At 41.2% G+C, this 72,089-nt stretch overlaps 1 long non-coding RNA gene across 3 annotated transcripts; it reads right to left on the bottom strand.

Annotated features, from left to right (window-relative positions):
* Positions 1-15,905: 15,905 nt before the first annotated feature.
* Positions 15,906-22,629, bottom strand: LOC108961931 (uncharacterized). Of its 3 annotated transcripts, XR_007779036.1 has the most exons (4): positions 22,099-22,629; positions 21,293-21,420; positions 18,267-18,400; positions 15,906-18,126 (listed from the first exon to the last, which is right to left on the bottom strand). It is a non-coding gene; the product is annotated as an uncharacterized LOC108961931 (long non-coding RNA). The 3 variants fall into 3 exon arrangements; XR_001990344.3 differs by lacking the exon at positions 18,267-18,400; XR_001990345.3 differs by lacking the exons at positions 15,906-18,126; positions 18,267-18,400 and adding an exon at positions 19,725-19,959.
* Positions 22,630-72,089: the final 49,460 nt, after the last annotated feature.

The following is a 72,089-nucleotide window of genomic DNA, read 5'->3' as shown; positions in this document are numbered from 1 at the left end:
ATCACTTCCTAGGCAGCAGATGCCCATTGGCTAGAGAGAAAATCAAACATTATTCACTGCTACTTTGACTGTGGATGGTAAACATGTATTTATAATATAAGGCAATGTCCTACTGTAAGAGACTGGAATAGTGGAGCTAGGGGGGAAGAATGAGCTACAGCCATAAAAAAATACAGCTTGAAGTGTTTGGGTTGGAATCTGTTGTGATTTATTCACCAGCTCCTTGCTCAGGTTGCTGCATGTCCCCTTAGCCTGCCCTGGGTGGGAGCTACAGGCAAGGGGCAGCTCTGCTGGGTGTCCATGAGCATCCTCCACACCCTCTGGTTTCTAAAGGCTGAAAGAAGTGGAAAATCACTTTTTGGAAACAGCATGCCCCTTTACCTTTTGGAATTTTGTTGGTTTCTTTTGTTGCTGGAATGCCTTTTACTAATATTTTATGAATGTGTGAAAAAAAAATGTGATAAAATTGCATCAATAGTAAGATTGCTCATGGTGCTTTAATTATTTGGTCCATTTGCTTCACGCAGGAAGTTATTAGGTAAAATACCTTTGTGCGCAGATTAGAGATGTGTGACACGCTCTGGCTAATTGTCTGGTTGTGCAGCTCAGATGAGGGTCAGGCTGCCTGGCCTCTGTCACCTCCCTCCCTTCATACAGCTGTTTACAGCCAGCAATCACCTTGGGAAACAGCACACAGTTCAAGCTCTGCTTGTGTGTCAGTCATAGGTGACTTCTTCCTACAAATAATTCCCAAAGTATTAGGAAATACTTAGGAAACTGCTTTGGATGCTGGAGGGAGGAAGCCAAGTGACAGTGAGCTGCAGGGAGTGAGTGAATAGCTGAGGATGAGTAGTGGAAGTGGAAAGACCATCTCTGCCAAGCATGGTTTTATCTCCTGGGGCTCATAGGTGTGGGAGACTCACAGTAAAGTGTCCCTGGGAGGGCAAGGGAATCCTGAAGATGAGCTGAGACCCCCTTGCAGCTGAATAAGGGCATCTCAGCAGGTGGTGGAGGTGCATTTGTGGAAGAGGACACACTGAAGAGAATACAAGAAGTAACTGAATCACAGCATTTCTCTGGTTTATGTGCAGGCCATGGGCTGAACAGGAGGACTTGACAGGCCTGAGCTCTTCTCAGGGGACCTGAATTGTTGAGCTGCTGAAGGATCTGTGAGGAGGAAGGAGTTCCTCTGTGCAGCTCTGCCTTGTGGTGAGGGCCAGCTGGCCCTTCCAGGAGCTCTGTGATGCTGCAGTGAGGTCACCTTGCTGTCCTCCTGCTCTCAGTACATTTGGGCTCATGGTGTGGCATTCATATTCTCTGAACAGAGAGATAATTCTTTCTCTCAGGTTTTTCCTGGAGAAGCACAGAGATCAAAACATTATCTCATTTACTGCTCCTGTGTTTTGTATCATGTGGAATGTGATGGAAGAATATTTACCTGAAGGAATTTTCTTCATTGGATTCTGTTTTGTTTTCTTGACCAATCTGCAAACTGTGTCCTGACTGCTGATCAGGAGACAGGAGATTTTGAGTTGAGTGCTTGTGCAGTTTCAGTTTAGATGTAGTGTAATATAGTATAGAATAATATAGTAATTATTTAGCCTTCTGATATCTTGGAGTCCTCCTCATCATTTCTCCCTGCATTGGGGGTCCTGAATTATCTGATATCGTGGTCCCTCTCATGTTGCTGCATAAATGATATGTCTGCCTGAGCCTGTGTGATCATACTCTGCCTACAATGGGCTTTAAATGCCATCTGATTCAGATACAATCTGAAGCAGTAGGGACTGTGTGTGAATTGCTTGATTTCTCCTTGGGTTTCTTTAAACCTGAGGCAATGGCACAGCAATCTAGAGATAACCTGGTGTAGAAAAATAATAGCGATGCTTCTGTTGTTCCCTCGCCATTTTCACTTCCTTTCTTTTTCTTCGAAACCCTGTTTATTTCCCTGTAGGGCTATGAAATAACAGGAAGCAAGAACACCCCAGCTAGTCAACATCTCTTCTGCAGAACTACAGGAGATTACATCCTGTGAAAAGGTTAATGAGGAACTGAGACTTTTTTTGGTCAGGATAAAGAGAATTATTCACTTCCTGGTGCACTAGAAACATTCATGAAACCTTTTAGGAAATGGCATAATGTATTTTTAGTGCAAAATTAGGCTAGAAAGAAGTTGCAAAAAGCTGTACCATCAGCCCTGGATTTGATGCATCTGACATTCAGCAGCTGCAGGTTTTCTTGCTTCCTTTCTTCACTGAAAATAGATGCAGAGGACTTTGGAAAAAATATAATTTTTTTCTCATATCCTCATCAGACTCTCCCTAGAAAATGCACACCAGCCAGTGTGTGAGCCAAGCTGGTGCTGGACACTGATCCTGCTTGACTCCAGGCAAAGTGCACTGCTCAACCATCACTTTCCACCTTTAAAAGGACTTTTGTGGCTCAGTGCCCATTACCATTTCCCTGCCTTCCTCTCATGGCCCATGGAAGGTGCTTCCAGGGCTGCTACTTTGCACACTCAGAGGTATTTTTTTTTCAATATCTGCATTATAATTACATGTGTTCCTTTTCAAAAGGCTGGATGTTTTGAGATAATGAAATCTTTCCACAGGTCATGCTGCTTTCTCTTCCTCTGGATTCCTCTATTAACAGAAAGCAACCCATTTCCAGAAGGAAATTGTCTTGATTTCTTTATAGCCTCAATCTGCTCTCACCAAAGCCACTGGCAAACCTTCTGTTTATTTTTCAGGGATACAAAAACTAAGCCAAATGCCATCAGGCAGAGATCAGCACATTTACTGAACCACGAGCAAGGCCTGGGGAGCCTAGTTAAGTAATTCATTACAGCTTCTTTGAGATTCCTCACTAAATAGGTTTGAGGTTCTTTTTTGCCAGAATTGCTAGCTGATGAGATGGAAACATTTTGTGGCAATGTACCAATTTCTGTTATCCATAAGGTTATTTTTGGGTCCCAGGTGAAATTTTATGGGGAGAAAAGGAGGCAGAAAATGACTTTTTATCTCTAATACTGTGCTGAACAAATGTAGCTACCACGGCTTCTGGGCTAGAATTGCTTGCAATTGCCTGAACACATCTGGGCAGATGGACCTAGCCCTTGATTTCAGGTATCTAAATTGAAAGGCATTTGAAAGAGGATTGAATGGGGCTGGACTGGAGGATCTTGAAAAACCAACCAAGCCAAACCATCCTGTGACTCTATGAAGTCTATATGTTTGTGATGTGCAATTGCTAAATATTCCTATTTATACCTGGTTATGAAAAATTATGTTGAAATTGAGAGAGCCATCAATGTGAGGGAAGTAGAAACATCATTTGAGTCCAGTATTTTCATAAGGATTTGAATTCTATGTCCTAATGAAGCGTGACACTCCCTGTCACAGGGCAGTGTTAATTCAATGCTCAGAAGGCACTTAAAAACATCATAGAAGATCGTGTCAAGAAGTATCAGCAATAGCTGTTTCTAGTTTAAGAAATCACTAGAAACTGGGAAAGTGTGTTGAATTAAATCTATGCCATCTTTACCTTGTCCTTACACCTTTTTCTGGCTGTGTGGTCACTGTCCAAGACAGAACTCTGGGCTAATGAATACTTAGTTCAGTCTGGGGTGTTTTATGCTATTTTAAAGGAATTTTGCATGAAGGCAACAGAAAAAATCCTTCCTGCCCCCTTCAGTTGTGCAGTTAGCACTGTGTGCCTGTAGCTGCACTGGCTCTTGCAGCTGAGATCTTCCACAAGACTCTGGATGTGTCGGTGAAGGAAAAATGAAGATAGAGTCATGAGGAGTGCTGAGGCTGGAACAAGACCAAATACCCATCAGCATTCCACTGGTTTTGATCCATCACTGACAGTAAACTAAAGTCAGGGATCCACATTAATAAAGGCAGTCAAAAACCTAAGCTCACCAAAATCTCTGTGAGTAAAGTGTCTGAATATTTTTATAATGCAGATCCTAACAAAGTTAATAAATAATGTTTGTGTTAAATCAGAGTATTGATTTGGCTGATTCAGGCTTTATGGAATACAGGAAAATAATAGTTATTCTCAAATAGTTTAAAGTATCATATGGTTACTTTGCATTTGAAACACCACTATCAGCTTACCTCACTGTCGTGTTGCATTGTGTTGATGTCACAGGCAGTACACAAGCAAAAAAAAAAAAAAGAACAAATGATGAATGCTTGTACTCCAAAAAAACCTCAAAAACCCAGATAAAGATTTGCTTTGCATATTGATTACCATTTTATTTATAAGCAGGACATATTCTAAATATTAATATAAAGTGATCTTCTTTGCCCAACAGTATAAGTATGAAGTTCCAGGGTTTTTGCTTAGATGCTGGGTCCCCATCTGTTGTATCCATGGTGATAGCAAGACTTTTGTTCTGATTCCTTTTCAGATCAGTGTTGTGATTCTTAATGATTTTGAAACTGCTTTCCAGCAACTCTTAAAATTAATGGTTAATCAAACAATCTCAGCTTTGGCTCAGTTATCTATGTGCATGCACCCATTATTAAGTAGCACTCTACCTCCAGCAGCAAAACCTTTCATAGTGGTTTCAGTTCTTGTGTGGTGTCTGTAGGGATAGGATAATCTACTTGAAGAAAATCTGATGAAATTGCACCAAAGCTTTCCACATCCTTTATTGGGAAATATAAAGGTCAAGCTCTTTCTTTTTAGGGATTACTGGGTCCATACAGCCTCAGTAGTAGGAGTGAGCAATTGGAATGAGTGAGTGGGGTGATAAATCAGAGGAACACTTGCTTCAGTAGATATCTCTCTTACAGCAATTTGCTCTTGGAAAGATAGTTGGGGCTTGTCTATCATCAGATCTTTTCAGGAAATTTTGGGGTAAAACCCCCCAAACATAAAGTTAAAAGATGTGACTTTAGGGAGAAGAGAGATTATGAAGGAGGGGTGTCCCCATGTGCATGTTTCAAAGGAAAGGAGTGGGGAAGGCAGGAGGTACAGCAGGGTGTGCAGAGGAAATACCTTAGAAAGCAAGTGAGAAATATTCTCAATTTTGACAGTTGTGGAATGGGAAAACTTTGGTTATCCACCCCACACAAAGGATGACATGGAGCATTATGCCATTGGGACCAGCAAGAACCTGGGTTAGCCCAGAGTGTGGGACATCAGTGGGGAAAATCAGTGGGGAAAATCAGTGAGTGACTGCTACAGCTCCTTCTCTTCTAGCTAGAGACTTTTCCCCAAGCTTGGGCTGAATCAAATTAATACATGTCTGATAGAAAACTTGAAAATTTTCCTGGTATTCATCAGGAACTGCAGGTTTCCAGAAGCTGTGCTCAGGCTGAACAAAATGAAGAAGTACTCCAGAGATTTGCTGCGCTGTAATTTGCCCTTGAACAAAAATGAAGCTTAAAAAAGGTTTAACAAATATTCACACTTCTCAAATACTTCTCTGGGGTTCTGGCCTCCCACTTGGCTTTATACACTGAAGATGAGGGGGAGAAGCCTGCACTGTGATTAATCCCCCTAACAAGGTCACCTGGATAAAATGTTCTTGGCTGGAGAAACCCAGTGAAGGGTCAGCAGTGAGGCTACATATGTGGTTTGTCATTAACATGCATTATCAGTGATTGAAAGGTAACCTGAAATCTTGTTTCTGTGACTGTGCAGGTCTTTTATAGTTTCAAATAAACAGCTGAAGGTTTTTTTCTGCTTCCTCCTCAAGAGAATGTGCAAAACATTTGGCTCTGGCCATTCCTCACACTTGCCATGACAGAGCTCCTCCCTGAGCCAGTGATGACAGAATGTGGTCCATTTTTTAAATGGGGATTTGCAAACTCAAACACATTCACAAATCAAGTTCAGTCAAGGGATTCCTCACATTCCTGCCCTGAATGGTCTCCAGACTCCATGAAAAATACAACTGGTCTGCACTCCATATAACCATGTTTTTTTAATTTTGCTCAGGGGGATGTCAAATGATAATCACTGTCAGCCAGCTTCACAAATGACTAGAAATTATCCTCAAAGTCAGTGCTATCAAGATGGAAGGTTTCTAATATATCTCGTGCTACTTCTGATGTACAAAAAGATGCAAAACTACCTATCTTTTTTACAAACAATTTGACTGATGGAGGAGATGCTTTTAAAATTTGACACTTCAGTTGGTGGAGTTGCAAGATGTTCTGAAGGACACAATTAGAGTTCAAAATTAACCTGGTCAGACAGACAGATGAATAGAGAGCTTGTCAGAGAGAGGAATAGGAGAATAAGCAAAAGGATGTTCAATGTAGCAACTGTGACATTTAGGAATGAGTGTACAAATGCCAGGTGAGTATTGTCTGCTAAGCAGCAGTATGGGAGAGGAAGGTTTAGAGATGATAGTGGAACAACACTCTTTTAGTCAGCAGCATGGGATTAGAAAAAAATGGGAATTTCACCCTAGGCTGAAGTTGAATTTTAAATAGTTTGGTAGTCTTAAAAGTTCTTTACCAGTACTTCTGTGATAAATGCCTCATTTAGGTCTGATGGCCATTTATCCTCTGTGTAGATGCTCCATTTATTTTTGCAAAGCCAACTCATTCATTACAGCTAGCTCTTAGTAAAATGAAGCATTCAACTGGGAAGGTTGGCTTATGGCAGTCAGCCTAAAGACATCTCCAATTTTGTTTTGAATTAATTGATACAGGCCCAGTGTAACAGCTCTTACAGCCCATGTGCAGCATGGGGTGCCTTCTCTCCTTGGACTTGCTTTGAGAGTGAATCATTCCATGGAGAGAGACAAGGTGCTGCAGAGGACATCCTGGGGAGTCTTCCTGGCACTCCCATTGTCTGGAGGAGTCTAAGGAAATCCACCCAGGCTAAGGTAACATTTTGAGGCTTCATTCATTCATATGACTTGGCTGACATGGATTGAAGATGAGCACAGGATTCCTATATTGGATTAATCTGATTTCTGCATTTTATTAAAAGCAGTGGGGACCAAGCTAGAAGTGATCTTGCAGACAGACTTTGATTTTCTCTTTTCTTAAAGCACAAGAAATACAGAAATACAGATATCTTCCTTAGTTTCCCTATTCTTTCCTTATCTCTACATAACTATTTAGCCCATACACACTTAAACAGAAAGAACTTCTCACCTGTGTATCATGCATTGCACAAATTTGACAATAGTTTAGCTATCCATCTCAGCTGCTCAGAGCTTGGTTTAAAGCTTTACATCAAAAGGAAATTTCAGATTGTTTTCAGTGGAGGCAAACCAGACTGTATGATGGAAGAGTGGAGTGAGCTTTTAACTGAGCACTCCGGGGTCCCTCTCAATGCTACCCTATTTCCTTTGGAGTTTCACAGACTTCTTTTACATATAACCTATTAGTACTTATTCCTGATTCATGAAGGAAGGGCTGGGCTAGATGACAACCTTGAAGCGAGTGGCCTTTAATTTCTATGACCTCTTCATTACTTGCATACTGCTGTATGACTTCAAACTGCTTGTAGGTAAGTGCACACTGAAAAATGTTTCCTTTGCCTCCCTGAGGGCACCACCAAAATGAAGCAAAGCAAGGAGAAGCAGGATAGCTGAATGGGGCTCTCAAAATCTAGAAGATACTACATCTTGTCTGTCTGCAGATCCCCTCTGTGCTGCAGCCTCTGTTCACTGCTTAGTTTGCAGAGATAAGTTTGTCTTATCTGGAAATATCTCTGTACTTGAAACTTCTAAGCAGAGCAGATGCACACACCTCCTCATACTGCAGAGTAACCTGTGAGGTTGGATATCTGGTCTCATAAACCAGACTCTGTCATCAACAGTCTGCTTTTTGAAGTTTCTGCATAGGTTAACTGTAGAGTGCCATCTCCCTCTGAAGATAAGATCAGAGACTGGACCTGCTCTGCAGTAGCAGCCAAATGTGCCTGGCAATGTTTTTCTTTTTTTCCCCTTCTTGTCTCTTTAATGCAAACACATACACAGCTAAACAAAACACAAGAAAACAGGTGGAAATAATTGGGATAAACCAATGTAATATAAAATCTATATCAACACCCTCAGCCTCTGCAAAGCTTTAAAAGCATTTCTGACTGACTTGGCTGACAAACCCCCATCTCTCTAAATCTTGTTCCTGGTGTTTGTACCTGAGTAACCAGGAAGATGCCTCCCAAGGAGAATATTGCTCTTGGTTTTCCTGTCAGTAGTGCCCAAATTTCACAGACCTAGATCACTGCTGTTCCAAGCTCTTGCCTGAAGTCAGAAACAGAATGTAATGCACAGTCCCCAAGGAATGTCAGAGGCAGCAGTGGCAGCTCTTGAGATGTGTTGGGTCCACGGGCACACATGTTGTGCTGTCACCAAGGCTGTGCCATGAAACCCACGCCCAGTTCTGGGGCAGGGAGCTGAGGTGAGGCCAACATCCCTTGTCTGTCCTAGAGCCCCATCTCACAATGGAACAAAAAGCAAACCCCTCAGGAGCTGTTCTCATCTCCTGTCTCCCAGCTATTCACAGGCTTTCCCAGATTTGCCAAGGTGTAAGAGATGTGTCTTGGGCTTTTGTTCCTTACAAGAGAAGCATGAGATTTTCTTTAGATAAAATGATGGCTTCTCTCCACAGTGTGTAGCTGTTTGGAACAGTCAGGCTCTGTCTTTTGGACTGATCTTCCAAAGATTAATCAAATCTGAAAGATTCCTGGCCAATTAATTCTTGAACACTTTATTATTACACTCATCTGAGCTAAAATAGCCATGGAAAATTATCTTGATATTTTGGATAAATTGCAAATACTTTTTCCTTATACTCTGGAATAAGCTCACATTATCCCTAGAACCAAGATTTCTCATATTTTCCTTAAATGAAAGTTTAATATTTATTGAAATATTCTGTTGATTAAAAGCTCTGAATAGTGTATCCAGAAGACTAATCGATATTTTAAATGCACTCAGATATATTAGCTGCTTACTGTTACATACAGAAATAATGAACTAGCTATATGAGAAGGTAAAATTCATGAATAATTCATATGCATTAATTTATTCAGTTTTGCCTTTTGAATTGATTTGGCAATTATTCTTGTACTGCACATCATTTACAAACGCTTAGATATAAATATTTACAGTTGCAAATTTGCGGTCAAATCATTTCTGTTCTCTGATTGAATGGCTTCTGTAGCACAGCAAGCAGTTAAAATTGTGAATTTTACTGTTGAATACACAGCTCAGTGGAATGTGGGTGCTGGAATGATCAAGTAAAGTGGATACATGCTGACTGCAAATATGGCCAAACTAATGTATTTTAAATAGAAATAAATAATTACAGGCAAGTTTTCTTCATTTCTAATTGCAATAGGAACAAGGGAAAGACCTCATGTGTTGTGCTGCCCCAGACAACAAAGACTAATATCCTTTGGCACTGGCACTTTTATTGTTTATTCAGGTCCTCTCACTTTTTCCTTTGTTTTCATTTTATTTTTCCCCTGCTGATTATGTTTTACATCTTTCAAGGATGACTGGAACATTCAGGAAAATGAGAAGTGTCTCTAAAGGGGGATGATTTAGCCCCACAGTGAAGCTATGAAAGAGAGGATCCAGAGGCTGAACACTATGGATTTCTGAAGAAAATGAGGGTCTAAGTGAAAGGGTTAATTCACAGTGGCTTATTTCAGCTGAAGGAGACTTGCCTCCTAAACTCCCCTCTATTTATTGGAGAAGGAGAGACTTCTCTAGAGGATGATTCAGAACAAGAGCCTAGTTTTAAATGCCCTGAATCACGCTGCTAGTCTTCTTATTTTGAACAGTGCAGTTTATCTTCCCTCCATTTCCTACTTGTTGCCCTGATTGATGAGTAAGGATTTATGCAGAATGAATGAATTTCACCCTTTATGAATAAAGCATACCATTGTGAGTATTTAGAGAACTTGATTTGAGAATACAGAACAAGTGAAAGCATTAAGAAGTATTATTTTATGTATTTCTTTCTCTGAACAGTTAAAAGAACCTTTAAAAATTTCAGCTTTATGTATTTGAGTCATTTAATACAAAGCAATAATTCAAGGTGACTTCATGTGATTTTTTGTTTTCTTGAAGCACTCCAGAAAACTGTTTTTCCAAAGTTCTTTCACTTTGAAATGCCTGCACAGAAGCACTTGAGGCTGAAAGTAAAGCTAATCCATTTGCAGATAGCACGTTCAGAAAAGAACAAAACCTGTGAAATTACGAACAGTTTGTTCTGAAGAAATAAAGATGAAGGCATTAGCATTCAAAGCAATCCTAAAGCAAAAGTAGGTATTTTGATGAAAATGCATTTGAGAAAAGAGAGTGGATGCTCAGTTCGTCTTAAAACCACGGTAGCCTGGTAGGGATGCAAGTGATGCTCAAAGGAAATTTGTCACTGTGTGTAGCTTATGACTGGGCATGAAACCATGTTCAAACTGTTAGTGACTGCTCCCTTCCTGGCATGAAGTGCTTGTGCTCAGAGAAGAGCTTCACCATCACAGCACATCAAACTGCTGGAGCTTCTGCTCTTGGGGAAGCAGCATCAGGGGGCTGCTGGAGCACCTCACATCTGAGCAAGTTCTGGGTCCACGTGCTGAGCTGCAGCTGGTGACCAGGAAGGAAAATCCTGACCAGCAGGCCTCAGGGGCTGCTGTAAGTGCTGCCCACTGCTTTGCTCTCCATGGTGGACTCTCCATGTCTTTGTGGCACAGGGGATGCACAGGGCTGTGGATGGCATCCTTCTGGCACATCAGCATCTTGGTGATGCCTCTGAGCTGAAACTGGGTCACTTAACAGATGCTTCTCCAAGTGTTGGATAATGCATCTCTGTAAGGTGGTCTCCAGTAGGAAACTCAGGACCTCCAGCTGCCAAGGGCTGCTCTGCAGGGACCTCCTGTCCCAGGCAGCCACTGGTGGTCCCACTTATGATACTGACTCCTGATGACATCTGCTGCTCTTTCCCTGTGCCTTTGTCACCTCTGTGCTTTCTGAAGGCTTAGGAAGACCTTCAAGCACACCTAGAAATAATTTATCATTAAAAGACTGTTTTAATTATGATTTCCATTATGGGCAAGGTGCATATGGGGATTTGTGCAGTTCAGAAATGCTGTAGGAGGGGAGTGAGGAGTGATCTCCTTAGGGCTCTGCCAGGTGCCTGTAGCATGTGTGTGCTCCACTTGAGTCACAAACATGAATTGAGAAGAGGGGAGACCACGGGGCCATTGCACAGAGGTGAGAAACTCTGTGCTGCTGAATTCAGTGATGGTGTAAAGGATGCTTGAAGCTGGCTTCCTGCTCATGATGTGGTACATTGTGGAGCAGTGTGCCTGTGGTTAACTCTTCCTGTCATGGGTGAACAGACAGAAATGATATTTGCTTTTTTGTGCAGTGCTGAAACACTCTTGTAGTCTCTTCACATTTTCATGTGAAAAGCAGGAACAAAATTCTGCTGTCACTAAAATGAGTTGTCAGAACAACTGCATGTATGAGTTTAATTTCAATTAATATTTAATAACCATCTAGCTTTTCTTGGGATAATGATTTCACAAGAAGAAAAAGATCAGAGCAGACCTCCTGCTAGTGTAGCACAGATACAGCAGGAACTGCAGAATTGCAGGGTCAAAACAGCAGAATGAGATCCTGCCATCTGTAGTCATTGTGGGTAGCACTCCACTCCTTGAGAGTCTGCACTTGGGTCAGTAGGACTGTGTAAAGGAAAGAGCACACTCTGTTTATTGAGGATCAGCGTTTGACCCTAACTGCAAAATACTCCTTCCCTTGCAAAGAATAAACCAGGCATGGCTTAAGGCAATCCTCGGTGTCTGCTGCCTTTTGTAAGAGGGGTGAGGTGTCTCCTCACAGATCTTGCATGTTTTAAGTCTGTGCTGTCCAGCCCTTTCCACAATCACATAAATTCCTCACTCAGCTGTGTCATGGCGGTATTATTTTATATAAAGCAGAATTTCATACAACAATTTCTACAACATGTTTGGAACAGCAAACACTTCTGTATGGCAAACAATGCTAGAAACACTCAACCATCAAACAGTAGCTCTATGGTTTTGACATCAATGTCAAAAGTAATATTTCTACTCTCAGCAGGTTAGCAGATATAGGTGGTTGTGGTCCACAGAGAAGAATAGGTGCTGATTTGTTTCCTCACAGTTGTATTGGCTCTGCAGTGCTAAAAGTCTTGTTAGTTCTTGTCCTTGGCATCGTCAGATGCATTACTCTGAATTTTGAGAGTTAAAAGAACCACTAGGTACAAAGGAGGGAACAAGAAGACCCACAGCATATGTTCAGTCTGCAGGCGAACAGCACTGCCTGTGCTAACCCCGATCCATGTGCATAAAGATGGTCTGGGAAGTTAATTATGACAGGAAAAAAAAAAAAAAAAAGGCTGTAGGAATTTGCTCCAAATGACAGCAAATGCAGTTGGCAGGATGACTGAAACTCAGTCCCTGAAGAATCCCTCCAGGATATGTAGCTTTCCTGACACAAAGTGAGTGGGCTTATTAGCTGGATTTGATGATAGATTCATTTGCTACCCATAGCCAGACTAATGTGTGTAATTCTTCCTCTTTCTAATTTTTTTTTCTGCCATTGGATAGGGGCCAGCTCCATAGATCAATTTGTTTATATGTGGTGTTTGTTTTTTTTTTTTTCTGATGATGGATGAACCAACTGATAGTGCCATCACTGCCTTGTGAACCCAAGGATAAATTCATGGGCTGTTAGCAAAAGCACTGCCTGATACCTGTCATCTCCATTGAGCAGGCACTGCTCCCTTCTCCCCAACTCTCAGGATGGCTGGAGGCACCTTTTCCTTTAATGTTTTATTTTTCACAGAGCTGTACCCTGTGGTTAATTTTCCTTCCTACTTTGCAGCTTCTCATCACCAGCCTGCTCCATTATGTAGGTTTATTCCACTTTCAGATATCACAGCTCACCAAGTGCAAGGCACAGGGAGGAGCAGCAGCGAAGATTTCAGAGGATCTGGCTAATTTCTCTCTCTCCTGGCTGGCATTAAGGAGCAAATAACTGAGGATTTGTACCTGCTCATTGGAAATTAATCCCCAAAGGTTTGTGGAGACAGAGGGAAGGTGGTTTTCAGGCACGGCCCACCAGATGCCAACAGGGGGAGTTTCAGCTCTGCCTCAGATTTAGGCCTCTGACAGTCTCCTCACCTTTGCTGATATTGATCATGAGGGATAAAAGTTATTTATTTTCCCACATTTCAATAACATTTCTTAACGCCTCTTTCCTTTAAAGAAACACTTCCGCAACTCTTCTATAGATTGAAAATGAAAGAGCAGTTCATATCTCTTGTTGAAATCCTTTTTAAAAGAGACCAGAGATGGAATGGTTCTATACCTTGCTTTGCTGGAAGGAAAGAAAGCTAATTTGCCTCTGGGAAAAATCAAAACCAGATTTTAGAGAGTAATCTCCATTTCTCTCTCCTCCCTAAAAACCCTGATGATGAGGCACAGTTGACTTCTCTTGCTCATTTTGCATTGACTAAGATTTGAGTGATAAGATTTTAGAAAACAAAAAATCTGCTTCTGGCCTACCAGTTTAAACAAATTAACTCATAGCCAGATAGAAAACATTAAAAAAATATATACCTCTTTGTTATATTTGTTTGTTTAAGGGGGCAATAAATAGAAGGACTTCCATTGTGAGGAGGAAATAAAACATCTTTGAAAATGAAGCTCAGTCCTTAGAGTGGAGATGTAAACCATGCTCGTGGACAAATGAATGGAGGAAGGTTTTTTGAAGAGACATTTTGTCACTTTATAAACAGGATGGATTATGTCTGTGCAATGCTGCAGTCATTCTACCAGGTCCCAGTGAACTGCAGTTTCTTTTCTTTTCCCAAAATTTCTCTTTTCTTATTTGAAAAATTGTTTTGGAAATTGGCTTCAAAGAAGAAGGACTGTGAATTTTTTGTAACAGAAGCATGATATTTCCAGTTGCTACTGAAGAGGGTATCTTCCGTGTAATGAGCCTCTAGGGTTCACTCAAGTTGCATTTCAATCATTTTTTGCAGCCATCCAGACCAGACTTCAGCTGCTGAATCTGCTTCATTTCTGGGTGTGAAAACATGTACAGATTAAATCCAAAGCTCTTCAGGAGAAAGCTGAAATGTCCTGAGTCATCCAGTGAGAGTTAACACCAGTCTCTTTTCAGAGACTTATTACCTCTGGCTCTGAGCTTCAAAACTGTAGCTTTTTTTCAACTACGATGTCTCAGCTGAGAGGGTCCAGAGCTGTGATCTTGTCAATAGAGGACAGGATGAAAGAAAATGCCCTTTGGCAGAGTTGGGCAAATCCTGGAAAATGGACTTCTTCCTACTTTGTGGAAAGAGCATTTTTAAGGGATTAAACATTCTTCATTTTCCACTTGGCACATGAAATTTGAATTCACAAGCTTTGTATTTTTCTTCATACCCATCCATGGGAGGGCATGCTCTATGTAATATCCAAAAACATATAAGTAAGGATGTCTGTGTGTATATGTATGTATGTGTGTGTGTATATATATATATATATAAACTGTAATTGCCTATTTCAGAAATCCAAATTAAAATTCATATCTACAGCAGTGATATTCATCATTTCACTCAGTCCAGTTTTGCAGTCAGTTAAAAACCTTTTTAATTAGTAGCTATCAGCAATCCTGTGAGTGGGTTGCTGAGTAAAGAAGGTTAATGCTGTATCAGAGGGGGAAGGGAGAGAACTTACTGTAGGAATTAGGACATTTTTCTAGATTTGATGAAATTGTGTTGGAGAGAAATCCACTGTGTCTTGATATTGACGTAATTGCATTGCATATGCTGAAACATCCCTCTGTAATGGGCTGATCCAAAGGGCAAGGATGGCCTGGTGGGGTTTGCCGAGATGCTCCGTCTATTCCCATGCCAGCAGAGCAGCCAGGAGGGGTGAATGGTTCCAGGGGTATTAGGAAGGATGCCAAGATCAGTCAGGGCTGGCAGGTTTCACTAGGACAGTTGCAATATTGTAGTAATACATCTGTCTGGGCATGGCTCTTGAGTCAGAAATGGAGAGTAAAAGTAATTCCCAAGGATACTGAACTAGGTCACTCCATCCCTGACTGTGACCCAAATTTCTCCCCTGAGAATGAAGCCTCATTTCATACCCCAGCCAAACAGTGTGAAGACAGGGCTGGAAACCATTCCAGTTCTCCTGTGTGTGAACTTCTGGTTGGAGCCCAGACTGGTTGTTGAGGCCACTGGCAGAGAGTGAAAGGGGGGAAAGGCATGTGGTTGTAGGGAGGGTGTTCAGACTGAACTGAGAGAGGCTGTGTCACAGGATTAAGGCAGCTATGCAAGCTTGCACAGGTATTTCCACTCGCGCTGTCCTCACACCTTCTCTGAGGGGAGGTTTCTGTCCTGGACACAAGGGCTGTTTGTACATTGCCATGCCCCACACACACTCACGGCCCCTGGCCACGTCTGCTTGCATGGACATGGCAGTTTGCACCGTGCCAGGTGTACCCTGGAGAAGGGAAGGAGCTGTGGAGCAGCGAACACCGGCTGGGATGGCTGTGGGAGCAGGCCCTGCAGGGCCCGGCCGGAGGCCATGCTGGGGACCAGGCCTGTGTCTCCTCTGTGCCCTGCTGGGCTCTGAGGCAGCTGGGCTGAGCCCTGCTGAGCTCTTTGGGTTGCAGCACTGCAGATCCCAAGGCTATATTCTGTAACCGTGGGATCTGGTCCATGATTGGGAAGCGTTCAAAATGTTGCTTGGGAAACACGGAAAATGGCTGCAGCAGGACGTGGGGTACGTCTTCCTGTGTCTTTGGCCAAGAAGACAAAACTGCTTCTGTCACAACGCCATGTGAAGCACCAAGGGTCACAATGGTGTTTTAAATAGGATAACCCAGTCAGTGGGGAGGTAGATGGTGCATGTACCACGTGCACAGCTGGCTTTGCAAAATCAAAAGCCTTTGGAAAGAGTAAGTAGGAAAGTATCAGTTGACCTGTGGAATGAAGGTGGACAATTGATAGATGTGCATTAAAATTGTTTAATGCAAAATGAAATAGCAATAAAAAAGGCCTTATATCTCTATCTATAACTCCCAGGCAGGCTTACATGGACAGTAAATAAAACAGTGTGCTTTTATGGAGTAAGGCCAAGATGCTGTCAAGGATCACATATCTTTTAGTCAAAAGTGATATAGGATTATGCGGTGTCTAAAGAGTAAAGGGACAACTACAGAGGGGAAATATCTGTAGAAGAATTGTTGGTTCTGACAGCTGTGTGTTTAAAGCACAAAATCCCACGAAACACCACCAAGAATTAGAGAGGAATGTGAGGCAATTCTTTAGAACAAAACAAAACAACAAAATGGGAAGCAAGTAAGTTGTGTCTACCATGTGCCTAAGAACAATAGTGCTGAGTCAAAACCTGCTGGATTTGGTTGGGAATGCTGTGGTTTAGCAAGCTCAACTGAGTTGAACTGGAATGCTCTTTTTGTCTTTCAAAAAGCCTGTAAAGGCTGGCAGGGATCTGGTCAGCTGTTCAAGCCCTGCTGAAGAGCCCTCAGAGTTCAGTTTTTATTTCTGGTTATGGGCCCAGTAAATAAATTAAGGGTCAGGCAGGTTGTGTTTGAGCAGTGTGTGGAATGGGTTTATTCAGCATGGAAGAAAAACGTTTGTTGCCTCAGAAAGATGTGTCCTTGTGCACTCTTCTGAAGCAGGGGATTGCTGCATAAATAGGAATGTGAGCAGCAGTTTGGGGAATTATTTCATGCTTGTGACGTTACACAGACTAGTTTAGCTCTTTGTTTAAGGGCTCATGTCCAAATTGATTCAGGTCCAAGTAGGAGCTTTGGTCTTGCACCTTGCTCCCTCTCTTCTTGCCAGCACTGATATTTGCATGGTCATGTCAGGAGCCAGTTCAGGGAACTAAACTTCTTAAAGACCTCAGCTTTTTCTGCAGAGTTGCTTTTTAGCTGATTTGACTCCTTGAGCCAGCTCAGAGTAGGATCATAGCAAGGACTGGTACTGGCTCACAACATCTTGCTGGAATTTGTGGCTGGGGTGAGAAGTAAATTGCAGGACTTGGATTGGTTGAGCTCTTGGGGAACCTCAACTTACAGCAACTTATCCTCCTGCTCCACTGCATCCACTCATAAACCTTCAGTCCCCTTGAATATTTTATATATTCCCTTGGATTTATTTATAAATTTATATATTTTATATTTTATGTTTACCTGACTGCAGACTGTGTAACTGGACTCCTGCACCCATCAGCACATGTCCATTTGGGTCTGTGAAATGCTGTGAGTTCCCAGCTTGGAAGGCTTAAATCTCACCACCCTGATGTCTCCCTCTCAGGTCAAGAAAACAGGGGCATATAAGGAGGTATAAAGACTCCCTGCCATGTAACTGAGTTAATTCTGACTTGTTTTGGGCACATCTTGGGAAGAAAAATGGATTGGTGCCAATGTCTTGGCCTCTTCCAATGCTGGTGAATCTTAAGATCATCACTTATCCTCTGGGCATAAGCAGGCTATGCAGTCACATCCATTTAATGTTAGAAGGTATCTATCTATGTATGAAAAGAAATAGACCTCGGGATAATGATTTGGTTGTATCTTCTTTATGGGGCCCCAACAGAAATGTGCACTTTGGTAGAACTGGTAGAGAACAGGGCTTCAGAGCATGGTCTCAAACGGTGTCCCCTGGTAACTTGCCTTGCCAAACAACAACATCTCCTTCAGTTCAAAGAAAGTCAAAATATTTTCAAAGTTTGGTATGTAAGAAACAGTTGCAGTTGCTGCAGAGATAGTCAGCAATTGTGTCTCAGTGTGGGAAGTAGCCTGTGAAATCAGGAGAGGTGGGGAAAAGTCCCAATGTACACTTTCTCTCTTGAGTGTGGGTTCCACATTTTGTGAAGGCCTGAGACTTTGACTGTAATTTCACCTTTTCTGACAGTTTGACTTCTGTTTGCCAGCCATTGTCATTATTTTGTGCCTCCATCACTCATCAGTTTGCCATAGCAATTTCTGATAACTCTATTCCAGCTTAGATGTTTTGACTTCTAATGGCTTCCTTAATGTTTCCTTGGTGTTCCTCTGCTGCTGGGTATGGAATGCAGGATTTTTTTTACCCCCCAGAATGAGGCTGTATTTACCTGTAGGTTGAAAAAATGAACATTGTATTTCAAGGCAGTAGCACCTAGCAGTGAAGAAAGTAAGTGGTGCTTTTCACTTAGCCTGTTTTTTTTCACCAAGAGCAGACAAGTGACTATTCCAATAATTAAAAAGAATATACCTGGAGAATAAGATGCATAATGAGTGCCCAGATGCTGAAACTTCAGCTCTCTGATTATGTTTTTGGTCTCCACAGATCTAAAATGCAGAAGCCAAGTTCCAGTTTAGAGCTGCTGCTTTCTGATGGTATCAGTACTAGTTAAAGAACATAATAATAATAATAATAATAATAATAATAATAATAATAATAATAATAATAATAATAATAATAATATTTCCATTGCATACCTCAAAGTGACACCTAACAGGAGGAAGATAGGAAAGAAATAAATACTGAAATGGGATAGCATGAATTTTATGTGATTTACCCATGGTCAGAGTGAAAACAGTGACCTGCTAAGTGTTTTGAGTTTTAATATACCTGAAGAGGGGAGACAATTATTAATTACTCCCACTATGGAGCTATCTATGGCTGGTTTTGGTCATATGGAAATATGTAGCTTCTATTCCCAAGGGTGATGGGACAAAATCTAGAGTAGCTGTACTCCTCGATGTATGAGTAAACTGGCTGTATTTCTCTCTTATTCAGAGGGTATTCATCTTGCTTTTTAATCTTAGAGTATAAGCATGGCTGAATCTCAGAGAAAAGGCTTGAAAAAAGCCAGTAAATTTCTTTTTCTTGTTATACTGCTTTGGTCACCCTTTTATGAATAAAATGGCACGGCCAAGCGTGAAGTAACAAAGGAATTGTAAGCAGTGGCCAGCATGTGGGAAGTCAAAACTATCTACAGCTGAAAACGTTCTTATTAGAAATGAAGGGCAAACAGGAATATAATTTATTATTGCCTCTCTATGTGGCTTCAGAGATCACATAATCCAAAGTAAAAAATGGCATGCATATGTTCCCTAAGATATTCTTCACCATAGAGGGGCTATATATCAAAACCTTATTTCCTGGTAATGAATTTTAAATAAGTGCCCAGGGCATCAGGTCACTGATGTTTCCACTTTACAAACTGGGTGGGCTATGAAAGCCCCTAGAGCCCTTCAAAGGCGCCTTAAAAAAAGATCCCAAGCTTTAACTGACCAAACTTTTCAAGAAAAATACCTGAAACAATTAGGAGAATGAAAACCAGGAGGTCAGATTACTTGGCCCATGGCTGAGGATTTACATAAATAGGCCTAACCTTTGACTTGAAAATAAAAGGTAAGTACAGAGCCCTGACAGAACAGCAGGTCATTGGTATTTACTCTGTAAAGTACTGCCTCTGATGCTATGACAAAAATGCCAGGAATTCCACTGATCACTGTGTGCTGATAGGGCTCAAAGGTATGCAGGCAGCTAACAGAAACCCAGCCTACCTGACTGATCGAAACTGCATTACTCCCACGCATTTATAACCCGCAATCTGCAAGCGTGGGAAAGCGTGCAAGGCCTCAGACTAATTCCTCAGGAAGAAAAGAAAGGAGAAAGTTTCTGTCCTTAAACACTTTTTTTTTTTAATGATAGTTTGGACAATATATAATAAAATTAACAAAAATTCTCTGAGCGAGCCTCTTGAGGTGTATTCTTCATAGAGTGTGCTGCTGTTCAAGAGACTCCAGAGCTGGTGTTGCCCATGCATGCTGAGATTGGTACCACACTCAGCATCTTGGGACTTTGTCAAAGATGAGCTGTGCTTCAAGTGTTGAGCTGGTAACCAGCTGTAGGAAGCCAGTCCCTGGCTTAACTGTGGAAACTCTAGACAGCAAACCTGCAGGAGAAATGCCATGCTATGTGTTTGTGCTACCTTTTGTCAAGCAATGGCTGTGTGCTCACAGGTGAGAGAGGGAAAGGTGAGCAACACAAATAATTTTCAGGTTTCTTTACAATTTCAAAGATGCTTTAGATAATTTTTTCTTTTCTACATGGATAGCAAAGAAAGGAGGACCCCTGTGAAAGTGGGAACAATAAGGGCAGAATTTTTATGTTCATGTTTTATAGAGAGATATTTGGTTTCCTGTTCCAGTTTGAGGCACAAGCACACACCAAGTATCCTGCAGGCTGTTTCAAACTTGTTTTGCTAATTAATCAAAAGTGATCCATTACAAAAAACCTGCAGGAATGTCAGAGATGGATGCTTCTGCTCTACTGTTTTTGACTTGCTTGTTGCAACAGAGGGGGAAGCTGTTAGTGCCTGTCTAGTAAATTATTGAAGGATGGTGTAAGAGAGCCTGCCGCCTTCCTCTTGAAGGGCCAGGGAGCCTGGGGCTAGCCAGCCACATGCTGCTTTCCCTGTCTGCTAGACCACTGTGGGGTTTTGGAGGGAGGTGGAGGAACACCCCACAGCTCAGTATTGATCACAGAAGACAGGCTGGCCCCATGCCCTGGGCACTGCCTGGCCAAGCTGTGGGATTGGAAAGCTGGGCAGGCAGAGCTGAAGCAGAAGGAGACATTGGCCACCTGAGGATGGTCAATCAGGGTATTCCAGGACCCATGTCTGACCAGTGTGGCCAGGGTACCACTGGGCACAACTTCCTTTCCTTTGTGGCCAACAGGCATGAACTCAAAGGGTAGTTAAAACCCTTTGAGGGACATCCAGTCTGGAGGGTGTTTGTGGTAACTACAGCCCCTTTGTTGTTAGTCCTGGTGCCTCCCCTCACCAACCTCAAGTACCTCCTCCAGTGGACCCTACTGGCCATGGTCTCCCTGGACAGAGCACTAGCCAAATGGCCCCTCTTCTGAACCAAATCTGTGATCCCCTCATGCTAAGAAGGCTGCACAGCTTTGGTGTCCGTGTGTAGGCGTGCTGTGCTGGCACTGTGTCACTGTGTCAGTGGTGCACTAGGCTTGGCGGCCACAGGGCAGAGGTGTTACCTACTCAGTACCTGCACTGTGCTGCCATGTGCTCCATCTCTTGCATGCTGAGCTGGGTTCCCTACCCTGCTCTCATCATCTGCTTCTGTTTGGTAAGCTAAGTTAAGGGCTGCATCCTTTGTGGAGTGATATCCCTGCACAGTCCACTCAGAGACTGCTCTTGAGTGCTCTCATACTAGATTTTGGCCAGAGAGATAGATTTTGTGGAATGCTGAGCTCTGTACCCTTACCTTGACCAGTGGAGCAGCAGACTGGCTGTACTCTTCTTCTGAGTCTCTTTTTACTAAAAGTGTCCAGTATGTAAATCCTCTTATCCAATTTTGCCATCCAAAACCTCTTCCGGCTTCCTGTGAAATGCCTAAGGGCAGAATTGAATTCATCTTTATGTGATCTCTGATGGTAGGCGGCTTTTTCTTAATGGTGCTTGTGCCACTCTATTCTTGCAAAACCACAGGAAAATATTTAGTATGACAGGACTTTCAAACATTATGCTGCCATCTGCTTTCTTCAGATAATTATTTACTTTTTTCAGGATCACTGTTAAATGTGACATTCACCCTGACATTCCCTAGTGGCTGCTCAGTTCATGCACATGTCCTTCAGTCTCTACCTAATGGAGCAATTCACCTTTCCAGCCCCTCTTTTAGCTTCTGCCTTGGAGTTAGAACTAAACTTTCACTCCCTACAAGAGCTGAATGGAACTTTTTGGGAGAGAATGTTGGGGTTGAACCCTGTCACTATCAACCCCTTCAGTCTCCACCAATGTTGTTTTGCCCTAGACCAATAAGTCCCTCTCTCAGCAGATAAAAGCAAGAATTTCATAAAATTTTAACCCCAGGGAGACTTTTTCTTCCCCAGCTCTGTATTGGTTGAACATGTTACTCATTCCTCCACTCATCCACTTCCTGTGCTGCCTAATTAAGGTAAGACACTGGCCCTGTAAAACCCAGATCAGCCCAGCTTGCCTTCTTTTGCCTATAGATTTTCCCTCAGACTTAGCAAGACTACAATCTAGACCAGAGATTTGGGTACCTACATTCAACTGGAGAGTAGGATGCTCCTTTTTTTGCTTAGGTTGATTTTCTGTTCTGCTCCAGGCACAATGTTGTCTCCAGTTTTGTCAGAGGACTCCCTTGAGTGGTATCCCCTGGGTTGCTCAGCACATGCTCTCCACACATTTGTAAACTCCTCCAGTGCCCTCAGTGTAGCTCAGGCTCGTTAGGTTGCTTCCCACTGCACAGAAGAGCTATTTCATATATTCACTCATAGCTGGAAAGCATAAACATTCAGAAGCAAAACATCACTCAAAATCATAAGGATGGAAGGCTGCAGTTGTAAAATCTTGTGTGGAGAAGCCCATTTTCTCTTGTGAAGAGCTCTCAGGCACCATATCAAGCTTGTGTTTTGCTAGAGGAGGCATCAGCTGAAACAGCAGCAGCCAAAAGGCATTGATTTGTTTCATTTATTTTTAACTTTCCTATTGAAATGCCTGAGGGGAAAAAAAAAAGGGAAAATCATTCCCTTGGAGAAGCTTCAGCTCTGTGAAAGATACCTGCTGCAATCTAGAAACAAGCTTGTTCAGGGAACAGGCCAAGCACTGCCCAGGGGGCTGCAGTTTGTTCTTTCCTAATCTATTTATTTTAACCATGAGCACATCCACCTCTTTCAAGGGCTGTTGCCATGGGTTGGTTTGGGGTGGGTTTTTCGGTTTTTGGTTTGGGGTGGGCTTTTTTTTTTTTTGGTTTTTTTTTGGTTTTTTTTTTTTTTTTGGTTTTTTTTTTGGTTTTTTTTTTTTTTTTTTTTTTTGTTTTTTGTGGAGAACTGAAGAGACTCCAGCCATGGGGGTGGAACGAGTGAGAGCAGGGAGAGCCTGAGCCTGGGCAGCCTGGGCTGCGTCAGCCAGCCGGTCACAAGGATGTCTGTCATGTGCTGCTGCTCCTCACACAAAGATCCCTTTCTTTCTGTGCCTGGTGGCTTCTCCATCAATGAGAGGACCTTGTCCTACGAACAGATATCAAACGCCCGTAATTGCAGTGTCACTGATAAAACATGACTTCTTTACCAATTTGTGTGAGCACTTTGACCTCCTGCCTCAGTGCAGCAGACTTCGAAGATTCTTTTTTGTCTCTGGCTCTTTTGAAGGCTGTGCTGGAAATACTGTAGGAAAGTTTCTTTGGGGAGTATTTTTGGAGTATTTTTGATCCATCTCAAGTAAAAAGCTAAGCTGGTGCACTTCAGTCAAAATTGTACTGAATTGTCTGGAGTGATTGCCATCTCTAAAAAGTAAAATGAATTTCAGGTTATAGTTTATTTTTGCTTAAATTTAGAACTGCTTTTGCATGAATAACTAGTATTCTGTATTTTCAACAAAATGAGAGCGAAATTTCTGCTCCACACAGCTTCCATTCCTAAAAAAAAGTGAAAAACTTAAGAAGGTTGAAAAGAAAAAAAAAATTTCTTGCTGAATAGCATGGCTGAGCAGCTGTCTTATTTTTTTCTTCCCTAAATTAGATTATTGCTATAACTGTTCTTTCTAAGTTAAGATCTCACTGGGGGAAGGAAGAAAGTTTCTAGGTTTCCCAGCAGGAAAGTCTTTAACAAGAAGTTAATGTAGGATAATGAAGGGGTCAGGAAAATCATAAGCACAAAGGGATTGCACAGAAGGCTGTGCAGAGAGGAGTACAAATAAAGATATTAAAGAGGAGGGGAAATATGCATCAACTCTTTTGAATTTTAACCAAGCCCTTCATGCCACAGCACATCACTCTGGGCACAGCATGGTCAGTGTCCCAGAAGTTGTCACAGAGAAGGGAAATTTCTTGTTTGTTCATGTGTTCTTCTTTAAAAGGAAATGCCTTACAAGTGACAGTATTTGGTCTAGAAGATACATAGGAAGACAATTCTGTTTAAATGCAAAACTGAACTGAAAATGGAGAGAAGCAGATAATTTTGGGATTTTGAGATTATGCTTGAAGTTTCTAACATTTAACTCCAACAACAGGGAAATAGAACAAATTAACTGGGTTAGCAGACCACTTAGATTTGCTGTTGTTTTTCAGTCAATAGGTCACTTCCCTGGGTTAAGGGTTGTGCTCTGCCAAGCAGCAGGATTTTCTAGCTGGTCCTGTATTGATGAGAAAATAACTCTTGGATTCTATGGTGCCATAGGTCATCAATAAAATAAGAAATTCTTATGTTCTTCAATACTGCAAAATTTCTGCCTTTAATATTCTTAGAGTATTATTCTATCTTTCAAATATACTAGAATTTTTTCAAATATATTAGAAACCCATCTCAGCCAATTTTTTTTTGCAAGTGGTTTTATAGACATTATCTTCTGAATTCCCCTTGAGATGCTGTGTGCTAACTGTGCTGATAGCTAATTCAGGTTTATTAACTAGAATGGGATTTTGCCAGTTAGGCCCTTTGGGGTCAAGCTTGGACACTCAGAAGTCTTATAGCCATGGAGACTATTTCATCATGCAGATGTAGGTTCCTCTGTGGTCTGTATAGCTGTGTATGCACTGGTACCCCTAACAGTGAAATAACTTGCCAGCTTTAAATGCTGTGTATGATGAATGAGAGACAGCACAAGTAGCACTGAGTTCCATGAACAGATCTGTTCCTGAACAGCATTATTAGCAACAGAAAAAATGCTATCTCATCTACCAATTTCAGGAGATTTTATTGTTCCCTGATAGGATAAGAAGATTCCACAATCCTTATTTCAGAAAGAAGTGGTTTTTATCTGTGAAATGTCCTCACTTCTCAAAAGCAGATGTCACAGGCTAAAATACTTAAATACTGAGGAAAATGACAGCTCTCCCCTTTCCTTTTGCCCTCAGCAAAAATGAAGTCTTGGCTAGCTACTGGCATTTTTTTTAGGAATTATGCCTGCTCAGTTATTTTTTTAAATATTGCTGCAACTTTTTTTTCCTGATTCCTGCAGAAATGAGGCTTACGCAATCCTGCTGCGTGCGCTTGTATCTTCGTCACTTCCACACCCCCGAAATCTTTTGAACCTATTGACAAATTTCAACCCATTGATCTCTCAAAGAAAATCAAGTTCTTACAAACTTTGTGAAAATAACCTGCTCACAGAGAGGTTGGCTGCAGTGTGAACAGGCACCATTTCAGACAGAGGAAAACCCACTTTTAGGAAAAGTGTTTATTTATAGAAACCTCTCCATGGGGAGCATTTCAGGGAAAGCTGTTTCCTTCCTTGAACTGCAGTCAATTTAGTTTGAGGTTCTGGTCTTTCAGCAGCCAGGCTTCAATGTCCTGATCTCCACAGCATGTGGGGATACTGATTTGCAGTAATGATCTACCACCTTTACTGCATTTAAAGCAAATTATTTTAAAAATCACTTAATTTTCCATTTCCTCTCCTTTTTCCCCCCTTCCTTTTTGTAAAGAACCAAAAACTGCCCAATAGCCTGTCTCTTAAGACCAAGACATTATGCCCATCACCCTAGAAGTCAACCCTTGACCTTTAACACTGTCACTTTTCTCTGTGGATTCTCTGAGGTTAAAGTTACAGAATTGCTGAAACAGATAACAGAGTGCAGAAGGCTGAAAAGTGACTGGGACGAACCTCCAGGGACAAAGTTAATCTGTTGGAGCATTTCCTGTGTGTACTTTGAAACCTCTCAATTTAACTTGATCAAAGCATGAGCCGACACGTTTCAGCTCCCTACTGAACAAACAAATTTGCTGCTTATCGTTGTTGCCACCTCAGCCTTTAATTTACTTTACTTAGTAAGCCAGTACATGTTAAATGAACAACCTGGTTGCTGCAAATCCTGGGTACTGGTCTCCAAAAAAGGCTGCAGTTTCCCTGACATTATTTAGCTCAGCACATCAAAGACCCTGTTTTTCACCACAATCTCAATGTAAAAGGACCACAGCCAGTGTGGTCAACAGAGGCCTCTTAGGAACCACTAGGTTCATCAGCATCCATTGGCTTATATTTCAGTATCTTGGGATTCTACCTTTCTTTTTCATTAATTCCCACAGAGCATAGGTGGACTGAGAAAATAAATGGTGGTACTTTCAAAACACATTGGTTAAATCACATTAACACCTTTCAAAGCACATATGGATTAACAGCTCATTTAAACACCACTTTTTTTTAATCAAAAGCAGTAACTAATACTTTTTAAATGTTCTAGTAGTTGGGAATATTTTTCCCAAAAAATATCTTCAGTCAAGTTAATAATAACAGTAGTAAAGACTAGTATGAGATATTGCATGAAGGGATCACGGCTAGACATGATACTGAGCTAAAGTGGCTGCTTTCTGTTTTTAAACAAAAACAAGTTGACAAGTGTTTTTAAACCAAGTCTAAAGTATTTTCATTGTTTTCCACTTACTTAAATCCACTGGTCCATATTTTACAGCATATTTGCCTTTCCTTATTCTCAGAGAAATTGAGTCCAATGACTTGAAATGTTCTTCAGTGCTTCTCTGTGGCTGCACAAACCCTGAACTAGGAAATTACTCCTGTTCCTCCAGGGTATAAGTTTTTGGGTCCATCATGCAAATATTGAAATATCCTGGGCTAGAGGAAACAATCAGTCAATAAACCAACCTCTTAAACCAACCTTCCTCCCAGAGCAATGCTGGAAGGGAATTTCACTTAATATAGGTAGGTAAAGATATAAGCTACTCTTCATCCAAGCCATGGTTGCCTTTGGCAGCTTCTTTCCTTCTTTCAAGTAAAACTGACTTCTTAAAATATTCTGCAAGCTCAGATATTAACCATAATCAGTTTTTATTCTACTTCTGTGTTCATCACTCATTGAAAATGCAAAATACTTAGAAAATGTAAGTAATGATGGAAAATTTCTAAAAGAGTGCAGTGCAGTGACACGTCTCTTGGAATTAATGGGACACGTGTGATGCTCTCCTGAACAGTTCCCTCAGTGTCATTCAGAGACTTGTGAGCATCTCTGTAGGAAATGACAGGGCAGCCAGCCACATGGCAGTGTCTGCTGACACAGATCAGCCTCCACAACCAATTCAATAATAAATGTATGGTGTCTTTCTCCATAATAACCATAGACTAGCTGAGTTTAGGGGTTTGTAAAGTTGCAGGTGATCTTTTGGTTTTGCTGGCTTATAAGACTCTTTCAGGTCCACAAGGTTCCTTCCCAAAGCGGACTTGCACTGATTACTCTCTTTCTCCATGTTACTAATTTAAACAAGTTAAGCAACTTATTTTCCCACCTAAATGAAAACTGTGCCAGACATAGAAAACTCCTTGCCCAAAAGAGGAGTTGTCACAAATAAATGACCTGCATTTTTGGGTTATCTTTAATGAATTAGCTGTAATTATTGCATGATAATGCAAGATTTATCATTTTGCCAACCTGGTTTCAAACTTGTCTAAGGAAATCTAATTGTAACTAGTTGCCATTTTCAAGAACAAATTTAGGCAGCAGAGTTGGCTGGGTAATGTTTCCAGGCTTCTCTGGCATGAAGCAGAACTCTAAAAGTATTCTCCAAATAGGGAAAAGAGCAAGTTTGTTCTGGACTAGGTGGTAGCCTGGTGCTTGTTTTTCACATTGGGATTATTGGAGAAACAGATTTAAACCCTTCCTTGGCTTGATCTGGGTTTGTCACGCCAGGAGGGATTCCCCTGACACCACTCCATCAGCTGCTCTGTGATGGCTCTCCTTAAATGGGTTTGGCCACAATAAGTTGCTTGTACTTCTCTAAGAGATGATGTCTGTGTGGGTTTGAGCATTGCTCTAGGATGAGGGACACTCACATGCTTGCTCCTGAGCCAAATATTTTTTTATTTATAAAAACTGGAAACTTGTCCAGTGGGTGGGCTTGGAGAAGACACTTTTTCCTTTCTATCAAATGACACTGGTGAGGAGAACACCTAATCCTGACATTGAAATCCCTACATCAACACCAGCACCCTTGTCACATATTGTCTCCTAGAGTGACACAAGCTGGCTTTTATACCAAAAGTTTTGTTTTAACATCTATATTTCCATAAGGTTCTCTATTTTTAGAAAGCCCACATTTTGAAAAAAAAATTATTTTATAGAAATTTCCATGGCAGCTCTAGAGAATAAGAGGTCAAAGGACTGGTTCCTTGGGCTGCTCTGTGGACCCTCTCACTCAGCCCTCAAAAAACCTTAAATCCTATGACTCCCCTTCTCATCCCAGCTGGTCTTGGCACAACTAATCATAGAACACCACATCTGACGCTGCCTGCAACATGCTGCTAAGAGCTGCAAATGCTCTTGCAGGTATTCCTGTCTGTGCTGAAACAGCCAAACAAGTCAGGGCCCCTAAATGAGCAGGGCTTCACAGAGACCAGCAGCTCAGAGGTGACCTGTCCCATGTGTGGAGCCCTTACACAGCTAGTAATGGTTTTTAAAAGCAGAATGGAAACAAAATATTTAAAATCCCCCACAAAGGAGTCACCATCCACTGCTCAGCTGTACTGGAGACCTTGTCTCAATGGAAGTCTGGCTGGAGAGTTGGGAAGTAAATTCCACACACCTCTGGTTACTAAGGAAATAAGAGCCAGATATTGTCAGCCTTACATGCTCCTTGGTCCTCCTCTTCTGGATGAATATTAGTTATACTTTTCTAGGCAGTTTTGTGGGTGGGTAGAGACAAAGGAGAAAATAGACAGGAGAAAAAAAAAATCTCTATTTCTGTGACAAGGCCACCTGCTCGTGTCTTCTCAGGGTGGTGGCCTCATTGTGTTTATTGCTTCTCTTTTCCTCTACAGACAGCCAGTGTTCCACACATCTGCAATTTTCCAACCATGAGTTATTTTAAATTCAAACACCAGTTTAAGCCTTCAAAAATTAATCTTTGCAAAGCATCTATGTCAGGAAAACTGCTGTCCATTAGTAGGAAATTATTCAGAAAAAGGAAGACAAATTGCTTATTTATGTTGTAGAAAGAACACTGTTGTACGACTAAACACAGATATAGGTCAGTAAAATAAGTTCTTTGATCTATTGCCACAAGAAATCAGTGTAAATATGTTTCCTGATAAGAGTTGCTACAGCATAATTGCATTTTACAAACTGTGTAGTGTGCTATTACTCAGGAAATGTGTTCACTGATATACATGTCTCCACTCAGCCTCATGGCTGAAAGGTTTGCTTTTTCTCTTATTTATAGTTCTTGCACATTTTTAATAAGGTGATTAAACTCATGAAGGCATGGAAAAGACTACAAACAGGGAAAACTGATTCTAGAGTATACCCAACCACTATTGAAATAGACACCAGTTGATTGTTTTCAAACATATGTAGGTTAGTGGCATTTGAGATTAAATGGCAAGGCGAACATTAAGAGGGATTAGTTTATACTTTCAACTATGACTGTTCTGGGCTTCATCCTTTTGCTAGAATAGCTGAGAGCACAACTCCATCACAGTTGTCAAAGGCTTGTTCTTCATGGAGTTTTGTCCAGTTTTAGGGGGAACAGTGCTCACTGTAGAAATTGAGCCCCCCCCCGAGCTTGCTCAGGCTGTTTGCTGAAGGCTGGTGGTATTGAATGTTCCTCACCTTAGGGCAGATTTACTCTGGGCTTTAGTGGGATTGCTGATATGGGAAGAAGGGAATGATCATAGCACTGTTAGAACTCCAACTGTGATTCCCTATTTACTGGGGATGCTGCCATAATAATAAAAGGTATCCAGGTAACTCCTTTCAAGGTTTGTGAACCTACCTGAGCAATGCCTGCTGGATAGAAATTGTTCAGCCAGGCAGGACTGAGCTTATTAAACATTGTCTCAGCATGAAAATATGTATATGAGAGTACAGGTTTAAGCAAAGCCATCTCATCAGATTTAACATGGGGTATATGAAAAGACCATTGTTAAAAACAAGAGTATCAGGAAAGTGGTTGCAGTAGTATTTCTTTGTTTTGGAAAACACATGGTTGAGCTACCAGAAGCAGAGCACTGCAGCAGGATGGGAAGAGCAGGAGTGCATCTCTGCACTCAGGCTACAGAGGCTGGGATTTGACTACTTGTGGGCTGCTATAAAGTCCCATTTTGCTTAGGCATGGTATTCATGACAGGGTAAACAATCCCCTCCAGGCTCCAGTGGGATGTCAACTATGCTCATGGTCTGTAGTAGGCAGCAGAGGAAAAAACAGTGGGTCATTCCCGAGAGAGAGGATGTGGTTCTGGGTTCATGGCCAGAGTGGGAGGCAATTCCCGCATCCTGCCTTTTCACTGGGTTCTGGAGCCAAACATGCTGCTCTGCACATCATGTTCTTGTCATAGAAAAACAATTTCTACAGCTGTCTTCACTACAACAGCTTCAGGACAAGGCCTTCCTGGGACAGCCTGGGAAAAGCTCTCGCTTTTTCTTACAGGAGGTGCAATATGCAGTCACATGGAGGACAGCCTGAAATCAAAACAAAACTGAAATCTGATTTGTCATTGTCTGCTCATTTTGGAGGAGTCATGGAAGCCATCACCATCATTTGGGTTTTGAGTGAGCCTTGTGCCGTTCCATGACTTTACTGCTCCTGACCTCTCTCCTTGAGGTATCTCCTTTCAGTTTTTTTGGGGACTAGTATCTTTGTGTGACTGTGAAATGGTTCAGTAATAATTGCCTTCCTTCTTAATTTACTTGGAGATTGACTGGTGGGAAGTGTTTAGTGGGACAGTCTAAGTTCCTGATGGCATGGCAGTTTAGACTGTGAACAGGTTCTGCAAAGCTAGAAATGGTTGTTGCTGATGTTGTCTTGTTGTGATTGTAATTCCCAGAGTATGCAGGAAAACCTTCTCCTTAGAGATATGTAGAATTTTCATTGCCATAGTAGTTAAAAATTTAGATTTATCTTTTTCTCTCTTCATCTTTTTTTTTTTTACCTTTTAAAATATGTTGGAATATTGAATAAGATGGGGAAAATAAATCTATAAAAGAATGCATTAGGAATGTATTGTAAGCAGATACCAGGAAACAACTACATTCACATTGTGCACAGAGTCTCAATTTGGCTGCTTTGGGACAGTACAGTCTCCAATTACATGAACAAATACCATATGATATAAAAATATCAACTATTTAAAACCTTAGACAAACATGAAAGACCCAGCAGTTATGTTACTCTTCCTCTGCTTTGTTGCCCTTGTGGGTATGACACTCATTTTCTACAACAGTTCACTGACAGTAGGGTGAGTTCAAACGTTCCTGACTCCAGTGCTTTCCTGAACAGGGATAGAAGTACTAATATTTTGAAAGGCTTTCTTCACTCAAGCCCATGAAGGGGCAGGGACTATAGCTGGAGAGCAGAGAACCTTGGCTGGGAGGAGGATGTCCCATCACTACACATTAGAAGAGCAGGGCTTATCTTTTTCAGATTTCTGAAGAGAAGTCTGGAGGGATTTCAGTAGATATGTAAAAGGGATGTAAAAGAGGAGAAGTCTGACCCAGGCAGAAAATTGTTTTTCCAGTCTGTGTGAGGGCATCTAACTTGAGTCATCTTACTTAGGGATGAGAAAGTTAAAGTAAAGCTCTGGATACTAAAAGATAAGATAGATAAGATTGATAAGATACTTGAAAAACATGAAAAGAAATTATGTGTCTCTTTCAGACATGCATCAGGCTTTTCCTCAGTCTCTTCCCCAGCAGTATTGCATGGAGAAATGTTTCCTTCTGTACAAGAACTTTTCTAGTAGTTAAAGACATTAATGAAGTCTGAGACAGACCTTTAAGTCTTGTTTCTTGACTGCTCCTAATAGACTTCATGAACTCAATCCCACAGCTTTACATCCCTGAGCTTCTCCTTATTTCTCTGTAAGACAGCTTTCTGCTTTCAGTGTTAGATACCTCACAGAGCCTTGTAAGGACAGACTTTATGTAAAGCCAGCAAAGATTTGCTGGGGGAAAATAATAATGGTGTAATCATAACATCTCAGAGTTATTATCTTTTGCCATAAAAGAATTGTACTTTGGCATGTGTGAAAGGGAAGAAGGAAAGATGATCATTAGCAGCTTCCTTCCTCAGGCTCTGAGCTTCCAGGGACTCCTCTCTGAGAAGTGTGAGAACAGCTGCAGTCCCACAGCAGCCTCAGCTGATGGAACAGCTGCCTCTGCAGTGCAGTGCCACCATCTGCCCCTCTCCTTCAGCCCCACTCTATTCCCTCCATCCCCTCCACTGGCCTGGATGTTCTCTGCTCCTTTGTGGAGCCTTTTTAAGGTGTTAACGTGGAAGAAAGCTACCTGTGACCTTTTGTTTGTGGAGATAAGGAAGGCTCTGAGGTGTGGCAGGACACTCAAGATGCCCCAAGGTGCTGCAGGGTGGTGGGATGGGACAGCAGAAGTGGCTGTGGTGGCCAGAAGACACAGTGACTGAGGCTGCCAAGGAGCCACAGCCTTTCCCTTCAAGCCAGAGATTTCTGGTGTGATGGAAGCACTTGCTGAGACTGCCTGGCTTCCCTAGAGCACCACAAACACCCTTACTGCTGGGGAAGTGCAAGAACAAAGAGGAGAAAGGAGAGGAGTGAGGTTGCTGTAAGATGGGACTATGATCAATAATTACTTTAGGAGAGAGAAAAAGGAGTCTGAAAGTACCATGGGGAAAATGCTGTTTCATGGCTTTGCAAAGTTGACCAGACTGGAGTTATCAAAAGAAGTTTATAATAGTCTGGATATACCATTTTCTCACTGTAGAAAGTGACAGAGTTGCTCTCCTCCTAAGGTCTGCAAGGAAATCTGGTCCTTCCTCCCTCCATTAGAAAGGTCAAAGTTGAATTAATAAAGGTTGAGAGAATGACAGCAAGGATGAGTGAAGGTACCAGGTACCATCCTCTTCTAAGGGGAGAGGCAAAGCAGGAAAATCACACTGGAGTCTGGAAAAGAGACTTGGCAAGGGCAGAGAGGGGCTCTTGGTTTTTGGCCCTTCATGGGATCATTCATCAGTGATATGGTTGATGGGTAAGAAGAAAGTGAAGAAAGAGGTGTTTCACTATTACTTGCTAAAAGGGGGGGTGAACACACCGACAAGTTAAAAAGGCAGGATGATTTAGGTTGAAAGGAATCCCTGGACATAATCTGGTCCAAACCTCTCTCTAAGCAGCACCAGTTTAGCTCAGGATTTGTCTTCCTTGGTTTTGAAAGTAGGATGCAGATCCTACAGCTTCTCTGGGCAACCTCTTCTAGTGTTATCAGACTAAAGATCTGAAGCAAATTAAGAAAGTGGATCAATGCAGAAATCAGATCATTGGATATGTTTTACTCATAGGACGCTATGGAGTGGAAAGTCTGAATTACTTCCTAAGATGACCAAAATACTAAATGAAAAACGCTTCTTAGGCTACTAAAACTGTGAGCACATCTGAGGCAGAAGGTTGAGCAAGCAACATGATTCCCACCACAACTTATTTATCCTCTTCTGCCCTGAGACACCTATTATTGACCACTGTCAAAGGTCAAGTGTTGGTTTCAAAAGGTCTCTGGTCCACCCAGCATGAACGTCTTTGGTCTGATCAGTGGGTGACCCAAACCTGCCAACACATCAAGCAGGTGAAAATGCTGCTCTTAATGCTGCCTTCAGTTTTCACAGGACAGCTGCCCAGGCAGGTTAGGACCTATTTCCATCAAACATTAAAAGTTGGTTTCATAACATGTATTTTTCTGTCAAACTTTGTGAATAAAACAGTGCAGGAAGATGTCGTGACTAACGCAAAGCTTTTTATTCAGGCAGCAGATGAAGTGGGTTAGTTTTAGAAAGGAGTAGGAGTCAGAAGAACATTCAGCTTAAGCAGACAGACCAACCCTGGTTAAACTGAAGGGAAAAGCAGTGATACTAGGCCCTGCATATCTGATGTGAAAGACTAGGAATACAATACTGGATTTATTGTTCGGGTTATATATTATCCCAGAAAACTGTGGTTTTATAGTGGCGACATCTGACCGCTTGCTATCAAGAGATAACTTGAAAGTGCTGCACGATAGGAAAGCTGTTCTTTTCTTGCTGCAGTTATTTTTATTGACAAGTTTTCAGACACTGTGAAAGAGTCCACGGGTACTTAGCAGCAAAATACTGTTCACAACCAACCAGAGGAAGATTGAAGGCATGAACAACAAAGAAAATGAATACCCTGATGCCTCTCTGCACACATAGCTGCTTGTTCAGCCTTCAAAAACAAGTAAATAAAACTCACAGATGTTTGGATTCAGAGGTGTGATGATTCCTCAGTGCAGGAATGTCTCCCATTTGTTAGATGCAATGTGCTGCATCTTGCAGGAGAGGTGCTTCTTTCTGCAGTGTGTCATGTGCAGCAGAGCCCCCTCACTCTCACACCAGACCCCTCCTTTCCCACTCACAGGAGCTGATTATCTCTTTGTTGCAGAAACATTAATTGATTGCTTGGGGGGAAAATACATTGAGAAGGAATGCAATACTTTATTTATAGGTTAGTTGTTCCTTTTCCTCCTGTAAATTGCCTTCACTTCTGGTGGTTGTTTGTTAAGGAGAGCAATGCTGTGATCACAAGCAAAGGCTTTCTGGTGTCTCTGTCTCCTTGCTCTAATTTCTGCTGTTCCCCTGCCTAACTCAGCTGCAAAGGGAAGTTCTGCACCAGCTGTGATGGTGTCCAGGGCTCAGGATGGCACAAACCAGGGGCACAAGGGCCCAGCAGGCTGGGGATGAGCCAAGGGACCTGTGACCTGTAAGCATGGTGCCTGGATCTGCAGCTCCACCTCCAGAGGCTTAGTGTTGCCGGGAGTGTCATGGCCAAGACATGTGGACAGGCAGGTGGAGTGAGCTCAGCCAGGTGTCATCACGGACACCAGCTATGCCAGATCAGCCATTGTCTGAGTCTATGAGCAAAGAGATACCCTCATTTCCCCTCCACATGCACTTGCAGGAAAGGAGGAAGCCTAACCTGTGTACAGTGGGGCTCTACCTCAGATGAACAGCTCTAGAGCCAAGATTTGTCCTGGATGGCAAAGAAAGGGCAGGCTGGATATCCAGGTCTGCACATTGAAAAGATGAGGAGACAATGAACAAGCACATTGTTTTTGCAGCTTGTATCTTACTCAAGCCATTATTTTTAGGGATCTCAGTTAGAACAAGAGCAATAGCAAAGCTTTTAGTAAGATCAGTTTCTCTAATGACTCACCAAGTGCTACAAAGTCAAAACAGGTTGCTTGTGCTTAAAAGGTATAAAACATGTCATTTTTATGGTTACTGTACAAAACACTGCATATATGCATGCAAGGGAACATTTTAAAATCTCATCAAGCTTTTTTCTTGTGCAGCTAGAGGCTCCTTTCTCCTGTTCTTTTATTCATGTGTCATGATTTGTATTAAGCATTATTGCTCTAGCAATTAAGCAAATTTCCTTGCTGCACTCTGCCAGTCAGAGTGTTGCTCCTTAATACTCCCAAAAGAAAGGAGGAATTAAGTTGCTGTGCCAGTGTCCCAAAACAGTTCCTTTTGCAGTCTACTAGAGTCTTTTCATTGGTGTTAGAAGGGGCATTAAGTTCTGTGAGCACTGGGGAATGAGTAATATCTGCATCTGACCTCCAATAAAGACCTGCAAGTCCATCAAATGTCTGTTACATAATGCTATTTTCAAAAACATTAATACACCTACATTTCTTTAATGTCTTTCATTCCAAATGAAATTTCACCACCATGGTGGAAAATGTGCCTTTACTGTTGTAATTACACAAGATTTGACAAGAAAAATATCCCTTTCAGCAAAGGCTGACAGAAAAACAAAATTCCAAGGAAATAAAATATTGTGTGATGCAATTAGAAATTTTTTGCAAAAAAACTTTAGAGGGAAATACTCTGATTTCTTCAGAAAAAAGACAGCCATTTTAGGATTTTCCATTTGTTTGTTAATCTCTCTCCCCCTTTTAAAGTTTTTAAAAATTTCATTTGATGGAACTGGAAGCATCCAGAATTAGCCAGGCCCCTAGAGGATATAAATAGTAACATGTGATATTTCCTTGAGTAGAGAATAGTTTTTGTGCATCACATTCCTTTTGCAAGTTAGGGGATGCCTCTCCTACAGCAGCTGATGATTGCTGATGTGACTGATCCACACCAAAGTCCCACTTCCACAGCAGTGCCTCTATCCAGGCCCCCACAGGTGGTGTGGAGCTCACCTGGGTGTGAGCTGCAAACAAAGGATGCTCAAGACATCCCTGCATTGTTTTTAGGCCTGCCTGAAATGGACTCTGAAAGGAGTTTATCTGATGAGTTAAAGCAGCAATGCATACAAGAAATAGCTCACATCTTTGAGATCCTTGGTTTCTTTGTACAAAGGTAAGTTACAAAATCCCTGGTAGGACTCTGCAGGTGAAATGGTCTTTTTCCTCCTCTTCCTTCCTGCTGGGGAACTGTGCCAGCTGGTTGCTCAGGGAATTTGTCCTTCTTACCATGCTGGTTACAGGATGAGGATTTCTGGCTGAAGACTGCCTTGAGGATGGGGATGAATTAAAAATTTAATCACACTCTTCACTTACAACACTGGCTTCACAAGAGCACTTCCCCTCCCTGGGCCATGGGGAGGTGTTATAAAAACAGGTGGAGGTGCACCAATCCCATATGGAACTATGGAGAATGTTGGATTCTGTGGGGTTTTTTCTACGCTGTTGCTCTGTGACCTGCACAAGCTGTTGGAAAAATGGAAAGAGTTAAATGTGATGACTTTTGGGAGTGCCTTCCCAGCTTGGTGCAGGTATTTCCTGCCTGACAGCTCAAAATTGGTAATTCATGGAATTGGATGCACATTTTGTTCTGGTCTCTGCTCATTAAAAGATCAGTGATGACAGACACGATCTCCAGAGTGACTGCTCTGTGCCTTGCCATGGCTCTGGCCTTCCCCCAAGCAAGAGGGCTTGGTGCTGGTGAGTACCAGCACACATCTCCAGCACCCAGCCACACATTGTAGGGGCAGAAGGAAGAGCTTTGAATGGCCTTTTGACCCTCCAGCCCCTAATCCTGTTTACACCCTCATGTGGTCAGAGAAACCTTTGACTAAAGTGGTATTTGAGTTCTGGGAGAAACGTGCTGATCTAGGTCTCGTGCAATTGACTGGGGACAGCCCCAGCAGGGAGGAGTTTTACAGGAAGGTGATGGAAATGTGGGCTTGTTGCCCATGGAGGCCTGACTTGCACCCCAAACTTCCCAGGACTGGCCCAGTAACTGCTCTAGGCTCTTGCAAACCTGGCTTGCATGTCCTTCTCCAAGATTACTGAGCTGTTCTGCTTCTTCAAGATCTTTAAATTTGGGTTTCCCCACAGCCAGACCTTTCTCAAGCTGCTTAGCTTTTTTTTCCTAGTACACCCACATAATTACTCCAGCACAAAGAGTGGGCTTGTGAAGCAGCAGCATTTTAAAAAACCACAAACTCTGATCTCAAGGCAATCTTTCCCTCCCACTTCCTCCCCCTTCAAGCAGGGGTGTCAGCCGTGCTGTTTCTTTCAAACTTTCTCTGAGTCATCTCATCAGGCAGCTTGTAAATACTTGAATGCATCCATCAATGTCAAGTCAAAGTAAGTAGCAGCACATGCTGTGCAATGGACTTTCCCTTGCTCACATTTCTCTAGTTTTCAGGGATGCAGAGAATTTAGGGGTGACCTTATCTTCCTGTACCATCAGCATACATACAGAGATGTCATCAAAGATGTTGTCTCATCATGAGAACAAGACACCAGAAATAAGATGAGCTTTTTAAATTCAAGAAAGCTTCAACTCTTCTGAAACTCCCACTACTGTATTATCCAGATTGGAATGCCTTCATGTGAGATGCTCCATTCATTTCATCCTAAACCTAAGAAATTTGAGGAGCTGCATTACCAGCATGCCTTTGAGAATTTGAGAATGTGTCATTGCTAACCATTTTGGACCAGCTGGTCACAGCATTATGAACTGTTGCTAGAAAAATATTATGTTTTCATATTACAAGGGTGTAATTTGCTGTGTCATCGTTGCGTACTAAAATCTAAAAGGCAGAATGTGATTCAGAGGTTGCATGGAACACAAACCACCTCCTAGGAAGGCAAAAATCTCTGCTGAAGAGCAGCAATGCTCCCAAGTATGACTGATAAACATGTGAGTCTTGCCATGAGCGAAATGGCAAAATATGGACCCTGCACCAAGGCTTTACTCAGCACAGCGCATAATTCCCTGGTTTGTCTGCTAGCAGGCTGGTTTATGGCAATGAAATCATGGCAGTGGGAAGAAAGGAAAAGTCTTGCAAAAGTTCTGAGTTATTCCCTCCAGATGGCTTGGAAGGAAGGTCTGGTGTCATCGTGATATTTGCCTAATAACTCTGAAATGATCAGTTGAGGTGGATGAGTGTACTCTCAAACAAGTATATGTGTGGAAATATGCTCCTCCCCAGCCCTTCCACCCAGACAGGTTCGTTATGTGTGAAAATTGCATTGTGAGCCAGAAACTCAAGTTCAGTGCTACCTTATGGAGTAGACTGGCTGAAAATTGGCTGAATAAAAAGAATGTTATACTGCAAAATGGAAGAGAAGATGTTATACTGCAAAATGGAAGAGAAGATGTTCTGAGTACTCTTCCTCCTCTCTGCTCCAGCTCCCAGTGAGGGCTGAGCAAAAGTCCTGCAGTGAGGGGCATCTCACTCATATCTGCTTTGCTTTTAAAACATAAAGCATGGAGATCTCTCTCTAAATTCAGTGGCCTGTCAGAGTAAGATACTGGTTATGGTGAGTACAGATGGTAGAACCGATCCACAAGCAATTTTTTCCTGCTATGACCAAGGGACATTTCAAGGGTTGCCCTTCCCACTTTTTTCTCAGGGAGTGCAAGTTGAAAATCAGGATAATTGCACAGCAAAAATGCTTTCCGTCTCACTCCTTTATTTACTTTTTTTTCATTATTTCCTTCCACTCCCAGGTGAAGGAATGCAGGCTGTTTGAAGAGCTGATCTGCTCGGGTGGGGCATTAACTTAATTTGAAGCATTGTTGAATATTTAGTCATGTTCTGTAGGAGTATTAGAATCAGAAAATTCTTGGATTCCTAACAAACTCTGCACGTGTGCATGATCTCCAGAAAGAGAACAAGTGTTTAAAAACAGGGCTCTGTACACAACTCTGAAGTAATTTAAATATAAGATATATATATAATTTAAGTAAAAAACATCTTGCAGTACTACATTACTGACAGCTGAAAGTCAGACACCAACTGTGATGGCATGGATCTGTAAAGTGCTTTAGGGAAAAATTACTAACTGGTATAAATCTGATTTTAAAATAAAGATAGCACAAAGAGAAGTTTGAGTTAATTTAAATAGGAGCATGCCATTCACAAAGAGAAATCTCTTTCCAATGATCAAACTGGTCAACCAACAGTGGTTTGTGAAGGTAGCTCTCTTATTTTTAAATCCATTAACTTGTGCTGTGGCACCTTGCTTTTGTCACTTATATCCTGAAATCAGGACACTTCCCAAGTCTGTTAAAGGCTTATTCTCTAAAGGTAAAGGGTTAAATGTTCTGTTCTCTAAAAGATTTTGTGTTTTCAAAAAAAAAAATTCCCCTTTTGGACAAGGATGAACATGAGCCCTTAAATGAGCATTTAATCCACGGTTTACAGAAGTGTTTTCAGTATGAAATCACTTTGTCTCCCTTTTTCTAAGAGTAATAAAATACACCTTTTTTTAAGTGAAGTATAAGTACCTGGTAAAGTGATGGCTTTATAAACAGGCCCATTTCTGATCCTTCAGAATCAGACTAGAGATGGAAGTCTCACAATGCATACTAGAGTGGTGTGCAACAAGAACTGGACCCAGCAGTTTCAAACCAGGTCCCCTCATAATTCACACACACTGGCTTCTGGTTCTTTTGGTATCAGATTTCAGAGGAAGGCAGAAATTGTTTGTAAAGCACAAATGCTTTATAGTGAATACTCTTTCACTGTGTGAAAGATGAGCTCAAAGCTGGTGGTGGATGACAGATAGGCTGATTTATCCAACTTCCATGGACAGTTTTCCAGCTGTAGCTCCAGAGCCATAGTCAATATGTAGTCATCTAACTACTTCCTGGAGAGGCATAAAGAAGTAATTAGCTGCCTCAGCTCTATCAGATATACTTGCCCCTATGTGCCCACAAAACTGCTCCTGTGAAAGTCAAAACACAAATTTAGGAGGAGCTGCAGGCCATAATGCTGTGCTCACAATCAAAGTGAGGCAAGGGCAGCTGATGTATCAAAAAACTCCCCCCAGCTTCCATTGTCAAAGGCAATTTGGCTTTCAGGTCTTAATGGTCATTACCCAATCCCTTATCATTCCCAGTGGCTGAGAGCAGCTCCCCCACAAAGCCACACAACATCATTCACTCTCACACACCACGTTGACTTCAGCACCGGGGTGCATCTCATGCCCTGACTTATCTTGGTACGTGCTGCCTATGAATAATTCAGGACATCTCCAGACAAGTTTACCATTTCAGTCCAAGTGAATAAGCAGCAGTAACAAATTCGATGCAAAAGTGTAGCACCAGACTGCGGCAGCTAGTGCAAAGCAAGGGAGGTTTCCATGGACACACTTCTGCTCGGTTAGGAGGCTTTATGAGAGAAATGCAGCATGTGTGGAGCAGGTTAAGGACATGAGAGAGGATGGACTGTTCCAGAGAGATGTGTTTGGCTGGCCAGTGGGGCAGGAAGGTGTGATGAGAGCTGGAGGCATCTGGCAGGATGAAGGCTGTGCAATGTGCCCATCCCTGCAGTCTGGGGCTGCCTGAGTTTTGCCAGCATGCTGTGCTTATTAGTCACTACTGGTGTGACAATGGGCTGCACTTCTGGCCCTGCAGCTGTGCCAGATGCTCAGAGCTCAGGTGCCAAGTCACACCGTGCAGGACACGGTCACACACAGATAGACCTGTGCACATGGTTACAAATACACTTTGTAACAATGTTGAATTGCTTCTGGGTACATAGCTTCCTGATTTTTAACTTTTTTAGCCAGAAACTGTACCAAGCAGCTCAGAGGCTTATGTTAGAAACAGGCAGAATTCTTGTGACAATGTGTTTGGCAAGGATAACACTCAGCAGATTTCAAGGACATTTTGACAGGAAACTTTAAGTTATATTGTCAGTGCTATAACGAGAAAGAATATCCTCCTATTAACATGTATCTAGATTTTCTCCTCGATTGTTTGGTTAATGATCCCAGCCTTGTTAGCTGCTACCAGGGAATATCCAGTAGTTTGAGATGAAGAAGATGAAGAATCATGGATTTCTAAATTAGAAATGTTCAAAGGTAGAAATGGGTAATAAGGAAATGAAAGGAAAAATCTTTGTGATCATCATCCAAACTCTAGGGGGAAATGAAGAAATCTGCTATGGATAGGAGGTACTCTCCATTCAGCCCTTCAGGTCAAAGGGTTTTCTGAAGTTTCTTTCTTTGAAGAGAGAAAGTAAAATGAGCATAGATTTAGGAATATAGGGGGAATGTGGAATGTGCAATACAAATGGGAATACTTGGAAATGTTGTGGTATTTGGGTCTCTGTTAGCCTTAATCAGAGGGGAGGAGAATGTAGTTCTTTGGGGAGAATGACTTTACCTTGCCAAAGCTCGTCACACCTTAATTACTTAACTATTCCTGCTATGCTTGTCCCTTGCAATATTTGAGTAGATGAAAGCTGGCCCAGCTTTATTGGTAGATTTGGGAATTTGTTGGGGTTTGGGGTTTGGACTTGCGAATTTGTTTATTTTTGTGTTTTTCACCACAGGTTGTCTCTTAATTCCAGTTTCCTTCAAGTTCTGTAATCAGGGATTGTCTCTTGCTATTAATATTAATATATCCTGCTTCTGGTATGAGGAGTCCTGCTTTGGTGCAGGGGTACTTCTCCTGCACAAAGCATATCTAACTTTTTATTTTACAACTAGTTTCTAAAGGTCTTGGTTATCTTTTATCTGCTATTTAGGTAAAGAATCTACAGCAAAGAATCCTATAAGTCTTTCCAGCTATCTGCCAAACTAATTAAAAAAAGTCCCATTAATTTCTTTTGGGCAATTACTACATAGTGAATAATGCAGTAAGTCACTCCAAGCTCCTGTGTAACGTTTCCTTGCTTTATGGATTGTTTCCTAGCATGCCTGCAGCAGAGCTGTTTATGTTGTTTTCACTTAGTAATTTTGTGCATGAAGAACTACAATAAACATAATTAAAACCAAATTTCCCTATCTCTCCTCTTATATTTCTTCTCATGACTCTTCCCTTCTCTTAATCTTCTTCATTCTCCTCCTTCCTTCCTCTCAAATTTATTCTTTTTTCTTTACTCTTTCTGCTTTTCTTTCTGCTTCCTCTCCATTCCCCATTCTTTTCTGCCCTTTTTCTTTTGTATTCCATGTGTTTTCAGAGCCCTCAGAGGGCCTACACTTAGCATAAGCTAGGGTTTCCAGAGATGACAAGTTTGTGGGTAGATGCCAATAAGATTGGAAGCTGAAACACAATCATAAAAAAGATCTACAAACTCTTGCAAAACTGGCTTGTATAGACTCATACCTGTGAATGACTTATGAGCAGACTGTCTACATTGCTTGTATTTTCCATTTAAGGTGATCAAATGTCATCGTTGCACCATTCATACCGCTGCCTGATTTTGTATCTATCAGTCATTTTCTTTTTAAGGAGAGAGCTGCTACAGTATTGAAAACACAGCTGGATTTTTTTCCCTAAATGCCCCCTACTGCATCTGGGTTTGTGAATGCAGAGCCTATTTTAAGGGTCAAGATTTTAGGGCTCTCCAGGCTTTGTTTCCAGGCATGACCATGGGTTGACCAGTTCATCCTTGATCTTCTGCTTTCCATCTGCAAGATGGAGATAATGACTTCTATGTAAATTTCTTGGAGCTCTACAGATAACAAAGGTCTTTACTGGAAAAAATGCCTTTTTCTTTTATTTACACCAAGAAAGCACTAAACAGTTCTTGTATGTAGAGCAGATGAATGCTGACCACTGGGATGAGGGGGTGAAGTTTTGCACAAAATTTAGCAGTTCATCTGAAAAATGTGTAGAAGCTGGTGAGCATTACCCAGTGGGATTTTTTTAATAACTTCTTCCTCTGCATCTCAGGAAAAGCCATCACATCTCATTATGCACATTCTGCTCACTAAGTGGGAATAATTGGCTACTGGAATGACACTGCTTTAGGTAAGCACTGTCCATGACATAATGACGAAAAGTGTATCCCTTTAGAAAAAGAAAGAGATGCCACCCTGACTGTGCTGAACACCAATATCGGTTTGCGTTTTGCTATCTTTTCTAAGGGTCTCTGCAGCACTTGCTCTGAAATTTTGTTTGGCCATTGACAAGGACTGTAGGATTTGGCTTTTAATGAAGATGAGACAAATATCACCTTGGCATCTTTCAGAAATGCCTTACTTGAGTCAAGGAAAATGCTTCTGCTCAGCACAGAATCCTATTCTGGCAGACATAATGAAACACAGATTAATGCTTTCATGCTAAAATGTTCTCTCATGCACCTTTGCTAAGTTTACATCAAGAAAACATGTCCCAAGGTGTGGAATGGGATCATATATTTTTCTTATAACTACATAGCTTCCAAGCTGCTTTGAATGTTATTTACAAATGAAAGAAAAAAAGGTGAGAAGGTTTTCCCCACCCCTTCACCCCCTCCTGTATGCTTGCTGCTATTACAAAATACCCAAATGAAGAAATGAAGCAAAGACGAAGATGAATTAACATTAAGCACTCTTGGACACACCTATGAGAAGGGCTTGGGAAGTTCCAAGAGAGCTGGGAGAATGAAATGCTCTGTTTGTCAGCTGAAAACAGCTGAAATGGGACCATTTGGAGGAATTGTCACCAAAAGTCACCATGTTTTGTCTAGTCCAGAATGTCTGCACTTGTAAATTACACAGTGCAGTTGCCTCAGTGTAAATACAAATGCCATAATTTCTTTAATGCTGTAGTGTTAGAAGACTCTTGGTGCCCCAAATACAGCAGAGACCTTCACCTAACAAACTTTTCTAACCAATTAATTCAAAGGTTCCTTGCTCACTAGAAGGGAAGAAATAGGTCTTGATCCAGATTTTGTGGGGATGGGGAGACAGACTTCCCTTTGGCTTTGCTGCCTCAGGCCCCCGGAGACCACTTGTATGTGCATTTTAACGTGGATGTTCCTCTCACGTCTCCAATCCAGCCCAGGGGTCTTGGCAGGGACACAGCCTAAAGGGGTGACCCAGGGTTCATCTCACACTGCACCGAGGGCAAGGCAGCTCTCTGTTTCCATTTTAATTGTGTCAGTGTTAGCCAGGGCTCACGTCTGCTTCCTCTCTCACCCCACAAAGGGAAAATGTGTGCCAAAATGCTTCCTGTTTTTCACTGCCAGCTGGGTCGCGTGCTCGGGGTGAAGCTCATTAAGGCAGTGTGTGGCACTAAACCTTGCAGCCTCCAGAAGTGGAAACAATCATGTTCCAGCATCCTAGTCCTGAGTGGACTCAAGTGGAAATCAGGCTGCAAAGCACAATCAGTCCAGAGACAAAACCTGAAAGAGGGAAGGCAGCCACATTTAGCAGGCTGAACAAACCGGGGGAAGAGGGCATTTGTTCCACACAGACGGTGTAATTGTCTTTTGCTTCAGACAAAGTAGGAAGGAGAGCCCAAAAGGAGCACCTGATGGTGCAAAATTTCTTATAGTCAGAGGGGTTTGCCTTCTTTCCCACAGTATGAAGGGATTGTCCATTTGGGCAACCCTTTTCTGGCTGATGGAGCCAACGTGCATTACAAAAGCATTATCCCATTAATTAACCTCTAAAAAAAGTCCATTTTCTTGACAAAAGCACACACATCTGTGCCCTTTTCTGTACTTTATACTTCTTAGCTGTGATACCTCTCCCTCCCTATGTTGCACCTACATTTTCCTAAGCCTTCCTAGGCCAAATTGTTTGAATAATGCTTGTCATTTTGTCCTATAAGGGATTCTTTTTCTCCCAGAGTAGGTTACAGGGCTGTTATGTCTAACTCCAATCTCACACGTGGCATAAAAGACAAAGAAAAGCTGTCTAGCTCTCTTCGTTCTTGGTGGCTAAAACAAGATTTCATAATAATGTTTATGTTTAGAATTTCTGCAGTAATAAGCAGATCATTATCAGTGTGTATGCAGTGAGTTTAAAGAGCTGTTAATAGACAGTTGGATGGCTTAGGAATTTAAAACCTTCATTACTATGTCATCAGTTCAAAGCCAACTCAGTTTACCAGGGATCCCTGATAGCATCAGTCTCTCCTTCCCAGATGAAGCAGGTATGCTTGTCCAAACTTGGAATTGCATTGCAATTCCACAGAAAAATCAGGAATTACAAACTTTTCATTCCACAATTTCCTCCAAAAAACATTCTGAAAATGGTATTTTTAAAAATTTTAATGCTAATTTTAAAATTTCATTTGGCCTGCAAAACTCTTATAAGCAGCCAAGATTAAACATATGCCAAAAAGCAGAATGATGCAACAATAAGAGATAATACACAATTTTCTTTTTTTTAAATAATGAATTCTGAAAATCTATTTTATAGTTATGAGCAAGAAAGGATATATCCTATAATAATGTGTCATTTTAGTGTTATTTTCTCAAGGGGAAATAGTTATGAAAGATTCTATTTTGATTTTTTTTTTAATAGGAAAATACATCTTTAGTAGTTTTTGGAGATAATTTAATGTGCTTTGAATGTCCTTCTGATATTGTATGTATACAAACTCCTCAAGAGGAAGGGAAGGGAAAGAGCTGCTTAGTTAGAGTATTCCACTTAGGATGTCCTAATAATTTGCTGATGGTCTTGGAGTAATTTTCCACAGCCACCATTTGTGATCTTGTAAAATGGATTAGGACAACAAGGAAGTGAGGGAAGGAAGGAGGAGAAAGGAGAAGGAGAAGGAGAAGGAGAAGGAGAAGGAGAAGGAGAAGGAGAAGGAGAAGGAGAAGGAGAAGGAGAAGGAGAAGGAGAAGGAGAAGGAGAAGGAGAAGGAGACGGAGAAGGAGAAGGAGAAGGAGAAGGAGAAGGAGAAGGAGAAGGAGAAGGAGAAGGAGAATGAGAAGGAGAAGGAGAAGGAGAAGGAGAAGGAGAAGGAGAAGGAGAAGGAGAAGGAGAAGGAGAAGGAGAAGGAGAAAACACGGTGTTTCTTTAACAGTGTATATCCTACATGGTAACACAGTGCTTTCCCCTTCCAAATGCTCCATGAATAGGCAGTGGGTTTTTAAAAATACAGTTGTAGGTTTTAGGTATTTTCCTGATGAGACCCACCAAGTTAGATCAGAGAGCTAAAATGTAACTCATTGTTTGTTTGTCTGTCCATTTCCACCATCATGGGAAATCCCAAAAGTTATCAACCAGTGACTGAACTCCAAGTAAGGAGTTCAGAGAGGATGATTGTTTCCTTGTCTGTGAAAAGTCGCTTTGTATTTATCTGTGTTGCTCTCCCAAGGGAGGACTTTCTTGATTAATTGGATTCTGGTGATGAGAAAAGATGAGATAGTGGTGTGGTGAGTCCAATTTTCAGCGATAGAAATGCTCAGGACATTGGTTGTACTTAACCCTATATTTAAAAAGGAGAAAAATTCATTATCCCTTTGCCTTTGCTACTGTCACTAGGAATGTAGGGGCCAATTAACATAAATAATAAAGAAGGAGGAAATTTTCTTAAAACAAAAAATTTGAATGTGGAAAATTTCCACTTTAATTCCTGAAAAAAATGCCTTTATCACTTTTTTAACAGAAGTTTTCTTGGGCTATGACCCTTTCCTCTAGTGCCATGGTTTTCAGCATTTGGTCTATGAACACTTCATGGTCCACAAAGTATTCCTCGGGTTCAGGAAAAGGTGAATAAGTAAAGAAGGTTCATATATGAACCTCTTATATGAACTATTCATGTGTATACCTCTTGAGTGAGGTATACACATGAATAGTTCTGGAAAATTGAAAAGGTTTGGACGTCCATAAACCAAAAAATTTCACTTGCAGTCAGTGAGGAGGAGAAAAATTTCAGACATGGGTATCTGGAAATTTTGTATTTAGTCTAAAAAACTTTCCCATAAACCACTTTACAAGTAAGTTGAATGATATTGGATGGTTTAATGATATTTTTAAAACATGCAATGAAACTGATAAACTGATTCTCACTTGAGGGTATCTAGGAATGCCAGACAAATCCAGGATAAATATAACATGTAGGTACTGCTTCCCTAAGAGGTTTTTGAGTAGGCATGGAGAGACAGACTTTTTCCTTTAGAAAAACTCATGGTTAAAGAAAAACAGTGAAACAAATTGCTTGTTAATATTCTTTCAAAAGAAAGATGTCATGTGAAATTGCTCCATTCCAACCATCAGGTTGTAACTCCCTATTTTTTCTTTATTTTTCTGAGCTGCAATAATGACCTGCTCCTCCTGGTATGGTATCTGACATCAGACTGATCCTCATACTCTGAATGCCAGGGAAATCTGGCAGCTTTTGGTCATTCCCTGACATTCTTCTGTATCCTGAGGCTGGAATCAGGCCTTATCCTTTTCCCTGGTAACATAACTTACAGCTGACCTGCAGGTTCCTGTAGGTAAACTGCTCTTTATTTGGAAAGACATCTCAAAAGACATCTTTTGACAATTATTATTATTACTATTACAACTGATTTTTTTAGAATCAGAAGAACTCCCCACACCTCTGTCTGCAAGGCTGTAGTTTCAGTGTGTCCAGTAAAGTAGTCACATTTTATATCATCTGAGGGTCTGAATCCAAGCATCCTTCTGCTGCTGGTTATGTAGAATGTTGCCTTTCCAGGACTGTGTAGCTGTTTATTAGGGTGTAGCTTTCATGCAAAATCCCAGCTTTAGCATAAAATTAATTCTTGGTGTCAAGACTTTCAGATTTTCTGACTGGTACCTCCACAAATAGCTCCATGGCCAGAGATGTTTGGAGCAGTGGGAGCTACATGCATTGAACTTCTTTGGAAACCAAATTCCTTGTGCCTCTCTCTCCTACAAAAGCTTTTCATGTGCAGTAAGGCATGAGCAGTTTTGTGGATGTCAGTGGAACAGTCTCTATGCATGCAGTGAAATACATGAATATGTGCAGCACTGAGCCACTTATTTTGTGATTTGCTTGTCTTGATCTTAACTTGAAGCCACTGAGGCTTGAAAAAATTGTCTTTGTTCTTGTAAGAGATGAGGGGAAAAGTGAAGCTAATGTTTATACTGCAGAAATTTCTGAGTAATCTCAAGGTAAAATAGCTAAAGAACATTTATTTTGAAGCAGTCAAATATTGTAGCCTAACTATGACTCATAGCTGCCAAGTTTAGCATCTTAGAACTTAAAAATGACTGCATCTTCATGAGAAAAAACAGGTGAAACTGGAGATGGTGGCACTTTGAAGCATCCTTCTGTGACAAGGAGGTGATGTTTTCTGGACTGCAGCATCATTGCACTTGCTTGTTATTTGCAGATGCCCATAGCTGAGACAATCAGAGTCAGTGAGACACAGAGTGCCACAGTAAAATTTGTATTTTCAAAGGAACTGAGTGGTGATTGCAACTCACCGTGATCGTGTGAGCATTTCTGAACTTCTCACAATTTCATGAGTGCAAAACAGAAGAAGGTTCAAAAGTTGTTGTGTTCCTTCCTTTCTCAGTCTGATTTTCAGCTATACACAGCCAGGACATTCAGCAACCTCTGCATCTTTAAAAAAAAAAAAAAACTATATATATCTATATGGATATATAGATATATATACAGATATAGATATATTTATATTTTGATTTCTTTTTTTTTTTGGCAGCTGTAGTACCAGGTGCTTGAGAATCTCAGCTATCAGCATCAGGTGTTTCCTGCATGGAAGACTTGTGCAAAGAGAACTTTCATGAGCTTTTGGTATAAACAAAATGTTCCTTAAAGCTCCTTAAGTGTTCCTTCCTGCTATAGAGAGCACGAGGGAAAAATACTCTCTATGTTAAAATTATTTGTCCTCAAAAAGTGAAAGCTTGTCTTTGGTGACCAAGGAATGATTTGTTCAAAGGCAGCCCAGTGAAAGATGGAATTAAATTCTGGGTTCTCTGTAGCCAGATCTCTTTGGCTCAAGGACATCCTTAAGCCTTAAGTAGTAATTACAGAAAAGAGCTTGCAGTGATTGTTTCAATATCTCTGCAACAGAACATGTTGTATATCACAACATGCTTTATGAAATGCTCCTTGGGTAATATTTGGAAGTTAACTTTGCCATATGAAGGTAAAAGTTCCCCTCCTGTTTGAAGGGTTTCATGAAAAAAAGAAAAAAAGTGGATCGCCCACCGATAATTTCAAAGACCAATTTTAACAATATCACACTTTTGTTTGTTTATAGTATAGCTCTTGTCTAAACTTGAAGATTCAGGGTTGTTTTCCCCTGGAGTAGTTTTGTTAGCACTGTTCATAATCTTTTAAATTCCAAGCTAGATTTTGGAGGACAGTCAATGCATTACTTCATGTGAAAGTTATTATTCCCTATGAATAATTAGCACTCCATTCTGCAAGAGGGTGAATGTGAGGCTTAGTGCTGAGCTGCTGCTCGGAATGCTGACTGTGGTTTGCACAATTTGCAGTCCAAAGTGGAATAAACTGTGGGCTTGGGCTGCCTGAAACACCCCTCCATAGGTGTATGGCTGCTCACTTTCTTTGGGAGAAAGCTCATGGAAAGCTTTTTGTGCATGTGGATGTCTGTCCTCCCCAGCCCCAGGTCCATCTGCAGGAAGAGTTGCTTGCAAAGGTGAAAATGGCTGCTGTGGAATTCCTTGCCATGTGCAGGATTGCAGCTTGGAAAGTGACTAAACTGGACACACTTGTTCAGTGTCCTCCTGTCTACAGAGGAGTCACTGAAATTTTTATCCATTCCCAGAGAAGTCAAATCCTAAAGCAGGAAAAGGATGATGAAGAAGAGCAGGAAAAGGCAGATTTTGTTTATGTGCCATGCTTTTCAGGCTGTCAATCCACATATCTCTGTGCTGGTCACACTTACAGAAGCTTCTTGTAATCCTAAGAAATATCATCTGTTTTCTGAATTAATCTGTCATAATGATGTAGGGATATCAGTGTTGTAAGGCTGCTGTTATCTATGTAATACAACCAAGACATCTTTATAGATTATTAATTCTTGTGTAAACCATTTACCACAACACCCACATAACTGGTATGTGAGATACTGATAGTGTTGGACTCTCCCAGAGCATGGGAGCCTGTTGCACAAAGAATCCAGTACATAAACCTAAGATGTTGAAAAAGATAGTGCATGGTTGCTTATGAAGTTGCTAGAAGTCATAGGAACCTGGAGAAAAATTGATCCATATTTGGCACTGCATCTCTGTCATCAAGATGATTTCTAATGGCAGGCTATGAAAACAGTTTTAGTTCCAAGACTTTTCAGAGTGCTCCCAGGAGTTTGAAATATCCCAGAAATTACTTTTCCACATGAATTGTGGAATTTCTATAGGAGTCTGAGGTTCAGGCCATGGATGTTTGCACATGACCTCAAAAGTCAGTGAGTATTCCTGTAAGAGGACAGGGAAAGTGAACAGTTGTGTTGACCTGAGCTATTTTTACCCAATATCAAAAAGTTTCACACACCTTTATAATTATTCTTTCTAATTTCTTTTTCCTCTGCATTGAATATTCTGGTCAAAGTGTGGATCCTCAACAGGTACTAAGTGTTCTGGAGAAGAGTAAAGTAGGAATTTGCACCAAGTGAGTGACCACGGTGGCCATATCACCTGTTTTCCTGAACAGGCATGTTTTGAGAAAGAGACTAAAATAGACATTTCATTGAAGAATTTCTAAATTAAATACTCCCCCCTTTATGCCACTTCAATTGAATGCTAGGAATATATTTTTAATGCCAGAAAAGACTATTTATGATCATCTTGCCTGACGAAAGCCATACATTTTTATCAAACTGGTTTCTCTTTTGAGCCTCTAACCTTTGGTAGGGTACACAGGTTCAATTTCAAAGCTTCACCTGAGAAAGAATCCAGTGTACCCTTGAGCAAGTGATTTGGTTGGAGATCTTGGCTGTTAGGAATGCATGCCTTTGCTCCTGAATGCAGTTAGCATAGTTGCCAGATGTTGGATCTTGCTCTACCCTAATCCATTACTTTAAAAAGCCCTTTGCTATCAGAGGTATTTACAGACCATGTTCAGATCCTTTTCTACCTTTCTGGGGATAAACTAAACAGACTGAAGTCCAGGAGTCATAAAACTCCTCCTTACAAAAAGGTTTAACTTTAGATTGTTGCTCCCTCTGAAAGGTGACTGTAAAAACAGTGCTCTGGAGTTCCATGTTGATGGTTTTAATGGTTTCTATATAAAGAGCTTTGGTTTACCAGTTAAAATGCTCTGTGACTCCCTGCCAGACCTTTCAGTTTAATCATAGTCTCTGAGGGAAGTTGAGATTTTGCATCCTGTCTGTCATCACAGGCAGTAAACAGATTAAATCAGACCAGGGATTGAAGATTGCAATAGAAATCCATGGTCTGCATCCCTCTCACCTTGGAGGAAAGGGATCACCTCTCTGGTGACATCAAGCCATCTCATGCCATCTGATGTGATTTGGAAGTTGCTCAGTGCCCCCATCCCCTGGGTCCCTTCCTGGCCCCCAGCACCAGGAGCCACCTCCAGTCCAGTGTTGTACGAGTGGGGAATGAGAGGCTGGAGGGCAGTGCCACAGAAAGGGCTCCTGCTCAGGGGAGAGTTCAGTGTGAGCCAGCAGTGCCCTGGCAGCCTGGAGGGACATCCCTGTCCTGAGGGGCAGCAGGCCAGCTGGGCAAGAGAGGGGATTGCTCTGCTCTGGGCTGGGGCAGCCTCACCTCAAGTGAAGGGGGCAGTTTTGGGCACCACAAAGGAAAAAAGATGTGAAGTTCTTGGAGACTGGCCAAAGGAGAGCAACAAAGATAGCCAAGGCCTTGAGGGGAAGCCGTGTGAGGAGCAGCTGAGGTCCCTTGGTCTGTTCAGCCTGGAGAAGAGGAGGCTGAGGGGAGACCTCACTGCAGTTACAGCTTCCTCACAGAGGCAGATGAGGGGCAGGCACTGATCTCTGCTCTGTGGTGACACTGACAGGACTTGGGGACATGGGCTGAAGTTGTGTCAGGGCAGGTTTAGGTTGGGTGTTAGGAAAAGGTTCTTCCCCCAGAGGGTTGGTTTGGCAGTAAACAGGCTCTCCAGGGCAGTGGTCACAGCACCAGCCTGGCAGAGCTCAAGAAGGGTTTGAACAAAGCTCTCAGTCACATGGTGTGACCCTTGGGGATGGTGCTGGGCCAGGAGTTGGATTGATGATCCTTATGGGTCCCTTCCAACTCTGCATATTCTGTGATTTTGTGATTTTCTCTGGTCCTACCACTCCTTCCTCTTCCCCGTGGGGTGGTGGCACTGTCAGTGCCTTTCACTGAGTCAGCAGCCAATGTCACCCTGTGGGGCCAGACAAGTGTCCCTGTTAATGAGCCACAAGATGAAGCAGAAGTCTGCTCTTGCTCCTTCAGCCACACCAGCTCTCTCCTGCAAACACCCAGTGGAGCAGTATGCTGCTCTCCAAAAAAATAACTTGAATGTCCCCTAGTGCAAAAAGCATCAATTTTGTTCTGTGAGAGGGTTTCACTTTTACAAAGTCATTTCCTCACAGCAATGCTGTCCTTTGAGGCAAAGAAATGTTGTTTTACTCCCTCTTGTTCTAGTTGGTGGGTGTAGATAGAAAGAAAATTCCATACATTAAAGATAAGGATTTCAAAACTAGTGGAATAAATTGGTGACTATGAGGAGGAAAACCTAAATACAGAAGGAGTGAAAGAAAAAGGCAAGAAGAAATGAAGGAAAGCAATGAATATCTGAGGAAAGAATACACAGTGTTTCTTTTTCTCTCTACTATTTTCCTTCCCACCACTCCTTCTAACTTAAATCTTTCCTTTGGTTGTAGGCATCAATCCAGCAACTATAAGAAGCAAGTAATTAGTGCAATGTATGGAAATAGTATTATTAACTTAGGTGACCACAGTCAAGATCAGATTTCTGTTCCTTTTTTTTTTTCTATAATATACATGTAGAATTATATTTCCCATGACAGAATATTTCCTTTGCAATTTGTTAATTGCCTCTTTTATGATGAAGAGAATTTGTACTCAGAGAGCTACAAAAGGCCACAGGGCTCCAACAGCACTTAGAAAGAGTCAGATCTGCAATGGGAAATAAAGGGATGAATTAAATGATCCCCAAATGCTTTCCAAGGCTGGAACAAGAGCTATGGCTGTCTTTTAACAAGATAACCTCTCCCTAAACACACCCACATTGTCAAATAGGCAAATCCAGGCTCTTCTGGGTTAGAGCTGCACCTGAAAGACCCAGAAGTGCAGGAACAAACACCGCAGCTGTTTGTTAGCAGGTGGGAGCTGGATGTGAGGTCTGGGGAAACTCTTTGGATTTGTCCCAGTTGCAGGGTAACAGGTGTAATGCTGGTCTCCAAAAACCCTTGGTACAGACCACAGTGTGCCCAACCTTCATGATAAAATACTGGGAATTCAGGCTGCAGTGCTCGAGGCTGGGTGTCATCACCCTCTTCCCCCTGCCCGATATTTTTGCCAAATGGAAAACATTTCCAAATACATTTCACAAGCTGTGTCCTTTTAATTACCATTAATGATATTTAATTCTTGAAGATACATGTCTGCTTAAATATTTATAATAAATAAGCCCTCACTATAGATTCAGAGTCCATTTTAAAATGCAAATCATCTCTAAAAACAGATTTAAGACAGATCTTATGCAATATTTATCAATTAAAACTAGTTTCAGAAATTCATAGTTGCATAAAGATTTATAAATAAAAAATAATACTGGGGGATATGTTTCATTTAAACAATTTTATTTTCTTTAGATTCAGTTATATCTAATATTTTGGTAGTTAAATTGAAATCCTTCTACATAATTTACATCTGAGAACATAAGCTAACATCTAATTTAATTTCATCTTCTTTAGAGCAGATATAAAACATATTCTAGAGATTCATAAGGACATTGTGGAATTTTTTATAATTACCCTGAAAGGACACAGGAAATGCATTTATGGATAGTTGTTATCAGTCTTCCACCACAGTTAAAATCTTCTTGTAAAGAAATCAAGAAGGGTGTGGATCCCTCCAGAAGATCAAAGAGATCATGCATGTTTGTTCCAAGTGTTGTCCAGACCTGGCCCTACCTAGCCTGTGAGATCTAACACAATTCTGGTCACAGTCTGTATTGGTTCAAGAGAAAACAGAAGTTCTGCAGCTGCTGCTGCCTGAAATGTGTGGTTGGTGTAGCCAGTCTGACCTGAATTAGAGAGTTACTCTATAATAGTAACTTTTTATTCCCCCAGAAAGAAAACATGGGGAAGTTAATACTGATATTATTTATTCACAAGGTATTTGAAACTTCCTGAGGCTGCAGAGGTTGGCAGTCTTAAAAACACCTACAGATTCCAAATTTTGTCCTGGTGTTGCTGTGTAGATCAGTTTGTCCTGTTTTCCTGCATCCTTCTGTTCCTTATCTCAGCCCTACACTGAAAACCCCTTCAGACACAGACCAACCTTTGCTTCTGACATTGTGCCCATGGCAGGGTTGTCTTTCCCTATGAAGTCTTGATGACACAAACAATTGTACCAAAAGGCCATTGTGGCATTCTGTTTAGGATTCCTGTAGTAACAAATCTCTGAAGACTTTGAACAGACCTTGTTTGAATTGCAATGAATCTTTAGGGGAAAAAAAAAAAAATCTAGTTGTGATTTAAATATTTTCCAGTGGTAGAGAACCCATCACAACCCTCTGCAACTGATAAATGTTAATTATCTGCACTTCTATCAATCGTTATCATTTCCTTAAAACAACCACAACAAAATCTACCTGTCTGTTTACTCAGAATTGCAGATGAATCAGATCTGTTCAGCTTAGGAATCTGCCAGGATGAAGGTATCCTCCTGCTATGCCACTCCACCCCAAAGGATATCTTTTTTCTCCTGAAATTCACCCCAGGACACATCAAAGAGTTTTGGAGGAGATCGTTTTACTTCTCTAAAGAGTTAACAAGCAATAGGACTGAACAAATAATGAAATATGTAACACTGTGGATTTCACTTTCCCCTGCTGCAAAATGTCCATGAGCAGCACATGCATTATTTAATGTGGCTGTTCAGAATTGCTGCACAGAGCTGTACATTGGTGTGTGTACGTGAGAAAAAAAGGTTATTATTCCTTCCCAACCAATTGCTTGGCAAATTCCCTGCAAATATTTGGGTCTTGAGAAATATCAGCTGTGATGGATCATATCAGTATTTTGGTATTCTTTCTGGACTTGGCAGGTGCTATCAGCAGGTGGAATGTATTTGGGCTTCAGCTCTGCCATGCAGACACACAGTTGGAAAATTAAAAAAAAATTGAAAAAAACAAAACAAATCTCCCCTTCTTGAGTCAGTCAGGGCTTACATGAGACACTGTTGTTGCAAATCTTGTGTTTGGTAGTGAAATCCATAGACAAATCTTGAAATGGATGCACTTCACTGGAGCCAGGCTGGCTCTGGGCACCTGCAGCATCATGGCCATGAGAGGTTTGGGAGTTCCCTGCCAATGACAGCCTTGGTAAGAAGTGGATGACAACTTCAAGCTTCACTCTTCTCTTTTCCCTCTCAAATACCTGCACACCCCCTGATTCACAGCCCTCAGCAGCAGGTAAAGCCTCAGGTGGGCAGCAAAGGTCAGTAACCCCTGGAGGCATCCTGGTCCACCCACTGCCTCCAGGGAACAGGAATGTGGACTGGGTACAGCAGCATAGAAATTTTGAGGGCATAAAAATAAAGATTGCTTTTTACTAACAATCCTCTGTGAAATTAGCACCTACTTTTCCTGATTGATTGTTTGTTTGTTTTTTAAGTACCTGACACTGAAATGCAGCTAACAGGCATTCTTGGTATGGCTTGTATTATGAAACAAGAAATTATTTTAATTGCCCTAGCAATTCCCTTCCCGTTGCTGTAAACAAAACGATTTCCTTCAGCAGCAGTCTGACTCATGTGGTGGTTGACAAAGGAGCTGCTCCCTCGGATCAGGGCTGCTGAAAAGTTCTCTGGGAGCTTCAGCCTCTCCCCTCACCTGGACCCCAGGGGCTGCAGCCAGCCCAGGGATGCTGCTGGGGCAGGGTCTGATCTCTCAGCCCTTTGCTTCCAGCTGTCCTCACCCAGCTCAGTCTGCACAGACCCTGCTCCTCTCCTTTGCAACTGCTTTCAGTTACAAGAATTTCAATGCTGCATGTGTGGAAATCATTTTAGGATAGGGAGAGGGAGCAGCACTGAGCTGGGAGAGCTTTGAGAGCTCAGCTCTCTCTGAATTATTTCTAGATCGAAGTGTCTTTGTGAAGTTTGAGGGCTTTTTTTCCCTTGAGCAGGTTCATGCCCTGTAAAAGGATTCAGTTAAGACAGAAAAGCAGATGAATCCAAAGGAATAGAAAAGGGATTTTGGTGCATGGGAAAATCCTGTGGATTTTCTCTCAAAATGTGCTGATCTTTAAATTCATGCACTAAATGCAAGACACAAATATTATGAAAATGCATCTCTGGCACTGCCCATCCTGCAGAACCTCCTCCTCTGGTGCTGGCTTTGAACTCACAGCTTCAAAATTATTGATTTAAGCATGTTATTATTGATTATGTAATTAAAGTATGAGTGAAAGAAGAAACATGCAGCCAGTTATGGTATTCAGCCTCACTTTATTTGACTTTATGAGACACATTATTTATTTGTGTCTTGCTGTGGGATGAGATTGAAATGCGTCTTTAGATTTGCTTTTGACCCTTGGCGGGGGAAACATCTTGGATTAATATCAAGTCTTAAGCCAGAAGCACACAATTATATGAACACCACACTTCAGCTTTCATATTCTGGATTCTTAATCATAATGCTGTAGTTAACTAAATGCCTGTAACTATCTCCATAAGCCTAGTAAGTCTGTATTATTAATAAAAAGGTCCTTTGCTGAGACTTTAAAAACTCCTCTATATTCTCAATGCTCAGGTTGAGAATATAGAGGAGTTGAGAATATAGAGGAGAAATATCTTTAAGTGAAAGAGGGAGAGATGAAAAGAGATTTTCAGACACTTCAGGGTGTAGAAATGATATCACAAGCTTTTTTCTTAAATTCGTAATAATTTTCTGCAGGCTGCACTCTGACTAATATGCAGCTTAAATTATGTAAAAACAAATAGGCATTATTTAGGATACACATATTTCTCTGGAGAAATACCTATTTTTCTTGCATGTATCTCTCCTGGTAGTGGGACTGCAGAAGCACACAGATGCCCCAGTCAGAATTTGCTCATAGACACACAAAGTCCTTTGATAGTGATACAAACACATTTTAATTAAATAAAGAAGAGACATTACTTCAAACTGATTCGTGCAGTGAATGATACAGCAAAGCTAATTATCTTTGAATCTGATAACAGCAGAAGTAAAATCTTCCTGATGCAAAGGAAAGAGATACAGAGAGCATTTGGGAAAGAATGTAGTGAAGATTCAATGACTCTTATGTTCTATTAAAATCAGATATGAAAGTAATTATGACATTTTTGTGTGCCTGTGTCAAATTTTGCCAATGCCAAATAAGCTGGAACTACAAATTTTTAAAAAGATACCTCAATTAACTTGCTATTTATCTTGTCAGCATTTTCAGGTGGATATGGTACTGGTTTGCTGTGGTGGCTGCACTTATTCAGCCTGAAATTAAGTAGAAGAGATGTTATTTATAGTTGCTCCTTCCATTAAACTCGAAGCTTGTACTCTGTGGCACAGAGGAGCATCCAGCAGTCGACAGAGTTCAGATTTCTCCAACTGCTCAGACTCCAGTCTGGCCTTCATTCCCTAATCAATAATGATCCAGCTCTCATTTTTATTGCTACCTAAGCATAACTACTAAATAGATATGATGGGAGATAAACACCACTACTACCACTAAAACATCTTCGTTCAACATCCTGTTCACGACACAGCAACACTGTCTTTTTTTTCCTCATCCTTTGGAAAAAACAAAAGAATTTTGAAAGATTTGCCACATTGATTAAGTGGCTTTTCCCTTAAAGCTCAAAACTCTTTTGGGAAACTTCATGCAGCTAGGTTACAGAGTGTTTTTTCACTTGCTTATTTTCTAATTGCATGTAGATTGCAGCCAAAAACTTGGTAGATCTGAACGCATGTAGTGTCTGGAACATGTGATCTGACCTCAAATTGAATTAGATTGCAATTTTTGCAAATTTTTTTGTTTTCATATCACAAAACTCTGAAGCCAAACATGCTGACCTTGAGAACACTCCAGACTATATGGCCCAAACTCATGTCCTATAAAACCCTAGAATTTACCATCTGTTAGAGAGCAGAAGAGTCTCTTGGTATTGATACTATTAGTATCAAGGTTAATTATCCAATAATTAATTGCATTTGGTTCAAATTATTAGCTTTTGCTTTCTGTTCTTCATTTATTTGCATACCTGTGCCAGCTGGTCATACAGATTGCATAGGATTGGGTTTCTTCATTTGGATTGCTTGATACTTTTAAAACAGGAATATTCAAAGCTGAGCAATTTTGTCTTTGAATTTTATGATACAATTTTAGTCCTTTGAACTAAAATTTGTAAAACTCTGGGTGTCCTGTTAATACATAAAATCTAATTTGTACTTCTGAATAGCTGGAATAGTAAATAACACAACTCTCTCCTAATCTGTAATAAAAAATAAAAGTAATTTCTTTTTTTTTTAATGTGCCAGTCTTTAATGGAAAACCAAGTGGTATTTTAATAGCATTGTTAATTTCTAGTTAGTAACGAATAACTAGAAATTCTAATTGTTCAAGGTTTTCTTTTTCTACATTTTATAAATTCTGGATGTTTATTATGAGATAACTCCTTAGTTTGTGAAGGAGTGTTTTCTTGCCTTTAATATGAGTCGGTTTTTGCCCCTCAATTTCTGTTCAGAACTTTGAGGGTTATTTTCTTCTCCAAGGTGAATCTATGTAGAAGCATGAACTCAACTGCAAATGAAAAAGGTTGAGGGCAGAACCTGACCTCAAATTTTGATTTTGTTCAAAACCAAAACCCAGGTGAGACGACTGTATTTTCTAGCACTCTGTCAAAAATGAGCAGTATTGGGAAACCTAAATTACTCAGGCACAGCTGAGAAGTTCACAGTGCAGTCAAGAAGGATAATGTAGTTTTCAGGTCTGTGGGTTTAAACCCAGGCAATTTAAAGGAATGTTGCTTAAACTGATCACCTTCTAAGGAAATATGCTAAGTAGCCTCTCCAAAATGAAGACTAGCTGGCTTATCAGATTTTCTAGTAGATACCCATCTACAGACCAAGAAGTAAAGTTCTTTTCTCAACCAAAAATTCAGGCAAATAGGACATATTTGAAATAGGGAAAGGTTCAAAGCCTTGGCTGAACTGGAGATGTTCACCTGTTCCCAACAGGCCTGGATTGCAGCAGTCCTATGTTATTAAAAACTATTATCACAGCTAGTTGCAGATGTCCAAAGTATCCAAGAGTTTATGCCACTAAACCTCATGCCACAACTCCACCTTGGTAGAATTTGGCTTGGAGCTTAAAAGCAATTGATAAACTGAAAATATTAAATCATGCTAGGGAAATCAGGATTCAAAACAACTCTATTCATTAGGATTAACTCTGTCTGGCACTGTACAGATTGGACAACATGGATTACCTTTCCATATTTATTTTCTGAATATGGTCTGAGTAGTATTTGAATTGACTCCTGCATTAGGAACTTTATTCCCTGGGTTTGATCAAGCTGAATTTGCATGTACATGCTTCACATTTTGACTGTGTGCATTGAGCATTAAGTTTGCAGGCAATCATGCACATCAGAGCACTTACAGATCATTTCAGATATGACTAGAAAAACATCAGCTCTTGGGTAATCCAAACCTGTCCCAGTCAGGTATCTCTTCCTTCCAGGCTCACTGTATCATGTTTCTATGTAAAAGTCAACATCCTTCCTGGAATGTTCCCCCTTAGGGGAAAGAGCAAGGGGGAAAAAACAGGGAACTTGCCTGTGAGACAGTGGTATGCCTTTGATTCATTGATCCTAAGGACAATGCTGAGACATCCTCAAGAATTTAATGGCTTTGGAGCCTGAATTCCAGCTTGCCAGTGCTTTTTTTAATTCTAAAACCATGGAAAATTGAAGAGTTTTTTTTCTTCTTGTTGTTGTGGGGCTTTTTGTTAGGTATTTTTTGTTTGGTTTTTGGTTTTATTTTTTGTTTTGGTTTTTGTTTTCTGGCAGTGAAAATGCTGGTTTAATATTTTTCATTTGTTTGGAAAGAACAAGAATTAGTCCTCCTCTCAATAGTCTTGTGTTCACCTATACTACACCAGCATGAAGTCAGTAAATGAGGGTGGTATTAAAAACTGAATCAATTTATTTTCCTGTGGTTGGATCATCTGTGGATCATAACCCTGCAGCTGCACTGAGCCCCCAAAAATCCATAAAGCTGCACTTAGTGTTTCCACATGTAGTCTGATTGCAGGGACACATTAAATACAAATGTATTTAAAAGAAGGTTTCAAGAGCAGGCCTAACACTCTTCCCTGTAAGTCTGGAATATAGCCACACATTTTTTCTGTTATTCTAGTTGTATTATTGTAACTAAAAAATTAATTTTAATCAGAGTATAAAGTCTATCTTAAAAACTTCCTTTTTTTATGAGCAGTGTCATAAAACAAGTAATATTTACCCTGGAATGTCTTTAAACTTGTTGAAAATGTAAAATCCAATTAATGCTCTCTCTTCTTTGCTTCAGTCCATTCAAAAACCAGCGTCTAAGTCTGACAGAAGGGTTTGTTAGCTTCATAGAAAACATCCAAACAGTTCATGGAATTTATGCCTTGGGGAAGCATTTGTTTTTCTTGTTTGGTCAATTAAACACTGCCTTTCTTAAGGGAGGGTGCATTGTAACATCAGGCATGATAATAAACAGAAACACCAACGAGTTGCTGCCAAAAGTTTGGGTTGATGTCGGGGTTCCAGTTATGCCTTTGGAGAGCTCAGGCACTCAGGGAAGGGGTAATGCAAACTGAGGAGTCTTCTGCACAATTTTGCTTGAGATTATTCAAACTGAATAGCTCTAAGCTTCTTATGGAGCTGATGGTGCTCTAGTGGCAAGAAGTGAAAAAAAAAAAAAGCTACGTGATTATTTTTTCAACGTGAGCAAAGGGAATTTTAAGCAGAAATGCTATGAAGAAGTTATCATGGTGCCATCAAAAACATTGGGAAAGCTTTTCTGCTGAAAAGGAATAGATGTACAAAGCATACAAATTGTTGAGCTGGATGGAGGCTTAGAAAGTGCTGATTCAACACAAAACACAAATGATTTTACCAACATATTTGCAAAAAAGTTTTGCTTTATTTCAATACAATTAAGATGCATGATGTTCAATTTAAGTTTTATTTTTATGCTTACATTTAGTTTTATCTTGTTTTTTGGTAACATTTTAATAGAAAAGTCAAAATTATATGAAGCAGCAGTGAAGCATTTTTGTAAGTATGAAGTGAGTAACTAATTTTGAATTATTTCAATCTCACACAAAGTCAAGGATCACAGATTCTGAAGCCTTGGACTTTCCCATGAGGTGGTCTCAGGTGGGAAATCATCAAATTGCAGAGGGCCTGTTTCCTTTCATTAGGTCCATTTTCAGGTGCTGCCTTCACAGTCACAGGCACAAAGTCAATCCAGCTCTTGCTCATTCCAGGAGGTCTGGTTGTAGAATTGCACTGAAGAAGCCCTGTCCTGTTCCTCTGTCTTTTTAGGGTGTCACCAGTGATTTAAAAGCAAATACAGAGTGTATTCTTCAAAGTTTCAAAGGAGCTGTTGGTGAACTTCCTCCTTTGATTTTGTTCCTACCTTCTTCCCTCTATTTACTCTATCCCCCCTGAACTGATTATGTCAGGGATGACTCTGGAAGAGGAGATGGCTGGAAAAATACAAAAATCACACACATCTGTGCTTCTCTCTCTCCCCCCACTGGGTTGCTGAGCACATAGTGAAACCCTGGACCACAGTCCCCAGCAGGCCTGTGACAAGCCATCAGGAGGACATATTAATTGTGATTCTCTCACAAAGTCCTTATTAGGCTACACCAGCAGAATTTCTTCTTCTTCCTTCTCCAGGTTGCTGTGGGAGTGTAACTGATGCACTTCATTAGGGTTTGAAATGGTGTGAGTAATCCTGTTGTTTCTGTCACTCTGTGTAAAATGTGTATAATCACCCTGCTTCCTCATGATGGTATGAGTAACCCTTTTTTATGACAAGCTTTTTCCATATCCCCTATTTTGTGCTCTTTAACTTGTGATTCTGCTCCTGCAGCTTTGGATTTATTCAGGTGAGGGGGGAGGCTAGGAGGTGGGAAAGAAGGAGGGATGCAAAGAGAGAAAATGAGCATTTTCCTTCCCTCACCTGTAACCCTGATGTTTCAGTTTGGCTGTGGGCTGGAGATCAGATCAGAAACCAGAAGAAATCCCACAGGCTGTGACTGCTGAGGGTTGTTGGTGAGGATGTGGCAATGGAGGTGCCTTGTCCTGGTCCCAGCATATTGCAATGCTGTGATGGCCCCAGCAAGAAGAGAGAATGATGAGGAGGACTCCACTGATATCAGAAGGCTAATTAATTACTTTATTATACTATATTATTCTATACATCTAAAACTGAATCTGCCAAGCTCTCAACCCTGCACACAATTCTCACACTGCCCAGAATCTTGTGACTGTCACCCGACACACACACACACCTGGCCCTGATAGGCCAAGGAAACAAAACATCCTCACTTTGGGTGAACAGTCTCCATATTGCATTCTGCTTTGGCACAACACAGGCACAGCAAATGAGATAAGAGTTGTGTTTTCTTTCTCTGAGGTTCAGAGAATGTGAATCCCAGAAATATTTTTGGGAGGAATTGTGCCTTGCTTTTCTCTGTGAAGAGAAATGTGGGGCTACGCCAGCAGATGGAAGTGGTGGTTTGGTGAGGGTGTCACCATCCCAGGGGCCTTGTCACCATCCCAGGGGCCTTTTCCATGCTCACTCTGACAGTGCTGCTCCTACTGGTACACTTGTACTGAGATGGGAAACCTGGAAAATCAAACATAGACCCCATCCACAGTTTGCTTACAAGAAAGCTCTTTTGACAACTCTGTGAAAAAGGAAATGGAAACAAAAAAACTTGACCTGGTTCTGGGCACAAGGAAAGCATTGCTCCTTACTCATGTCTTGCAGTTACCTAAAAGCACTGAATGTATAACTTGCCTTAATAATTTCAGGTGATACATTTATTTTCCTCATGCTGTATATGCCTTGTTCTTGAGCAGCAGCTCAATATTCAGTGATGCCATCACATCCAGCAGTGTGTAATGCTTTCCCCAGTGTGTCCCTGCTTTCAGCTCCCTCAGAGAGTCATACTGGGCTCTACAGTCACATGTATTTTACATTATTCCTCTGCCACTCATTTCCACCAGCACTGTCTCTGCTGCAATGTTTTGCTGTAGGAGGAGATGGACAGTGTTGTTCAGAGCATTTCCCAAAGGCTCAATAAGACTTCTTGTTTCTGAAGTCGAGGGTGTGTTTTACTTCCTGGGAATGAGACAGTTCCCATCCTCTTGGAAGAGCAGGAGAAGAAGGCCTAAGGAAGAAAGGAGATTAAACACCAGCTACTGGACTTATGGATTCCTTTGCTTTACTTCCTTCATAATATATGGGCAGAAACCAAAATCTTCCATCTCACACTTTGACATTTCTGGCAAACATAAAATACAGACCAATAGAAAAACAAAAGTAGCACATACCAGGAATCAGTCCCACAAACCCAACTTTTTTTTACTTTGCTGCCACAAACCCTTATGCCCATATTGTTAAAAGAATTCCTTCTCTTCCTTCCCACATACAAGCTCAGCCCCCTTGATAGAGAGTCCATTTCTTTTTAGTGTCTGCTGTCTTTGCGGTAACATTTTTATTTGCTGGATGAAAGGGTAGGAAACCCACTGGTGATTTTCTATTGCTGTTTATTTTTTGCAGAATTTCCTCAGATGCTCCAGCATGGGTATCTGGGGATTTTTTCTTCTGTAGTATCCAGCATGGAAAGGTCTTGATCCTTATTACACATACAGAAAATACTCAGCATTAGCAACATATCAATGCTTAGTTGTCCTTAAATAATTGTTGTTGCCACTGGCTGGAAAATAAAATAAATGGGAGGGGAGGCATACCCTGGGCAAGTATTGATTGCTGTTCCAAGATATTGTCATAAATGAGATCCACGGAAACTGTAGTAAAACATTGCAGTACAAGTTGGTGAGACACTGTGTTCTGAATTGTTTTCAACTTTGTTGAGAACATTATTGATCTTCTATATCCAAGGGGACTTGGTTTCCTAAGCATTTCATTACAGCCTCTGGCTCACCTACAAGCACACTAAACCAAGAATACTTTGTCTGGGGAACTAAGTGGTCTCTGGTCTGCCTTGCCCTTGAATTGAATCCGACTTCTAAGAGACTTCCTCAGCCCTGATGTCGTCAGCAGAGCAGAGTGTTATGTTGGAACATGAGGGAAATATTAGATCATGGAAATTAACTAAGTGGAAGGACTTAATCTAGTTCCTTCATCCTAGGTTATTGTTCTTTTAGAGTCATAACAAATTAGGAAGACTATGTAGTGTGAGGCTAAAAAAGAAAAACACTTTACCCCAAAATCCCCTAAGAAACAAAACAACAGACCCTGGCTCATGATGTATTTGCCTTGTGTTCTGATGTGTCCCTACTCTTGTCCCTTTAATATACAACATAAATTTTTCAGAATGTGCTCTCTGCTGCTGTGCATAGAGCTGTGGGTTACAGATGTTAATGGGATGTGGTAGAAATTAGTTTTAAATTTCTGGTGAAGAGAACTGTGCTGGATATGGTCATAGGCTGGTGAGATGATCCACAAGTGGTGCTGAGTGTCTGTGATTTCACTGCTTTGAAAATATACATCCCAGGAGTGGGGCTGATTGGAACAGCTGCAAAAAATGGCACTTTTATTTTAAGTGTTGAGGAGAGATGATAAAGGGCATTTACTGCAAACTGAGGCTTGTGAACATTGTTGTCACAATTTTGATACCGTGGCAGTGGCTGCCACATGAGAGAATCCCCGAGTCTGAGGACAGGCTGGGGCATTTCCCAGCTGCCCTCATACAGATGGAGGAATGGATGGGTGCCAGACTTCTCTGTGTTTCTCAACAGGTTTTATGTGACCCAGCAGAACACTACTGAAACAGCAGGTCCTGTACCACTCATGTAGTAAAAGCTAATGGATTTGTGGCTGATTTTTTTAGGTTTTCTGTGTGCAGTTGTAAGCATCCCATTTATCTAACAGCTGTGCTATTGTTGTTTATGACCACTGACTTGAATGAGTTACCAGGAGCTCTTCAGAAGGGGCTCTTTGCTGCCTCTGGCTGTTTTCATCTATGCTCTTGTGTCCCCCAAAAAGAGCTGGGCTTTAAAAAGGTGTGAGTCAGCACAGTTGTGTCATGTCATTTATTATTATTCTTGCTGAGGGCCTTGGGTATTACCTCAACACAATTATGAAACAGGGCCCTGTTGTGGTTAGCCCTGTACACAAATATGCCTGTTATAAAATGAACAGTACAGTGAGAAATACCAGCTAGAGACACTAAAATGAGTGTATGAAAGCAAAATAATGTTTTAGCCATCAGTGGTTGGGTTAGTCGGCAACTGTCTCTGCTGAAAACATTGGATTTCTAAATTGTAAAAGGCTCCTTTAAAAAAACCAAACATAAACTTTACACCATATTTGTGAGCCAAACAGAAGCAAAAGTTTTGAGGTGGTGAAGCAACTAAAAGAAAAAGTGTTTGCAGAGGGATTAAAATAGGGTACCAGCAAACCTGGGCTTGCCTCTCATGGTCCTTGCTGCTGAAGGACGAGTCTGTTTCTGTGGTTGGGGGTTGTGCTCCCAGTCCTGTCCTTCTCTGGCACCACACTTTTGGAAACGGCTTCATGGTAGGATTGAGAGTGTGCTGGGCCTCAGAACAGCTGGCTCAGACAACATGTCCATTGCTCCAGAGAGGATTTCCAGAATCCAGCTTTGGTCCCACAGGAAAGCACTGGATCACCCAAAGAGATCCTGTTGGAATTCTGGATGTTGTGAATTTTAAACTTTATGTGCTGAAAGGCACAGACTCACAAGAGAACACTGCATTTGACCTGAGGCTGTGGAGAAGACTTTAAAAATTGATTGATAGCACTGGGATTATGGGTGTGTAGTTGTTAGAAGTGTGTAATATCACTGGGTGGAAAACTTAGAGTTTGGGGTTTTAGAATATAGAAATAAATACGAAGCAAGATGGAGGTTTTAGGGTGGAGGCAGGTTGTTCTTTACCTTCTTCTTCCTTCTTCTCCATGGGTTTGGGTGATGTTTTGTAATTGAACAGAAAAGTCCACATTGTGGGCTTTGAGCGATCAGTTATTGGGTAAAAAGGGAAAATAATCCAGGTGTCCTTTCTTAATTGGATAGTTTAATCTTAAAAGACCTTGGAACAAGGGACTATTGGCCACTTTGTGCCTTCTAATGAAAGGCTGCAGCAGTCATGGTTGTAAGGCTGTTTCACTGATAAGAAATAATAAACACCTGAGTCCAAACATGAACTACCGTCTCAAGTGCCTTCAATCCTGACCTCAAGAACCCACAAGATCCCATTGAAATAAAGGTTCCAGAAGTTTCCAATCTCTCTGTTGCAGAGCTTGAGCTCAAATAGATCAAGAGCTGGAGGACCTTTGCTTTAGCTCCATGGATGACTAACAACTTCTGGAGGTCTGGTTTGTCTCTGGCTGCTGATGAAGTTTTCCTCTAGGAAAAGTCTGAGGAGTTGTGGTGGGTTGATTCTGGCTGGATGGCAGGTGTACACCAAGGCCACCTAATCACTCCCATACTCAGCTTGAGAGGGGAAAGAAAATACAACACAGGGTTCATGGGTTGAGATAAGGACAGAGAGAGATCACTCACCCATTATCATCATAGGCAGAGCAGTCTGGATGTGAGAAAATCAGATTAATTTACTACCAATAAAAGCAGAGTAGCATAATGAGAAATGAAAAGTATACCTTAAAACACCTTCCCCCTGCCTTTCCCTTCCTCCTGGGCTCAACTTCACCCTTATTTCTCCAGCTCCTACCCTTTAGCAGCACAAGAGGACAGGGAATAGGGGCTGCAGTCACTCATCTCTGCTGCTCCTTCCTCCTTAGGGAAGAGGAGGACTCCTCATACCTTTCCCCTGTTCTAGTTTGGGGTCAGACACAGGAGAAGCTTCCAGCAGCTTCTCACAGAAGAAACCCTGTAGTCCCCCAGCTTCCAATACCTTGCCTCAAAATCCCAATCCAAAGGACCATGGAATGGTTTGGGTTGGAAGGGACCTTAAAGATAATCTAGTCCAGCTTCCCTAAGAAGAACAGGGACACCTTCCTGTAGATCACCTCTAATCATGACATGTAAGTGTCTAGCCCATGCCAGATGTATAACAGATCTTGTGGCTGAAAAATGCATTTGATTTTAGGGAAGCTTGAATGAGCAGCAGTGATTCTGCTTTATTTATTTCCATGAGTGCTCCATCAAGACTGAAGTACCATCATGGTGCTGAGGGGAGATTTGATCTGTGGGTCAAGAATGCATTTTCTCATCTCTGAATAGTATAAAACCTTTTCACATTGATCCAAGAACACACAGAACTTCTAAGTAAACACTGTTTTTATCTGTGACTGTGGCTTCTTCCTTCCATCTCCCTTGAGGGGCCAGACCTTGCTGCTGCTGCTACATAAAGTTGTTGAAGTCCATGGCAAGTGACCACAACTGAGTATCTGTCCTATGGATTGTTTTCTTCTCTGATTAAATCTCAGGCAAATTCTTCTCATTCCCTAATTTCCCAAAGTCTCATGATCAGGTCTGTGCACCAGCACACCTGTTCCCCACCAGCAGCTTGGAGTGACACAAAACTGCTCAATGGCACATTCAGCTGGGGATGTTGCAGAGTGAAGATGTCATTTAGCAACTCCCTCTGAACTGGCACATTTTTCCTCTTGAAAATAGAAGTAAAAGTTTTTCTATCTCTCAGGACAGGTTCTGAGCTACATCAGGTCAGTGGTGTCTGGGCCAAGTGAAGATTGCATCAGTCAGCCCCCAGTCGTCCATGCAGGAGTTCCAAGCATGTTGTTATTGCTTATTTTACCAGGTAGGAAGGTGAACCAAACACAGCAAATATTTCATGGTCATCTCTGCGGCCTCAGAATGAGTATTTAACCTGGGGGGAAAAAAGCACAAAAAAAGATAATGTGGGTGTGCTGGGAGGGAAGGTAATTTTTAAGCCAAAAAATTGGTGTTTGGGAATAATGGTTTGATTCATATGGTTTTCTAGAGCTGGAGGAAGGATGTGTATTGTTTGAGTCAAGGAAAGTCTTTGGGGAGCCAGTCTGAAAATATAAAATGGCATGATTAGTATGAGCATTCTTTAACTGTCTACCCATTAGAGTAAAGAATACTTTTTTCCTACTTAGCCATGCACAATTGTTTCTGCTGAGTGGCTGCTTCTGGGAGACTGACAGTGCCAAAGGTAGAAGCTGGTTGGTACCTCTGGATGTATCAGTCAAGGAACACATTGTGAAAATAGTAACCTTTTAAAGTTAGAATAATCACTGAGAGAAATAATTCATGTCATGACATAAAATGATTTCCACCCCATCAGTTTAGGTAGTTTAGGAAGTGGCATCTATGTTGTTGTAGCCAGCTGCAACTGGATCTTGTCTATATCTCAGTTGTGGAGTTTCTTTTCAATTGATACTCATTGAAATAGTTGAGACTCAACTCCAGATACCTCGACCTTTTTCTGCTTATTTTAATGCTGGCTGATTCTTCTGGATTCCCTACTCTCCTTATTAATTAGGCATTGAAAAAATAATGAAATATTATGAAGCACTGCCATGTCTGTGGAATCCAGTGTATTGGATTTTTCACCTGGAGTGTCAAGCTAGATTAATTATTCTGATAACAGCAGGATTACTCCATTAATCACATTCAGTGAAAAAGGCACTGTTAACATTCAGACTGAGTTATTCTTGGTCTTGAGAGGTGCAAATGGCAGAACTGGCATTTAGAAGGCATTTGTGCCTTTAAAAAGCCACATTCCCCTGTTACCTTTCCCCTTTCTTGGGCCAGATTCTTGCTGCAGGGCTGGCTGTTACCATGGGGGCAGGAGGCAGCTCTGTGCCGGGCTGTGTAGGTACAAATGTTTGGCAGAACCCTCCAATGTTAGGTAGAGGGTAAGAGGGTATAATTAACCTGTCATTAAACATTAAAAACAAAACATAACAAAAAAAACAACAGGAAAAAAAAAAAAAAGAAGGAAGGGATTTTGTTTTTCTGGTTGCCTTAGTTCCTGCTTTCCTAAGGTGAAATTGCCAAGACCCATTACACGGCTTTTGTAAGCTAATTTGAGGTCAGACAGTGAACCAAAATCAGTTCTTGATTTTTGTCAAGTGTGAGCTGCAGCCGAAGGGTCTGATTTGGGAAGAGGGTGAGCATCCACACTGGCACCCTGCCCTCACTGCTGCTTCCAGCTGCCAGCCTCTTCTCTGCTGGCCTCCACTTTCCTGTACTTCCTCTGAACTGATGAAACTCAGGGGCAGGATTCTTCCAGCTCAAACCCCTCATGTTCAAAAAACTTATTCTATTTTGGTACAGGGAAAGGAAAAGAAAGTTAGATCTCTGGAATGTGGCCTCATTAAAAAGAGGCAGGTAACTGGCTGGCTGCATGACTGGAACTCGTCTCAGCTCATGCACTTGTAACTGAAACAACTCAACCTTCCAGAAGTCTCTAAATGGATTGCTTTCAGTCGGAACAGTACACAGACATTATAAAACCTGCAATTACTTTTACTGTAGGGCCATAAAATATAGATCTGTTAAAATCTGGGTGCAGAACACATGGACATCCTACAGTTCTGACCAGTTCAGATGAAAGTCTATTATGAATTATGAAAACAAGGCACTAGAAAATCCATTAGAGCTATTTGTTCCCACTTGCAATGATAGTCTCTGTAACCACATTAAATCAAAGCATCTCTGGGACTTCATTACAAATTTCTTTTATCAATACCATAAACTGATATAAATAACGGTGTAAGAAAATCTGGGAGAAGAAATTACACTGCTTTGTATGATTTAGGGATTTGTGATCAATTATTTAGCATTTCTAGCAGAGATACACTTAATATTTTCATTGGAGTGGGACCCTATAGTGCTGGTGACCATGTGCATATCGAGTGAACAAAAATCGCTGGCCCAGAGTGCTCTGACCATTTTAATTGGGTTAAGGACATAAGAGTGTAAAATGAGAGAGAAAATATGACTAAACTCCTCTCCAGATACCACCTCTGCTCTGGGATTGAAACTACTTTCACATCCAGTGAGAAATGAAAAGACATGTTTGGTTTTGAACTGTAAGGAACAGTAAAAACAGAGACCAACAGAAACCTGTGGTCACTGTGTGTAACAGCTCCTTCCCTGTGCTCTAAAGCTCCTCCTTCTCTCACAAACAGAAGCAAGACTGGCTGAGGTCTCTCCTGGAAATAATGACCTTGGTCAGGAATGGTTAGCAAAGAAAAGCAAGAACTGCATGTTTTTATGGTAAAAATTGAATCAAGACTTTCTACCAGGGCAGGCAGTGATGGGACCAGGGATGATGTCTTTCAGCTGAAACGGGGTAGACTTAGATTAGATGTCCAGAAGAAACTCTTTACTGTGAGGGTGGTGAGACACTGGGACAGGTTGCCCCAAGAGGTTGAGGACTCTCCAGCCCGGGAAGTGTTCAAGGCCAGGTTGGATGGGGCTCTGAGCAACCTGGTTTAGTGGAAGGGGAGTTGGAATGAGATGATCTTTAAGGTTCCACCTAATCCAAACAATTCTATCAGTCTCTGATTCTATAATTAAGATTATTTTTGTGTTTTTGACAAGAGTCAAAACTAGCCTTGTTCTGCCTGACCCATCAGGAGGTTTGCTTTTCAGTTTGCAGGCCTTGTGAGCTCAAAACATAAAAAAGAGATATTAATCAAACATGCCAGTAAAGTTCAGAGAAAGTAGCATGAGCCCAAAACAGTGATTTCCACCCCATCACAGATTCCCCTCCCTCTCTGCAATATGTAATTATCATGAGGTGGTTATCAGTCCTGCAATAACTAGGCACAACAGCATGAGTAAGGAATGTATCATCAATTTATCATCAACATTACCTTGTAATTTCTTTGCTTTTAGTGGTCTATACAGCTTCATCATACATAAATAGTGGTATGCAACGTTGTGAAAATTGTTCAAAATGAAAAAAGCCCACCTTGAAATAAATTAAATTGAGCACATCAATTTCTAACATAAATATATAATTTGCATTTTAGAAATCCAAGCTGCCTGCAACTCCAAATTATAAGAACTGTGACTTGTTAACATAGATGAGGAGATGTGTCTGTGTCAGTCACTGGTTCCAAAATACTTTAAACAATAAATTTGAAACTCAAACTTGCATAATGCCACATTTGCAAGGACTGCATGGGTGGGTGAAGTTCAGACAATGATGATAGAGGCTCTAATTACCTAAAGGATGTGAAAATCCAGTTTTTACTCAAGGTGGCTTTGAAAATCTTAGACTGTTGGTTTAGCATTATCACCTCCTTGCCTTTGTCCTTGTGAACTGGATGTGTCAGGTGAAAATGTTCCTGTCCTGAAGGATGGTGCTGCTGTAATGAAGACAAAATTCCAGGAGTTTTCTTTCAGGATGCACATGGGGGAGAATGGAATCATCTTCTGAAGGCTTCAAATGTCAGAGAATTCTTTGTCTCCCTCTAAGGGTAAAGCCCTGGAGACCTTCCCCAAGGTCTGCCCAGCTGGAGTTGATGCCATTGCAGGAGCAAACTCTC

This window comes from Serinus canaria, chromosome 1 (genome assembly GCF_022539315.1).
Source record: "Serinus canaria isolate serCan28SL12 chromosome 1, serCan2020, whole genome shotgun sequence".
Classification (NCBI taxonomy): Eukaryota; Metazoa; Chordata; class Aves; order Passeriformes; family Fringillidae; genus Serinus; species Serinus canaria.
The sequence above is the reverse complement of the archived record's forward strand: the minus strand, read 5'-3'. Positions and strand labels throughout refer to the sequence as shown.